This window comes from Arvicola amphibius, chromosome 2 (genome assembly GCF_903992535.2).
Source record: "Arvicola amphibius chromosome 2, mArvAmp1.2, whole genome shotgun sequence".
NCBI lineage: Eukaryota > Metazoa > Chordata > Mammalia > Rodentia > Cricetidae > Arvicola > Arvicola amphibius.
Window position 1 is genome coordinate 140,551,584 of NC_052048.2, and position 72,089 is coordinate 140,623,672.

Consider the following 72,089-nt stretch of genomic DNA (forward strand, 5'->3'; position numbering starts at 1 on the left):
AAAGTGAGGTGGTGGGGTCATTAAGGGGTGGAGTCTAGGATGAGGTCATTAAATCACTGGGCACTTGCTCCCAAAAAGTCTTAACGTAATTCTCTAGGCACTCCATCCTGTCTTGTCTTCCCATCTTACAAAAAGATCTTTCCCTTCTTGAGCTTCTGCCCTGACTTCCTCTGATGGTGAGCGGTGGCGTGGAGGTGTAAGGAAAATCAGTCCTTCTCTCCCTGAATGGCTTTGGCTTTAGGACACAGTGTTTATCACAGCAATAGAAACCCTACCGCACCTAACAATGGCAGAAGTGATGCAACCCAATGGCCTCTCTCTGACACTTGAATTTCAAGGCAAATGATAAGTAATGATGATCCAGTGAACAACCGAATGAACTATTGAAGCTAGCCACTGTGTGGCTACGCCAGCCACATAGTGCTAGCTCTCCATGAGATAATGGTGCTGAGCATGCTGTAGTGTTATTAAACAATCCTGTTATCGGGGCTTCTGTCCTGCCTAGGTTCCCGCAATCATTAAGTCCCCAAGAAATCACACAGAGGTCTACATTAGTTATAAACTGATTGGCCCATTAGCTCAGGCTTCTTATTAACTCTTATAACTTATATTAGCCCATTATTCTTGTCCATGCTAGCCACGTGGCTTGGTACCTTATTCAGCGAGGCACTCACATCTTCTACTATGGCTGGGTCACGACTGAGTCTGCAGTCTTCCTTCTTTCCAGAATTCTTCTGTTCTCATTGACCCACCTCTACTACTTCCTGTCTGGCTACTGGCCAATCAGTGTTTAATTAAAATATAATTGACTATACAGACCATTGTCCCACACCATAATCCTCTACTCCAACTACATCCAAGCATTCAAAAGTCTGGATTAGGTAAGCCAAGTGACTGATTCTTGCTTGAAGTTTTCACTTTTAAGTAATAAAAAAAAAATTTTGAGATCTTGAAGACTGAAGCCCCCTGAGGACAGAATGGATGGGAAGTGGGGTTGAACATCTCCTAGGTTACCCATAGGTGGCCCTGAGTTTGGATTGCCAATGGAATTCCAATGTGCCCACAGCCATTGTAAGTTCACAGCAAGGGAATTATTTCAGTCTCCTATTCCAGATTCTATCTTAATGAAATACAGCTCAGATGTTTTTCCAGGACCTTTATCCCACAACTTTTCATTAATGAGGATTGCATTATCCCTGGGGTTAAGTATATAATCTTCATTTGGCTGTAAAGTGCAACTGGTGGCCAATTATGCCTTAATCTGTTTTATGAAATTTTCTAATAAAATTTCTGATGGATCAATATTTGCATTGTGTGGTGTGCCACTAATACCTGGTGGCAAAAATGCCTGACAGAAATGAGTGTAAGTTTGCACACATCAATACCTCGGGCTCTACCATCTCATAGATACATAATCTACCAATTTATACTATATTCTTCATTTGGGGAACAACATTCCTCACTTAGCGCATGTTTCAATTATTCACATTTGGAAGATTCTAGTCACCCGGTGGGGTTTAGCAACCACTCAGTATCTTATGTGCAGATTGCCTAGAATTGCACCAATCAGAAAACTGAAAATCTTCACTGAGCCAATTGGATGCTGTTTTTAAAATGTCAAAATAAAGAGGGTGAAAATTTCTCAGCCCAGTTCATATATCAAACGGAATTCCCAAGTCCAAAAGCTTTACTCTCTACTCAACTTAATCTCAACATCTATTTCCACAGTATACTGCTTTCCATGTCTTATGCCCCCTGACCTCAGGAAGTGAGGATTAAGTGAGCAATAAATAAGCCATCTCATTAAAGAGACTTTGATGTTTCATCTAAGTTTACATGCTAATTAAGATAAGATTGTCCCAACTCCCCCCAAAAGCTTTCCCCTCTCTTTGAGCAAGGAGGCCGAAGCCCAACATGAAAGTGTGTGAGCACTCTGCTGCATGCGCAGATTTAACCCCGCTGTTTCGCTCCTAATCATTATTAATTGCCTCCAGTGGCGGACATTAATTTCCCTATTGCGGCAACATGCATCTTGAGCTTGGGCATATCCTAATACATCAAACGGGACAGGTGATATAATTCAGCTGGTCACAGCTGGAAAGGAGACAGCCACCCACATGCAGGCAGTCTGTCAACCTTAGTTACACTGCAGACACCACCAAAGCCTCAGAACCACGTCGCACATCCATCTCTGGGGATAACTTTACAAGAAGTATGGCCACTCGGTTCATCCTATTTAATCTGTTATTGTCTTAGTGGCTAGAGGAACGCGGCAGTTGAAACTCGGATTTCTCTATGTGTTTGCAGTCACTGAAGGGGAAAGCCGAGACATACGGTCAAGATCACTGTGCACATAAACTGATGGGCGCCGGGTTCAGAGGGACTGCAGTATTTTAAAAGAGATGTCACTGAAGGATTTAGAGTGAACGGCTATTATTTCCTGTGATGGGACTTCAGGGTCCTGCCCTGATCTTTGGGCCTTGACAAGTTGCCCAGAGTGTCTCATGTTTACATGTAACTCCGGCTCCGAAACGGAAATATTAGCTTTGTTATCCTTGGAGATTAGCTCAGAGCTCCTCAGTATTGGCACAGCAGACAGGAGTAGGATGGATGTTGCAGTTCTTGGTATGTGACTGAAATGTGACACTATCGGGCAAAGCCATGGCACAAGCCCAAAAGTAAAAGATGAAATCTCCGTGGAGATACAAGGTAATAGGATTAACATGTGATCCAGGAATTTCACCACTGATTAGACATCCAAGACAAGGAAAACATACCTCAAAAAGGTGTTTACACACACAGCTTCATTACAACAATATTCATGATTATCCAGAGGGGGAAACACCCTTGATGCATGAGCGAGTAGAGTATGCTGTACACATACTGAGGAATATTATTCAGCCTCCAAAAGGGAAAAATTCCAATATATATTGCAGCATTCTGCAAACTAGAAGACTCCATTCTAAGTGAAATAAACCAGACATGGTGCCATCCCATGTATACTGAGTACTCTGGGAAGGCAAAGTGATAGAAATCAAAGTTAGAAGGCACTTGTCCAGGACTAAAAGGAGGGAGTTAGACAGCTCTTTGCAAAACATAAAGTTTTTGCAAGATAAAACAGTTGTGGAGATCATTTGAGCATCAATGTGAATAATACACAACTCTACTGATCTGCGTTCTTAAAATAGCTAAGTTGCTGTTACACATTGAATCTTAAGTGTCCACACAGGCCTAGGTTTTGAGTGTGGGTTACCCAATTGGTGGCACTACTTTTTAAGAGGCTATAGGAGCTTTAGACGATGGGACATGCCTGGTAGAAGGGGGTGACGAGAGAGCATGTCTGAGAGAGTTGTAGTGTGTGTTCTGATTTCAGGATCTCTCTGTTTCCTGGCCTGCCATATCAGGCACCTGCTCTACACGGTCCAGCTGTCACAACCAGCTGAAACCCTCTGAAGCTATGAACCCAAATGTGTGTGTCAGTGCTAACCACCCAAGAGCTCCTTCAGCCTTCCCTGAGGGCTAGTCATTCCAGCACAACCTTACAAACTGTGTAATGGCTCTGCCTCCCTTACTGTGACCAGTGAATGGGAGTGCCACTCCCTGCCTATCTGAAAGCAAGGCAGGCACCCTGTGTTGGATCATGTCAGTATACTTTCCCAGGTCCCAGTGACCCAAGATCCTAAGACCAGGTCACCGTCCACCCAAATGACCCCAGCCCCAGCCCTAAAATCCCTACCCATGGCTTTTTCGGAAAGTCTTTCCCTTCGTAGCCCTACTCCAGCTTCCCCTGTACAGCTAAAGAGACAATATGGTCCTGTAGACCCTTGGGGTGCAGCCACGTTCCCAGGTGGCAGCAAAAGCTGGACTGACTGGGCAGCACACACCGAAACCTTTAGAAGTCTGTCTATTCTTCAGCTTTCAGTAGCATGCTCTGAGGGGAAATGATCAAGGTATGCTGGAGGTTATCCGTACATATTCGCTGCTGTGGAAACAATAGCGATGGTCAAGGAGGAGAAAGCACAGCAGGACAAATGCACACCCACTGCAATTCTCATACTAAAATCAGAAAGGATCTGGACTAAGCACAGCGGAGCTAGGAGGGGTCTGCCAAAGGGCCAGGACCGCCAGGCTCTCCTTTCTCTCCTCAGTTTATTTGGCAGTACCCTCCTCCCCCCAAAAACAGTTATCCTCTATTTTCTTTGGGAAATCTGAATGAGAGAAATAAAAAATAAAAGACTACTAAAAAGGTATCTCCATATTTTAAATTCTTGGCAGAGTGAGTGTGAGTGTTCTATACAAAAGCCTCCCTTGAAAGAAACACATGGTAAAAGCTATGAAATGGCAATCTCTCTCTCTCTCTTTCTTTCTCTCCTCTCTCCCTCCCTCCCTCCTTCCCTCCCTCCCTCCCTTCCTCCCTCCCTCTCCCTCTCCCTCTCTCTCTCTTTCTCACACACACACACACACACACACATACACACACATAACTAGTGTGTAAGAGATTATCAAATATAATGCAAGGGAAATGTGAGTAAAAGATTCTACCTATCAGCTTGCCAAATTTTTTAAAAGAGAAACAGTATCTAGTATCTACACTTTCTAGTCCACTAATGGGAATATAAGTGGATAAAAAGTTTCTCAGTTACTATTATAGCAAAATGTGTGGAAACCTTAAACTAAGTTAATAATGAATTTAGTTAAACTTAAAAGACATTCTTTTTTCGTCTTTTTTAAAATTGATTTTATTGAGCTCTACGTTTTTCTCTGCTCCCCTCCCTGCCTCTCCTCCTCCCCTTCAACCCTCTCTCATGGTCCCCATGCTCCCAATTTACTCAGGAGATCTTGTCTTTAAAAGACATTCTTAAAGTACATTTTGAGCATGCAGAACTAAACTTAGGCTCCCTAACCTTGAAATGGTACATCTAAGAAATCACTTTCATAAATAACTGGACATCCGTACAATGATATATATAAAGAAAGCTATATTTGCTGAAATGTTCTACAATAAAAGATACATTTTATTTAAAAAAACATAGCACAGTAAACACTATGAAGCAAATAGTTACCTATTGACATGAAAAGATAGCTGTGGGACAAATGGTAAAAACTCATTATAGGAGCCACCAAACCTGACACCTTGAATTCAGTACCCAGAACCCATTTGGTGGAAGAAGAGAATGAAAATGAATATATAAACATAAAAATATTTTAAAATATTATTTTAAAGCTATCTATGTAACAGATGGTTTTAATTTTAAAATACTGGGCAAATAAATAAAATGGCTAGCGGGACATCCCATGCAGTCTTTACAGTGAGTGGAATTGTTGTTATGATTGTTCTGTCACTTTAAGAGACAAGCCACGCCCACTCCCTGCAGCCCCTCCCCTCCTCTCGCCATCTTGGCTTCTCTCAGTCCCTTTTCCCTCTGCCCCTTCTCCTCTCTTGCTCTGTCCTCTTCTCCTTCTTTCCCCCTCTTTCCTTCCCATTCCATAACCCAACTAATAAATATTCAAATCTATTCTAAAAAAAGAAAAGAAAAAGAAAAGAAATAGATCTCCCAAATGGCGGTAGCAGGCCATGTGGCGGCAGCGGGGGCCCTGGGAGCAGCCAGTGCGAGGCAGAGATGGCTGCCGGTCCAAGGCAGGGAGACACATGGCGGGCAGGCAGGAGACAGGAGACAGGGACATGGATAGACACATGGTACAGAATAGAATTGGATATTTATTAGTTAAATTATAAAATGGGAAGGAAAGAGGGGAGAAGGGGGGAAGAGAGGAGAGAGGGGGGAAAAGAAGGAGAAGAGGACAGAGAGAGAAAGGAGAGGGGACAGAGGGAAAAGGGACTGCGAGAGAAGCCAAGATGGCGAGAGGAGGGGAGGGGCTGTAGGGAGTGGGCGTGGCTTGTCTCTTAAAGTGATGGAACAATCATAACAATTGTGGTGGATATTTTCTTACATATCCTTTTCTTGTGTATCTATATTTGTGTTTTCTCTAAAATAACAGATATTGGAATAAGGAGATGCATTGGCAAATAAATAAATTTGTCTAGAGGTTACCTTTTCATAGTAATACTTTATAAAAAGTCACCAAAGCCTGTAAGTATCGTGACCACAGACACAGAAAGAGATGGTGTCTACCCCAGGCGTGCTGAGTCAGCTGCTCACCCAGTGAGGACACACACAAGCTGCTGTGTGCCAAGGACATAAAGGACTCCATGGCAGGGGCCACTGCTCCTTCTGTACCAAAGTGTTCCCAGGGCCTTCCTGCCACCATCAGCCCCTCTCTGTCCACACTCTGCCCATTTGTGCAAACGCAGCAGAGCCTCTCACACGCTCATCTGCCTTTCTGCCGTTGCTCTACTCTGCCCTGTATCACGGTTAGGTGGACCTGTTTCCCATTCCGCTCTGACAATAAGATCTTCCCTGATAGTGTCTACATCACACCGAGGGCTGGACGGGCAGCTGAGACATAAATGATAAATAAATGAATATTGAGGAGATGGATGAGGGACAGGCCACTGATCTCAGCAAACAAACCAAGTCAGCCAAGGGGAATTTTGTTTTTTATCCAAAACAGCAAATCACATCCTCAAAGCCTGCCCTGTCTTTACTCCACATTCATTCCTTGAGCATAGTGGGAATCCTAACAAGGAGAACAATGGTGTTTGAGTTGATAATGCGCACCTCAGTTCCATATTTTACGTAACATGAAATCCGTTTTTACGTCAGTTAAAACCAATTTTCATCTCTTACGCGTACTCGGCCCTTAAGTTCCATATATTGGAAAAGGGGTCCTGTATGTGTTACTATCCGTTCTCTAGCGGAAAAACAAGTAAGCCCCATTTTGTGTATTAGCGTTGTCTTTTGGTAAATAAACTTTACACACATCAAATTATAGTTTGAGTTTTGTAGACACAGTTTTGGCAGAATTTTTCAGAAGGGTCCTGCAGAATAAGTTTTATAAAGCCAGTAACCAGCCGTTACTTGTACACGTTATAAATTTTACTATATCATTTTCTAAAAGTAAAACATGTATTTTAGTCTACTATGCCTTTAGGTTATACATACACACACACACACACACACATTCATAGTCTCTAGGTAGAAGTGTGCGTAAATCAAACGACCACAAAGAACAAGGATTTCAGGAGACAAAGCCCAGAATTAGAGCCACAGTGGCCCCCGCCTGCTCTCAGCCTCTGCTTTGGCAGGATGCAGCCCGAGGCACCGCTTTCTTCCCCCACCACAGTTATTTATTCCTGGCCTCTGCTCTGGTCCTCAATTGCTGCCGGCCCTAGGCCCTCCCTGCGAAGCTGGAGTCCCTCGCTTCCAGCCTCTGTTTGGACTGTTTTCCCACTCCAGAGGAGGAGATTCACATCCGGGCAGGCCATGAAGGGCTTCAGATGGCAGATAGAGCGCATGCCAGCAGCACTGCCAGAGACCTGAAGCACTGGGCTTGCTGTCAGGGACACACGTGTGACATTTTTGTTATCTAGGCAGAAGGTATTTAGGTTAAACTGCAAGTGTCACCATGTCACTGAGTTCTCCACTAAGCCCGAGACAGGCATTCCCTATCAGTGAAAGCTATGGCAGGCTGAGATCCACTGTCTGTCCACCCAGCCTGATTTCCTGCAAGCCACGGTGTTTCCAGGGCAGCACAGCAGCCACCAGGGCTGGAATCAGGACACCCCCTGAGCTTGTGAGGAACAAAGACAGTCACTAAGGACCCTCGTGGAGAAAAGAGCATGACAGAGTTACATTTGTAACAACGTGCAGTTGTGCTGTGAATGAAAAGAGTTTAACTTGGGAACTAGGCTGGTGTGGTGTGCTATTTCCACTCTTGGAAATACACCCACAAGGAGCTAATAAATAATCCATGAATGCCAATCTTTTCAAGTCATTCCAAAGGCATGAAGTCATCAGCCTCAATAATCGTAAACGCTGGGGCTCAAGCGCAACTCCATTAAAACGGAAAGGTGCGCACTGATTAAAGACGCGCGCCGCTTTGGATAGAAGTCTTAAATTCAAATGTCACATCATTTGTTTTTAGCCAATGGAGTAATTACAATAATATTTTCTTCATTTTTAAGGTCAGATCTCTTAAATTCTACATGCTTGATTTAAATGCAGCCGCAATCATTTTCCTTGCCTTCATTAATTAAATGTGTGTGTTGCTTAAAGGTAACAGCTACTCACGTTCTCTCTGAAGGAGAAATAAATATGCCAGTTGTCTAGCTACAAGGTTGGAAGGGGGAGTTATGACATTTCATTTCAGATATTATTAATAAACTGAAATTAGCTTTATTCCCCACCCCTGAACTCTATTCTTACTAAGAAAACATAGTTTTTGTTTAACGCAGACATATTTTTCTCCTACCCCAGTCAATGTATCAAAAAAAAGTCTAAAAAAAAAGTTTTAATATAAGGGGTTTTCTGTGATTATATCAATACTTTTTAATGGTCTTTTCCACCCAAAGGAAAATTTAGAAATATTTCTGCCCCATGGTATTTGAACAGACGTGTACTTTTCTCGGGATTTGGAGCACACCTGATCAGTTTCACATAGGGAGCCATGTAAGATTTCTCAGTTTCGAGTGACCCTGGCACTTTAAATGAGCCAGGAAGGTGGGGGTGGTAGGGAGGGGAAGAACTTGCCTCTGCACACTATAAATTAAAAAGGGTTGCCTGTGCCCCAGCTGTCAGGAGTTAAACTCCGGATGTCAGTCTGGGTGCGGAAGTGATGGTGCAGGAAGCCGTCAGTCCATTTGTTTAGGATGGCTCGCGTTAGCCAGACCCCAACCCTCCAGACACACCATTCTTCTGTGCTGTCAAAATACTTAGGTTTCCTACAAAAAAAGAAAAAAGGAAAAAAAAACCGCTGTCAGTCTCCTGCCAGAATTCTACCAAAACAAAAGGATTAAGAGTGATTGGAGGAACCAGGTGACACTGGCCAGATAGGAAAGGCCCTGGGCCCCCATCGCGGTCTAACAAGGGTTGCCTCACGCGGTTACTGAGGGACACCTTGCAGAATGTCTGTCTGCAGAGACTCCACTCTGGAGTCAGGATGCAGGAGTCCTCCCCAGGACCACCCTGGGGAGTCACTAGTGTTTTATGTTACAGATGGACAGGCTCATGGGCGTGAGGGTTGGAGCAGAGGACAGGTATGGAATTGTTTAACTCGGTTTCATAGAAGTCCAGGACAGGCAGCTTGTAACAGACCCTGGGCTCTGCATCCCAGGCCTGTTTATTTCACCTTGGTAACCTTGGACCTTTGGACCTCCAATAAGTATATCTTCCCCAAGACTCAGTCAGCATCCTCATCTGTAAAATGGGATGGCTCTGCTGCCTCCTTCCCAACAACACTGTTATGGGAATTAAAGGATGGGACAGACGTAAAACACGGGCGACTGCTATCATGTTAACCACACAGTAAGAGCTAAGCAATTATTAGCACAAGATTTGTAAATGGCCCATAATGCTTTGCAGTGCTGGAAGGAATTGTTGAAGGTCTCCTGACCCAGCCTTCCCCCTGCTCCAGAATCTCACGCACATCCTATGTGTAACTCGAACTGACTGGCTCAGAGTGGGAGTGCGGAAGCCCTGTTTATTGAACAGAGAGGAGATTGGTTTGAAGGGAGGGTTTTGAATGCATTGCAATCAGCAAGGCTCTCAAAGCTCCAGCAGTGGGTACTCCGTACTGAGTAGCAATTTCGGCCCTGAAGTGACAGCCAGGAGAAAGGCAGGGACTCACAGTCTCAGGAGCAGTGGTGCGCTTTGGTGACACAGGGGTGCAGTCGTGTGGCCTTGGCTTAGGAAGGCTAACACAAAAGAGGAGGGCGTGATGTGTAAGGAATGAGGTGTGGGAAGATGAGACCAAGCATTGGGCTACTTCTCTGTTTGGGATCTGAGCACAACCCTTTGTCTAGACCCCGGTGACAGGTTTTCCCTTTCTTCTTTTTCCAACGGTTTTAAGGTGGTGTTGTCTTCTCAGTTTGCAATGACTTTGGATGGCCCTTATGCGGGGCATCTACTGTCTGCATGTAGACACACGACTGAGTCTCCCATGTGTGGGGGTGCCATGTGAGCAGCTGATAATTGTTGAACACTTTGCGCTGGGTGTCGAACTAAGTCCTCACAGCCACCCACAGAAGTAGATCCTGTGGCTACCTCAGGAATGACAGGTAAGGACATTGAAGCACTGCGGGGCCAGTGGACTACACTGGGGAGAGTCGTGTTTTGACAGGCTGTCACATAACCAGACTGGCCTTGAATTCCCGTCAGATCCTCTAGTCTCTACCTCCTAGGTATTGGGATTACAGGTGTGTGCCACCACATCTAGTCTTACGCAGTACTAGGTTTAACTCACTCTATGGAGTTAACTATATCCATATCCTCAAGACAGAAGTGGGCTTTGAACCACGGCTCTAGAGTCCTGGCGCTCAAGCCCCGGAAAGAGGGGTTAGTGCAAGAACTCACAACTCCACCATGATCCCAATGGGATTTAACCCCAGGTCAGACTCCAGTGCCCAGGCTGCTTCCTCCTTAGCACAAACCTTGTTCAAACCATCAAGCAAAGGAGAAATGGGCTAAAGTCTGGGGTTCGGGGAAGCAACTTTGAGAATACAGTAGGGATCCTCTCCATAGAATGCAAGCTTGCATGAAAGCAAACACTCTAAAAAGTGCTAACTATTGGAAAATAGCTTATGTATATTAGAAAACGCACCACAGGGCTACAAGAATAAACCTCAAACTACTGTATCTCTGAATGGCTGGGGAAAGTGGGATTTTTGAAGGATGGATTGATTTATAAAGAGGAGTTGGGTTTTATGTTTTCTCTATGTCAATTTCTATATTGTACAAATAATTTATTATTCCTTATTTCCTACTGGGTATTGAACCCAACCAGTAAGCTACATTCCTAGCTCTTAATTTTTCTTTCAAATTTGAACATTATTTTAAGGCATTACGTTGTCATGTAACCCAGGCTGTCCTTGAACTTGGGATCCTATTGCCTCAGACTCCCAAATAGCTGAGATTTCAGGTCTATTTCATGACACATGGTTATTTGAATTTTTTGCAATAGTATTATAAGTGCATATTTTCTCAAACTTATAAACGAGGTTTAAATATATAGAGAAATGGAAATCTGGTTAACTTCTGACAGTGTTCTGAAGAAAAATAACTCCAATGCAGCTAAATAGTCTCTCTTTCTCTCTGTCTGTCTCTGTGTGTGAGTGCTCATGTGTGTATACAATTACACGGAGGCAGCTTAGGAAGACGCAGGCCACAACAGGGTGCGGCAGGTCTCTTAATTATTTCTTCTTTTATTGCAGGAGTAACCTCATATAAGATCACAGATTTCTAGAGGCAAATCTGAAACTCTTAGAAAGTGTAGAGAAATGAAATCAAAGCGTCTAATCTTAAAAGATTCTGTTAAAGCAACCAACATCCCCTGTCTGCTGTTCCCCGAGTTTCTGATGATGGTCACTGCCCACACACCTTCAGAAACAGCCAGCTGGACACACCAGGCAATGCCGAAGCCTCAATTCTGATTCTCATCTGAGTACGTGGGTCTTCTCACAGCAGCCAGCAAGACATGAGCAATGCAGAGGGATGCACAATGGCCTCAGTTTACCCCTCTGTGCTAGCTAGCCTCTGGAGTGCTCTTTTGTTCTCAATTGTCCAGATGGATGGGATAAGACAAGCTCTCTTCAGCATCCACAGGAGAGGAAACCCTGCCATTTGCTACAGAGTGGAAGACCCACCAAGGCTATGAAAGGAATGTCAGGCACAGAGACAAGTGGCACATGGCATCACTCATGTGGAATCTAAAAGGTGACCTCATTGGAACAGAGAGTAGAGTGGTCTGTACTTGAGGCAGGGACCCTGGTGGAGGTACCGGGGAGGTTTTAGTCAAAGGATTCATAATTTCAAATAGGAGGAACAAGGTCCTGAGAGCTATTGATTTTCACAGTAACTATGGTTAATAACAATCTATTATTCTTGAAATCTGCTGAGAGTCGGCTTTAACATTTTAAGTCATGACGACAGTTACAGGTATGGGCAGTAATGCGCCTGCTAATTAGCTCAGTGCAATCATCTCAGAAAGTATTCAGATTTTCAAATAGCTTGTATGTGACGAGTACATGATTTTTGCCTATCAATTAAAACAAGAGGCTTTTGTTTGTGGGTTGTTGTTTACATGTGTGCATGTGAGTTCTCATGTGAAGTACACAGATATGGCTGGGTGTGCATGCATGTATGTGTGTGTTTGGGTGAGGCACACAGGTGTGTCTGGGTGTGCATGCATGTATGTTTGTGCTCGGGTGAGGCACACAGCTGTGTCTGGGCGTGCATGCATGTATTGTGTGCTTGGGTGAGGCACATAGCTGTGTCTGGGTGTGCATGCATATATGTGTGGGCTCGGGTGAGGCACACAGCTGTGTCTGGGTGTGCATGCATGTATGTGTGTGCTCAGGTGATGCACACAGCTGTGTCTGGATGTGCAGCACAGGTGCGTTCATTTGCCTGGAGCCAAGTTTGTCAGGTGTCTTTTTCAACCTCTTTCTGCTTTCCATATTGAGGCAGTTTCTCTCACTAGGCTAGTCTATCTCCCTAGCCAGCTTGCCCCTGCAGCTCCCCTGCCTCTGCCTTCTAAGTGTTGGTGGTTCAGGTGGGCCACCACGCCCATCCAGCATTTACCTAGGTGCTGGGAATGCAAACTCCAGTCCTAGCATTTGCACCAAAATACTTTACATGCTGAACCATGTCCCCAGCCCCGTTTGTTTTTTAACACAGAACTGGGGAGATCGCTTTCACAAGGCTCTCAGTTTGATCCAAGGCACTAGATGGGAAGGAAGGAGAATCTAGATGTGAGTGATAAGAGACAGTTACCCAAGACTGTAGCAAAGTCTTGTCTTGACAGAGCCAATGCCACACACACACACACACACACACACACACACACACACATACACACACAGAGAGTCAGGAAAGAACTCTGCCTAGGCCCTCCAATTTTGCACACAGCGAGACTAGCCCGTTCTAGTCTTGCTGTCCCGCAACAATCACAGAAATGTCTTAGACCTCTCATGCACGCAGGATGTCACGTCAGTCCTCAGACTGGCCAGCCGTTCTCTCTGACCACTAGTCACAAACACTCATCTCTCCCATTTGCCCTGCTCAAGGAAAGTGAGGCTTCTTCCAGGAGTTCAAGGCCCAGATGAGTTCCTAAAAGAGAAACCGAGGTCTCAGCTATCCCATAACAAAGTTGGGGAAGTTCACTGACTCCCAGCACAGAGCAAAGCAGTGAGTCTGGAGATGCTTGGTCCTGCAGTTGCCGCCCAAACACTATGCAAATGGGCAAGTGCCGGCACGGGCGTGAGAGGAAAACACCCACTCACAGGACACATGCAATAGGGTTTGTCTTTAAGGTGACCATTTAGGAGCTTAAGGAAACTGGAAGAATGGACACTACCCTGGGCTTCTCCACGAGACAGCAGCTGCAGGGTTAGAACCCCAGGCCCGTGGGTAAAACACGTGCATTTGCAATGTAACTCGGCCTCCGTGTAAACATTCTTTAGTATCTGAGCAAGGGGAACACTAAAGGTGCCTGCCTGAAAGCATGGGGCTAACGCTTTGAAGATTAATGTGACGATGTGGCTAAACTAACCATAGTAATTTTTCAATAAATGTTAGCTGGCTCTGCTGCAGACTGTGACAATGTCGTGATAAAGGTACCTCGTGACCTTAAAAGAATATTGTTTTGGAGCATGCTACATAAATGTTAATTGTTATTGTTATTACAAGTTTTAGTTCCGCCCGCATAGCAATTTATCACTCCAAACGAAAGAAATTGCCAGGCTGGTCCTGGATAGTGAGGATTTGCTGTCCCCTTGGCTTTGCCTCTGGGGTCAGGGAGGAAGTTACTGGACGCCCTGGTCTGGTCAAACCCTTCTCTAAAGGCTCCCCACCCAGTTCCGAACGCACGAGGGGTTTCTCACAAGTGCAATGGTCCCTCTGAGGAGAACTCGCCAGCATTCTCCCTGCTCAGTCTTTAGTACTTTTCATGCATATTCAAGACTGCTTCTGGCACAGGCTGGGAGGAGAGGAAGGTCGGCCATAGGGGGATTTAGCACTAGGGAGGTTTTTCCCATCGGATATTTTTACAACGCCATTCTTAACAGAGCCTTTCTGATGGTGATATTCTGTTAGCTTCATGGTTTGGAGGCATGCATCTTAGCGCCTTTATCCTGAAAGATGACGACTCTAAACCTGGACGGTGGCTGTAAGTCTTGAAAGGATGCTCAGCAGCATTTATGCTCCTCCCAGGTAGCCTAGGACTGCTGGACCTCAGCAGCAATTCATCGCTAGATTTGAAGGGTGGTTGTTAATGGCCCGAGGGCAGACTGGGCAAGGATGTCAGCTGCTGTTCCCTGACTTCACCAGCTGCTTTGCTGCTGTGAAGAAACCCTCTCTCTCTCTGCCTTCTTCAGTCCCAGCTGCATAGGTTCCCATCCCAGACCTCCGCTCATCACCTACAAACCCCTAGGCACAGCCTTGCCTCAGTCTCTCCCCATCACTAAGGTGGGAACAGCATGGAGATGAAGGCCCCCCGAGATGCCCACGGGGATTAAATGAGACACTCCATGGGAAGAACCTGAGCCTACGCGGTAACACCATGTTAAACAGCTTGGGGTTTACCTTCTTCCTACAGAGTAGTCTGGCTTCCCCGGGCACCTGTTTCATGCCCCTACCCCATGCCAGTGGCTTCACTCAGGATATCTTGTTACATTATCACAGCCCTGAAGGGCAAACATTATCCTCTATAGCAGGAGAGCCAAGGTTTGAGGGCTTAAACTCATTTGCCCCAGGCCCCACAGTGATGAATGTAGAGTTAGCATTTTAACGTGGCAGCTTGACTCCCAGGTCTGACTCTCCCTATGACACCCAGCACACAGGGCCTGTGTCAATCATGCCTATTCCGGAGGCTCAGGGTCTGCTACAGGCCACTTCCCAGGAGCACCACAGCAGGGGCTGCTCCAAGCTTTGTGGTTCCAGGCCCTTTGTCAGGCCGGATGTGAGGTATAGGGTATTTAAGTCACCAGCCCGGCTTATCTGCTTTGAGGCAAAGCCTTCCTGGCCCAGATCTGTGGGTTCATGACTTGGCACGGTCAGAGCAACCACAGTGAAACCCCTGGCTCTGCCCAGACGCCACCCAGGCCAAGAGCCTGAGAGGAAGTGGGATGTCGAGGAGGGCTGTAGGGGTGGAGGGGAGGGGAGGGGAGAGGCATGTTTATTCACAGATCAGACTGCAGGTGAGGGTTGGCCACCCCCAGCTTCCCACCTGACCCTATCTAGTAGAAGTGGCCCTCTTCATTTTGTTGGTTCTCCCATTAATTCAAAAACTGAAAACCAAAATGAAATGGCTGCTGCCTCATTCCCACCTGTTTCACTCCCAGGTTCAAGTGAAAGCTCTTGGGATAGCTGCCCACCTGCTCCTTCCTACCCACCATGGCAGATAGGGCCGCCTGGCAGCCATTTCCCCACCTCCGGCCCTGTGTCTTGATTTCCTCTAGGGAACTGCCCTTTTCCACTCTCGGCCCCTGAGCTTAGGGCAGACTCCTACCTCCGAGGCCAAGAGAGACAGCTGTGACTTGATACAGGCCCATCAAGGTATCACGTTACACTGACCACAGGCCTGCTTCCGGGACAAGCCATTGATCCGTTGAGACGGGAAGAGCCTTCTTCTCAAAATTCACTTCTAGCTGCTTCCATCAAGAGGGGAAATGGAGAAGGGTTCATCTGTGTTTCTACCTCCCGGCAGGCTATATGCCCCAACTCTGAGAAGCAAAAGCCTGGAACACACCACAAACCCCTCTGTGCTGTAGCAAAAGTCCTCTACAATCTGAAAGAAACCCCTGCATCCAGCCCAGTCTTTCCTGGCTGTGGTTCTTGCCATTCTTGGGACTTCCCACAAGCTGACCTCCTGGAAGGCCTGTCTTTTCTATATCTAGGAAATTCAATCCACCCATCCATCTACAGCAGTGGTTCTCAATCTTCCTAATGCTGCAACCCTTTAATACAATTCCTTATATAGGGGTAATCCCTGAAACCCTAAAACTATTTTATGGCTACTTCATAATGTAATTTTGCAACTGTTATGAATCATAATGTAAATATCTAATATGCAGGGTGTCTGATAAGTGATCTCTGTGAAAGGGTCATGTGATATCCAAGGGGTCATGACCCACAAGTTGAGAACTACTGATAAAGAGCCACATTAAATGCCTGCTCCTCAGGAAGCTCTTTAACTCCCCAGATGCTCAGTTGTTTATTCCTTGACACACTAGAGAAGGTGCCTTGACCTTGACCTTGACCTGACTCTGCCTTCCTCACTGTACCACCTAAATAGCCCCTAACATCTCAATTTCCCCAGAAGCTAACATAGAACTAGAGTATAGGCTTACTGGAGGTGTGACTGGAGGGATGGATGAATGGACCATTGAGCTTAGAAAAACTATATGGTACAGAGCATCCTGTCCCAGCAGGCATTGCTCCTATATCTGAACAACAGTAAATAACATTTCAATTGGTTCTTACTATACGTGTAATTATACTTATTAATCGACAACTTTATAATAATAAATTCCACTCTTTATACCACATAACCCTTCATATTTAATAAGGTAAGATAAGCCAACTGCCTGCTTCCTGACATCAGCCAGTGAAGATGTGCTGCAGTAGGAAGGGACAAGATGCCCACAGACCTCATTTCCTTTTTTTCTTAGGTACACAGCTAAGTTAAACTTTTCTCCCTTCCCTTGTAGTCAGGTTTGGCCACCTGACAGAATCTCAGCCTTTGGAACAGAGCCAAGCCTGGTAAATTAAAATCACCTCCTTGACTAGAAGCAAATGACTCTGAGAGCCCTAGGAGGAGATGAATATTCGAGACAGAGGGTACCAGGGTCCCTGACGCAGACCCATGCCCATTGTTGGTCTGTTATGGGGTTATAATGGAGAAGCTGCATTTTATACTTTTAAACAGAGTGACGTGCAAGGCCTGAGTTCTGTTAGCCTTTGAGACCTGATTGCTACATTTGAAGGATATTACAAGCGTCTTTATTGTTAAACGCACTCATCATCACATTTTTTAAAAGTATTGATTGTCTAGAACTCACCCAATTCCGATCATTTTAATGGATTTTACTATTAAGCACCTAGCTTGAGACCACATTCAAGGAACTATGGTATATTGTGGACATTAACAAACATTTCTTTCCGACTTTGCCTTCGGTAATGCCATACTGATAGCCTGAAGTCAGCGACAGTGGCAGCGTTTATACCACAGAAACTGGCAAGCCCTGCAAGTCCTGTTCCTCTCCACAGAAAAGATTAAATATGCGCCAGCACATCCTTCTAAGATTCACCTGGTATGGAAGCAAACACTCTCTGATTCACTGACCCTAGGAGAAGAGGACATAACGAACTGAATTCACTCTGTTGAATGTATCTGGGCATGGAGGAAAGGTGGCCTGTGCGCCCCAGCAGCAGCCAGAGCCTGGCAGTCAGCTATTCACGCTGGTGCTCAGCGTGCCTGGACGGGACTTTACATGTTTGAGGTCCTTGCTGCTTTTCAGAACATGAGATTACCACGACAGAGGCCCAGGGAGTTGTCATCGCCTGCCTGCCCATGGTTTGGGCGATGAGTGAGAAAGAACACGAATAACCCCGTTCCCACCGACAGCCCTGCCCAGAATTAAGGGAGGGAATTTCTCCACATTTTGATCTTCAGAGAGAAAACTATCTTTTTGGTCCTGGTCTCTGAACTGGACCTAATGCAGAGAGCAGAGAAGCCAAGGAGGTTGGGAGTCGGTGGCCAAGGCAAGTCCCCGGGCTTGCAGACCTAAGGACAGCAGGCTTTGGGCCGGAGCCTGATCCACAGTGTTTGGAATTCAGCAGGTTTGCACATGGCAAAATGATCCACATAATTATCCTTTGTGGAAGCCATAATATTTCACTTAGAGGAAGGCAGTGGGATCCTTGGGCAGCTCAGCCCTCCTCCACAGGATATAAACTGCTGAAGTAGACCCCAGAGTGCAGGGCCATTTGCGAGAGACATCGCACAATTCACGGGATGTTTCGTTGCAGACACCGAATGAACTAATTCTGCTAATAGAGTATTTGATTTAATGGCACATTAAAGGGGAAAGGGGAGCGCAGCACACATCCTTCAGCTCTGTGGCTGATGGGTTCTGGAGATAGCATAAGCGAGGGAGCCAAATGTTCTCCCGCCTCTCTCACCCCAGCAGAGGTCGGTCATTTTGCAAGTCAGGTTTGGCTCAGCAACCTGGAATAGAAAGCTAAGTTCCTCGGGTTCTTCACAGAGGTTTGGATGCTGTGGAAGTCACTCGGGCCACACAGCCTGCCTTATTTGCTGCAAAAGGAATCAGCAAAACTTGCCACATCGTGCCAGGATAGATTTTGGTCTTTTACCCTTTGATTCTTCCTGCCAGTTCTAAGGCTCCTGATGTGTAGGGCTGGGTTTATTCCTATTCTCTAGTGTCCCTTGGGTATGAAGTGCTGTTGCCACCCTATTTTTTTCTTTCCCCGTTTCTTTTTATTTTTTTTACTTTAAATGTTTTTTTATTGTTTTTATTGAACTATATATTTTTCTCTGCTCTCCTCCCTTCCTCCCCCATCCCTTTCTACTCTCTCCCATAGTCCCCATTCTCCCAATTTACTCAGGAGAGCTTGTCTTTTCCTACTTCCCATGTACATTAGATCCATATATGTCTCTCTTAGGGTCCTCTTTGTTGTCTAGGTTCTCTGGGGTTGTGAATTGTAGGCTGGTTTTCCTTTGCTTTATGTCTAAAAGTCACTTATGAATGAGTACATTTGATATTTGTCTTTCTGGGTATGGGTTACCTCATTCAGTATGATGTTTTCTAGATCCATCCATTTGCCTGCAAATTTCAAGATGTGGTTATTTTTTTGTCCTGTGAGTAGTGCTCCATTGTGTAAATGTACCACATTTTCCTTATCCATTTTTCGGTTGAGGGGCATTTAGGTTGTTTCTAGAGTCTGGCTATGACAAACAATGCTGCTATGAATATAGTAGAGCACATGTCTTTGAGGTACACTTAAGCATCCTTTGGGTATATACCCAAAAGTGGGTCTTGAGGAAGGTTGCTTCCTAATTTTCTGAGAAATCACCATACTGGTAGCTAGCCATCCTGTCTTTTGGATGAAGAATCTGATGCACGGAGAGGTGAACTAAACCGGTGAAGGTGCCACTCAGAGCATAGCGGAGATTTCAGTTCAGATCCCTCTGATCGCAGAGGCAGGGCTCTAATGACGCTTCTGAAGTGTTGACTTCTCAGTTCTGTGCTGCAGGACTTACCGTGCATCATCATTCAAAAAAAACCACAAATAGATGGAGCAAATCCTCAATTTTTCCATTTCAAAATTAGTCATTCCATTTCTAGACTTTTTTTTTTTTGCTTACCTAAAACAACCCAATGTGAATTTTATGGCTTTCTTTTTTTTTAATCAAGAAAATGTTGTCTATCTTTTCTTCCTCAAGAGCTAGGTCTCAGCACTAACTAGAAAAAATAGCAAATCTTGCTTTCAGTTGATTGGCTTACTCTGTAACTGTTCGGAGCCCCTACCCCCCTTTAGCTGCGGTCTGATCTGGGCAGTCCCCTCAGAGAGCTTTCCTTCGGACATGAGCTGACCTCTGTCGTGAGGCCCACCACATCCATCATGGACTATCAGGCCCAGCTCCCCTCTTGTCCAGTGGCCCACACCTCTCTCGGACCTGCAACACACCCACAGGCTATCGTTGCTCCTGACAGACTCTTCAGGACTTTGCACAGGTTAGCCTCTCTTTCCTGTGATGCTGTAATTCATAAACCTTGCTACTTCGCTGTCAGTCTGGTGTCAGCTTCTTCAGCCAGTGATGGTGAGGTCTACCTTTTTGCTATGTCTAGGCTGGGGATCATTTCTCTCTGAGCTTACTTCTCCCATGGCCCTTGTGACACCCTGGATCATGAAGACAAGGATGAAGGTCTACGCATCGTCTCATCCTCAGTGCCTGACCCAGAGATGCACCTTGAACATCTGATTTAACTGGTCATTGGTGGAGCAAGGATGAAGGCCTCTGACTAATCCACACTTGCAGGTCAGATTACTGAACATGTGGATGACCATAAGGGTAAATGAACACACCAGGGAGCACCACTCCAGTTTCAACAAGAGGCTGTCGCTGCAGGGCACGCATATCTTACTCTGTCCTGAAGAGCCCAGAAGTTGCTCATCACTGTCTTAGTCAACACAACACCACAGGAAGCTGGGAATTCTGACAGCCTGTTTATTGACTTCCTGTCTGACACTTCCTGCTTTATTCAATACCCACAACGGGAATCATGACTCCTCCCACCTGAGGATAATGGTGAGGTTTCCTATCCCACCTGCAAATGATCCTGCAAGAGCCAAAATAAAGGCTCCATCTCTGCTTCCCTTTCAGCTAAGAATTCTGGAATTCTTGGTGGCCGGAAGGGTTGATCACACTGCCCAATGACCACAGTATCACGGTTATGTGCTGAAGAGCTCACTCGCTGGAGCAGATCACAAACGACCCTCCAAGGCCTATGTGTGGGTCGGTTGGTCCCCAGCTTGGTGTCACTGGGTAATAATGGGAGCTTTAAGAGTCATGGCCTAGAGAAACATCTTTGGGTCAGCAAGGGTGTCCATTCAAAGGGGACCCTAGTCAATTCCTCCTTGCTTCTCTTTTGTTCCCACCCACGAGACTAATAAGCTTCCTCTAATGTGCGCTCACTGGAGTGTGTTGTCTCACCATTGGCTCAAAACAGCAATACCAGTCCCTTGAGCACTGGAACCTCTGAACCTGGGACCTAAACGAAGTCTTCTTATTTATAAGTTGGTTCTTTCTGGTATTTTGGTATAGTAACGAAAAGCTGATTCACAGATAGCCTAACACAGACTGTGTCTAAGAGAGAAGCTTCCAGACCTCAGACCAGGTCTGAGAAGCCAATCTAACCAATCCCATTCTTCTATTATTAAGATCTTCTGGAGTGAGAGAGTAGAAGAAAGAGGAGAGAAGGAAAAGGAAAGAGAACCTTTTTGTCCTCATTCTGAGCAATAAAAAAGCCAGAAGTCCTACAGGGTGTAGCTTGAGAAGCCCAGTCTCACATGCTATAAAATAGTTGGAGATCTCTTGCATTTGAAAAATCACAGCTGCACGCTCTGCCTTCCAGCACCAGGCAGGAGAAATGAGACAAATAAGCTCCGAAAATAAATCTGATTCTCGCGGCTCCAGATAGCCGACAAGTGTTCGTCCATCTGCCGCGAGCACTCACACTGTGAATTCATTGATTTGGTAATACTCTCGCATAATTGATTGAGGACCAGGCTGGCTTCTTGCCTCCATGTTTGCTGTCTGCTCTCTTCCCAGAATCAGTCTCTCCCCTTTGAGTGCGGGAAAGAAAGGAGAAACCAAAGATTTTTCTGTGGGTTTCTGATGAACTGACATACACACATCCACACACCATTGGCTCTCGGCAGTCAGCTCCGTGTTGGAGCTCTTGAATGGCAGTGACTGTTAGTTGTGTGCTTTATTCCAGTCAAACATTTCTCCCCGTCTTCACAACACGGTAGACATCATCTCCTCCCTGGCTGTCCCATTGTATCAGCCAAAGGGCCGTTGACACGCCTGAAGTCTCTCCCTGGGAAGTGAGCCTGGCAGCAGCCAGGTACTGACACAGAACACTGATAACGGCAGAGTTGTCATATGAGATATTAGCCCAGGGAATATCACTGATCCTTCTCCTCTCGGCAGCCACAACAACCCGTCCGCCTCTCTGCTACTGTGACATTCGGATGTCACCGCCATTTCATTAAGCAGAATCAAAACAGCTGTGAGGATTGCTGTTTGGTTTTATAGCATGAAGTAATCATAACTTACTCCACAAAGCAGCAAGCACAGGCGGATGCAGCTGAGGAAGCCATACAGGAGCTAACTGATCAACGCGGGGGGGCCAGTGGTGCTGGTGGAAAGCAGGTGCCCCTCAGTTCGCCAAAAGTGAGCCAGGAGCACCCCATCATGAGGTTATTTACGATTGGCTGATAATCAAAGACCCACCATGGGACAAGTTGAATTCGCTGTCTCACAAACACATACCTGTACGGAATCCTGAGTGAACGTGTGCTGTTGGGATGGGCGTGGCCTTGTCAAGGGCCCCATGCCTTAGCCTCGTGGGAATGGCAAAGCTTTCCCTGGATGAGGCTCAGAATGACGGCAAATGTTGCCTCTGTCTGAATGCAATGGTTGACAGTGTGCTCAGAAAATACAGCTTTCTCTCCTTGGATGTTTACAGTCCAAAGACTGCTCCCCACAGAGGCTGCTCCTAAGGAGATTAGCTACATCTGCCTCCATGTTTATCTGTATGCAACAACCCTACCTTCCTTGTATAACATAAACATGCTGAACTTTCAGGGGGCCGTGGTTTCTCCATCTGAGAGCCCAGACTACCTGGTCCCAGCCTTTCTGAGTCCCTGGATCTATAATTTCTTCATTCCCTCACCACCCCTAGTCATACAAGGATGTGACACATACCTAAATACTGAGATATAGTTGAGCCTATGATGACAAAGCTCCTGGCCATTCCTAGAGATGGTGCTTAGGGGACGTAGCTCCTCCCACCAGTCCCCATCTCTTGCCTGTGCTCTTGGTCCCCAGCCCTGATTCACTGAATTCTCCCTGCCCCATATACACATAAACGTGGTTTTGAAATCTTGATGTCATGCCAGCTTCCTGGGAAGGACCAGGACAGTGTAGCTTAGTGGGTAAGATACTGCCTTCCAAGTGAGACAGAGCAGGTCTGCATCCTGCCTGAGCCACTTGTTAACTGTGTGCCGCTGGGAAAGTCTTCCCCAACCCAGCTTACTTATCTTTACAGCGACCTTCATGAGGCAACAGATGTCACCTTCATCGCTCCTAACTCCATTCTTTGCCTTGGGTTTTAGGCAGCCAGCCCTCACTATGTCTTCCACTGCCAGACCTCCTGCATCAGGGATATAATGCCAGTCGCAGCCAGTAAGGCTGGGAAGTGATCTGTAAATGTGTGTTGGTGTCTAACTATCCAGGCTCTCTTACCTCTAGGGTAAAGCAATCCTGTGCAGCCCATTCCTGTCACTCCCAGGTTTCCACAGCTGGATCAGGCTGTAGCTAGTCACCATGGCAACTCGTTTAACAAGTTCCATGTGTGGTGGTGCACCCTTGGGAGGTAAAAGCACAAGAATCGGCAGTTTGAGACCAGCCTCAGTTACATGGCAAGTCTGAGCCCAGCCTGGACTACGAGACCTCTTAGAAAGCAAGAACAAAACCATGACGTATTCTATGAACCAGTTCCTTTCTTTGTCTCATTTCTTCACTCACCTGAGACTTCCCAAAACTACCTGGCACCATGTGTCATTTGTAGTCTATGCATACTACACTCTGACCAAGTGAACCACTTGCCGTCCTCGGGGGTCACAACCCCACAACTCCAAAGACAACCCAGAAAACATCTGTATCAAAAACATTTTTTTCTTGGCTTCCAGGAACTATTTGGAAATATGTTCATAAAAGAAAAAAAATCAGTAAATAAGTTTCACTTGTGTATCCTGGGAGGTATTTACAAGAATTCACGCACTCAAAACGTGAATAGACACTGAAGGCTTGGGGTTCCGTGGTAAAGAGATTCCTTGAGTGTTAGTGGTTATTAGGGGAAGGTTGAAGTTGGGAGCTTGTTAGCACATTGAGTGGAAGCAAAGGTATTAATGAAAGTGCTGCTTGCATTTATTTCGCATCAAGGCTGAATGAAACTGGGAAGAGCAGTCAGACCCAGTTCATCTTCAGGGAAGAGAAAAAATTCTGAACACGAGAACTCTTAAAAGCGAGACAGTGGCCGAAGTACCACAACAGTCTTGTTGGGGGTTCCGTGATTCTGAGTCTGGCTTTGGGGTCAGGTTGCTATTGAAAGCATAGCCACGCGGCATCGGGGAACCTCACACGGAGCCTCCCAATATGGCTGCAGCACTCTGCCCAGACTGCCGTCTTCCAGGTGATGGCGTTTCTCTGACACGCTACCATCTACAGGGAGGCTCATCACTCAGAGATGTGTCTCAGGGTAACACTTGCTTCAATCACCCCTCGCCCCACCCCGCAGTGCCGTCAGTTCAAAATCAGACCCATTTCAAGGCTGATGGGCCAGGCCATCCTTGGGGAGAACTCATGATCCCTTTCCTGTTCATTTGAGGGATTTGGGGATGCTTGGGGGACAGCATCTGATTGGAACCAATGAGGCTGGTATAAAGTTTAAGGGATGTTGACAAGCCTGCGCTGGGATGTTGTAGCATTTTCCTCCTCCGGTGCCCTGGGCAGTCATAACTTGCCCCTGGAATAGAGCACTTCAGAAATTTGCCTCTTTGGGGTGGCAATCTGGCATCATACCCAAGCCCTTCCTAGTGAAAGGTACTTCTACTTAAAAGCATATTTTGATACAAAGTCTATGGGAGCCCCTCCTTCTGGTTTCTGTGGAGACTCACCAAACAGAGACCTCAGGCTGGCTGCCTCCTGCCCGCTTCATTTTCCCACTCAATCCATTTTCACTGAGCAGGAGACACAAGCAGTGAAGCCAATATAGTTTTATTGGATCCAATGTACTGCCACTAAAACAAATATATGTACACTCAGGCCAATACACTTTTATTAAAACAAATAGAATTTAATTCAAAGCAGCATTCAATACGTTTTCTCCAAGCAATGAAATTAAGCTCTACCAGTACTTTTGCTCAATATGTTTTCCCAATCAAATCTATTTGAGCAAAGTGAAATATATTTATCATAGATAACACATTTTTATTAAAAACAAATTCACTGAAACCAAGTTTCCCTTTGAACTGATAGATAGAAATTCTAGCCAATGGTACAATTAGATCATAGAAACGGATGTATTTTTTGCTTTAGCAGAAAGCATTTCTATTCAGGGGCACTTTAAAACACACTAATGAATAATAAAAGTTCCCGTGACTTGTCTTCAGTGAAGTATTTTCCCAAAAAGCATGTCCTTCGGAACTGAAGACCCTACCTCTACCATATAGCGAAGAAAATCTTTACATACTTAAGATAAAAAAGAATAGTTCTGAAATGGAATTATAATAAATTCAGATGTTTACTGACTATATTCATTCTACCTATATGTACTTAAGAGTAAAATATCTGGGTATAGGCAAATTCACTAAGATGTGTAGGGATATGTTTCAGTTGTGTGTGCTATCATACCATGCTATTGAGAACAATCTTCTCTATTGGAGTTTTAAAAGGTATTATCCAGGGCTAGGGATGAATCTCAGTTGGTTGGGTGCTTGCCTGGCATGCACAGTGCCTTGGATTCAATCCCCAGCCCCTGGTAAACTGGGTGTGGTAGCATACACCTGTAACCTCAGCATTCAGGAGATGGAGGCAGGAGAATCAGAAGCTCTCGGTCATCCTCAGCAGCACAGTGAGTTCAAGGCCAGCATGGGCCAAAGGAAGCTTTCTCTGGGTGTCATATTTCTCCTTCTAATCTCTATTATACATCATAATATATGCTGTGTATATTATCCGTTCCCATATATCTGAATTAACTAGGGATTGTCATGCAAAGCCAGGCCTGGATGGAGTGGGAAGTGAAGAGCTTGTGTGGCCATTGGAGAGAATTTCAATCTTAGTGCCTAAATTATAAAACAGTTCAACTATTCCAAAGGAACGGAGAAGAGGAGAACAGCTTCCAAATGCCACCCATACTTTGGAGAGCAATGAACTTAATTCAAACAAATGTGTACAAATGTGTACCACCTCTTTGCAGACCCTTGGGTAGAAAAACACATCTAGAGAAATGTTGCCTACTCTTTACCATCCTCCACAGTGACCCCAATACTCTGTGTTCTATTTCTGACTTACCCTGGAGCTACAGATCCTGGGGACAGAAACAAAGGACACTCCCCATTTTGCTAAGCATTCCAGAAAATGCTCTTTAGAAATGGCGGGTCCCTGGAACCACTTCCTTCCCACCTAGAAAAGTCCACAGATAGATTATGCACCCAGATCATTAGGCAACTGGTTCACATGCTTCTTAGGTCTGCTGACATTGAGCGGGCTGAAGCCCCCTCTCAAACACAGTGTATCATGGGGGATGCCTAGGTAACGGTTGTTTTGAAAGGTGAAACAATAGAAACCCAAACAGCTAGCATCCAGTGCTTTTTAAAAATACAATAACATCTTCCTAATATATTCTATAGTATTGCCATCAACATAATATTACAAGCTGTTTCAGGAAGGGAAAAAGTTTTCAGTGTGTAAGATCTAGCCACCAAAGTGTAAGAGACCATGAGACCAAAGAAAGAGGCAAACTGACTCAAGATGGTACAAGTGTAATTTATTGAGGACTCATAAACAAAAACGTGTGTTAGAAAACTTCAAAATACCTGCATCCCAAATCCCAGAGAGGTGCTTTATATGTTAAATCAAAGACAGACCACAGCCAACCAGAATGCCTCTGACCTGTCTCAAAGTCGTTTCGCATGGACAAGCCTCAGTTAAGAAGCAGAACATGCCAGCAGTCAGTGTTCATCTTTCCCCACGACTGTGCTCCGTGGGGTCTGCAGTGACCTGAGAGGAAGAGAGCAGTTCCAATCAAGATGGCTGTAGTCCTGTTGTGCCGAATCCCTATGCAGTCATTTGAGGTGACATTATTGAGATAGTTCACTGAGTGGGAAATATCCATGGCACGTCATTAAATATTTAAAGAATCATGTAGTAGTTTTTGTCTTCGTAAAATAGACAAAGGCGTCTGCACACAGGCAAACTTAGGGATAGGACCCTAAAATGCAGTACCTTCCCGCCCACCTTCTTCTGCCAATTTTCTCATTGGTATTGTTTATTTATAAGAGAGACACAAAGCTAGTTTGAAAATAGAGTTCAATTTTTTTTTTAAAAAAAAAAAAAAGAAGCAAATCCTAAACAATACAGGAGATTTTGACCATGATTATGCAGTGCAAGCTCCTGCAGCCTTCTTGTGGGCTTGGTGCGCACACAGAGCCCCAGGTGCCCTGGGTGGGTGAGGTCTAAGAGCAAGCACAGAAAGGAGAGCTTGAAGTATGTTGTTTTGTTCAGGTGTAAGTCCTCTTTCTAACTGCTGATGTGCGCACATCAGCTTCCCGCCTCAGGAACATCTGGGGATGTACCTGGGCCCTGGAGACTGGGGAGAGGGAGCCTAGAAATGGAGGCCAGCCTCCTCCCAACCTCTGCTCTCCCCCATACCTGTCTAGGAAAAACAGCCCTTCTGCGCTTCTCAGTCCATATGGCTCTTTACCCCAGCATCTGCTCCTTCTGCTCACCTGTGTCCTTCTTCCAAGCTTTCCTCTGCTCAGTTGAGTGGGTGGAGCTGGAGAAGAGAAGAAATAAGGGGAGAGGTAGTGTTGGTGGTAGAGAAAGAGGTACAGACCCCAGTGGAACAGATGTACACCGTCCCTTAAAAGTGTTTAATTAATGCTAACATTTATCTAGCTGCATTGAATCCCGGGTAGACATAATTGCCATTCATTACACTGTTTTGGGTGAAAATGTAGGAAAAAATGGAATTGTCGCAATTGTAAGCTTTCTCATCTTCTTAATATAGAATTGAAAAATGAAGAGCTGTAAGCAAGGAGGCTGAGGTTTGATGGATTTCGTTTGATTTGGATTTTCTTCTTTTCTTTCCTAAGCAGTATCCGCACTGAAGCTTGGAGTCAAGAGAACTTGTTTCTGTCCTGCTAACAAGAGTGGCATCATTTTCTCTTCTGTGGGTAGGGCCACCTTGAGGTCCCTCTGACCCCCATGACCAGACCTTCTCAGCCTGTGTCTTCAGAGGTCAGAGGTCCCGTTGATCCCATGGCCAGACATTCGCAGCCTATGTTCTTCAGAGGTCAGAGGTCCCGCTGACCCCATGACCAGACCTTCTCAGCCTGTGTTCTGTGGAGGGCAGCCTCCTTCCTTACCAACCCACCTTCAAAAACCATGCTTACATTTTCCTGGATATTGTTTGTTTTGTTCCAGGGTCCAAAGCCCTTGCATGACTCAGGGACAGAGCTGACTGGGGTTGAAGAGGTAATCCAGAAAAGACAGACAGATAAACAGAGACACAAACACAGGAAAAAGCTGGGGTATGGTGGACTGGCCTCTCTGACTGAGAAACCTCAGCACCCTGGAGCTGTTTATTATGTAGAGTTGAGATGAACAGGGAGGTGGGGTTATTTATTACACAGGGATAAACAAGGAGATAGGGTCTACGGTATGCAGTTGAACAAGGTGAAAGGGTTAGCTAATCTCGGTAGGAGTGATCTCTGTGGGGTGCAGTCTTCAGGCTGTAAACATCTTGAGGGAGAAAGCTGTGGGGGACATTTTCTGCACCTGCTATCAATATCCACACTTGGATCCCCAAAGAAGACTTTCACATTTCTCTGAGCATGGTCTGGAGAAGGCTTTGTGGTTTTTCCATGAGTCTGAGGCTTTGGAGACCTTGGCATGGCTGTGCCCATTTTAGCAATGCATATTCATCCCAGTCTTCTTCACTCCCCACACTGGGGACTTGGGAGAAGGGATCAGTTAATTGGTGGTTTGCTTTGTTTTGCTTGAGACAAGTCTCACTCTATATCTGGACCCTACTCTGTAGACCAGACTAGCCTCACACTTATGTGGTCCTTTGACCTCTACCTCCTGAAGGCTGGGGTTGCAGTGGGCATAGCCATAGAAGGCTGTGTTTTACAGAAAATGCCTTCCGAGTACTGTCTAAGCCTTTGGCAATTTAACCGTGTCATGCTAATCCCATTTCCAGAAATGGACACTAAGCCTCAGAGAAGCTAAGAACACAATGAGTGTCCACGGAAGACCTGTGCATTGCTTTGCCAAACCACAAAAAGCTGCGCCACTCCAAGCCCCACGCTACTACTTCCTGTGTCTCTCTAGCTCTCTCGGATGCTCTGGTGCTCTCTGATTGCTTTCTGTCAACAAGCTGCTAACACAGCCTCCTGAGCCAAGGTTAATTCTATTTAATTAATGCAAATGCAAACAGTGAGTTCAAATATCCCCCAATACTCTCTTCTGAAATCACAAGCCAAACAACCCTCTTTCTTTCTTAAGTTGCTTTGGGTCATGTATTTCATCACAACAACAGGAAAGTTACTAATAAAATGGACTGATTGTTTTCAGAGAAGAAAAAGGACCAACAAGAGAGGAAAAAGAGCAATGGAGGAGGGTAGTCAGGGCCAGGGTGAGAAAGAGCAAGGTATAATGATATCTAGGTATGAAGGTCCCATACGGTCCCATCACTTTATATGCTAACTTAAAAAGTAAAAACTGTTTTAAATAAAATAATTTAGATAATGTATTCTGATACCAAAAACCTGCTGCTAAGTTTATTGCTAACAGTTTCTAAGAGAAAACAAATTAGTTCCAACCTCTTTCCCTACCTTTATGTTAGTTGTTGGCCTTACGCCGAGGCCTATTAAACAGTGCAGTTCTGGTTTTATTTCACCTCCTTCATTCCATCCCCCTGCCCTCACTGGGGTGACAGTGTGATATCATGGCTCCCCATTGACCCCAGAGGGGAAGGAAGGGGCCTGGAGAAGACAGGAAGAGGTGGACCTCTCCCACCTCTCCCTGCCCTCCTTCCAATACCTTCTCTGTGTCTCTGGGGATCTCCCCTGTCTGGCTCGGCAAGAACTGTAGCCAAAGGCTGGTATATGACAAGAAAGAGGAGACAGCCACTCTGGGAAACAGGAGAATTCTAAATCCGTACCCATCCACCTTGACACAGAAGGCAACTTGACTGAACTCCTACCAGCTGCTGCTTCTCCCGGCTTGGCAAAATGTCAACTGCTTGTTTCTATCTGATTATAGGGCTCCACCAAGCAACAATTCTTCAATGTTTGTTGTCTATGGAAACGTGGCAGCAAAATGCTTACTTAGAAACCATACAATGGGCAGGAAGAACATGGATTTGAGAGCCAGGTAGATTGAACGCTGGGGATAAACTACTGATCAGTCTTTCTACCAGCAATCTTAAAAAAGCAAGCCAGCTTCTCTCTCAATGGGTTCACGGTACGCACTTTTTAAAGGGTTAATTTATTTTTAGTCTATGTAGATGTATGTTTTGTCTGTCTGTATGTGTACACCCCACATGCGTGTCAGGCCTTCTCTGGAGCAGAAAATCTGCATCGGGTTTTCTGGAGCTCGAGTTACAGAACAGCTCTGTGGGTGATGGGAACTGAACCCACATCCTCTGCAGGAGCAATAGGTGCGCTTAACCCCCTGAGTCATCTCTTCAGTCCCAACATGGACTTGTAGAGTTGAAAAGAAAATATCTGACATCACTTTTGTTGTTGGGTTAAAGAAAAGAATAATTATCTGGAATTCAGCTGCTCAATTTGAAGTTTCAAAGGCATCAAAGATCCTAACAGCTGATTATCACTGGGGCTACAATGTATGTGGAGATTCATAAGGGCCACTGCAACTGCACACTGGCAGCACACACAAACAAACAGTTGGTCCTAAGTGTTAGGAATATTCTTAAGATGAATCTCTCCACCAATACAAATAATTCCAATCAGACTAAATTAGACCGAATCAATGCCCATGTTTACTGCAGCGCTCCCGGGTCGCCAGGAGAGCATGGGGGGGGGGGCATACAAAACCCAAAAACCACATGTTCTTTTTCTCGAGGGCAGCCTAAATAGCCTGTGGGAGTGGTCCTGACCCTCCCTGGGGAGGGGTCAGCACTTGACGTGCTTTTCCAGAGGGGGAGTCCAGACCAAGGCAACTCCCAGGGGGAGGGGGCTTGAGATGGAGCTTTCTGCTCCATTGGAGCTCCATTGGCTCCCCAAGGATGAATACCAGGGGCTGGGGTGACACTTCCAATCATCCCAGACTCTTTGGATATAGGGGTGTCAGAGGGCTGGGGTCTCACTTTCAATCAAACACCGAGCTTTAGCTAGAGTGATGCTAACGTGTGCCATCACTTATGAATAACATACATCCATTCTCCCTTACTCACCCAACACAGAATTCCTGCTGGGAGAGAGGAAGGACAAACCACTGCCTCACCATGGAGCTCTTCCTTCAGAGCTTACCAAGCAGCTCTGCCACTGAAAGTTCAACAGGCCAGAAGACCATGGGTGTTTCAATATCACTCTCTTTTGATAGTGTGACATGACATTGTGATCTGCATCCATGGTGTCCTAGAAACATGTAGTACACAGGCTGCAGATTGAACATGTCCGCTGGTAGAGCCTAGCAGACATCTTACTGTGATCCAGAAGTGCTCTGGAGCAGCGTCCTGCTTTGCTTTCTATTGCTGTGATAAACCCTGTGGCAGAGGCAACTGGGGGAGGAAACAGCTTACAGTTTACAGACCATCATGAAGGAAGGCAGGGCAGGAACCTGGAGGCAAGAACTGAAGCCGAGCTCATGGAGAAACACTGCTTCCTGCCTTGCTCCCAGGGCTTGCTCAGCCCTGGGCCCTCCCTCATCAATTATTAATCTAGAAAACGCCCCCAACAGAAATGCCCACTGGCTATTTCTCATGGAGGCAGTTCCTCAACCGGCAGGTGACCCTGGTATGTGTCACCTTGACGAAACTAGGCAATGCAAGCAGTGACTCAAGAGGAAGACAAGTGGCATTTTATAGCTGTCTTACCCATCATGGCTTCAGCAAAGCCAAACCTGCTCTTGTCCCTGGTGCTCTGGCGGCAGAGAAGGGCGACTTCAGCTTTAAAAGGCCTCCTAATAACATTTGGGCAAATCAGCTTACCCGGCTGGACGCTGTGTCCCAGTCACAGAGAAGGGTTCTTCTTTTTCCTGTCAAGAAAGAGCTCACCGCCACGGTGGAATACCAGGAACCTCTTAACATTTTTCTTGATGTCTTTAAGAGTCAACATTAGACATATTAAGAACAACAACCCAATCATTAAGCCCTCTGTGGTTCTTCTAGGAGCCAGCGCCATGGCTTTAATCAGGTTATGGCCAACTCATGCTCATCCCAGCCATTTATCTTCTTTGTTTACACACAACACACCAAGTGGCATTCTTCTTAAAAGAAAAAAAAATAGTAATCAAAATTGAAAACAAGAGGCCTTTTATTATTTACATGTTAAGTCACATCTATTTGCCTTCATTAGCCTGCAAACAATAAGGTTGGGTGATTCTGATAAAGCCTGGCAGGTGTTAATTATCTGGGAGGGGGGGTCTGGGGTATGGGGTTGTTTTGTGTACCACAGGAGATGACTTAAGAGCTAAGCCCACACTGAAACCTGAGGCTGCAGGGCCTCGGGAGTCACCAGGCCATCCGTGCATTTCCTCGGAGGAAGCATCCCGCCTCAGACTGGCAGAAATGGATGTGAGCTTGTCACAGAAAGTTATGCTTTGGTGGGGTGGTGGGGGGAGCCGGTTTGGTTTTCAATCCCTCAGCTTTATCGCCCATTTTATGGGCTGGAGTTAAATGGCAGTACAACGCAGTTTTCTCTCTTACTGCTCAGCACTAACAGCCATGATGAGCCATAATTAGAAGTAAAACCGCCACATAAATAACGTGGCAGAAAAATTGCCACTGTGAGAAGCCAGACTTTGGCTCTGGAAACTCCGGTGGGCCTTCTGCATCCATCACACTCAAGGGGCACGGCGTGTTTTCGCCCGTATCTGTCTCACTAAAGCCAAAACGGGAGCCATTTAGACTTTCAAATAAGCTTTTGAAAATAGAGAGTGCAGTTTTAAACAGATCGTCTTCGTCTAAGTGTGATGTAGAAACCTATCACCTGGAGGCCAGGACAGCCAGTCGCAAAGACTGGTGGGAGGAGAGGGAGGAGCCCAGAGCGCAGCGGTGAAAGCCAGGAGGTAGGAAAGCAGCTGCTCGCACACCCACCCCACCCCTTCACTCCCCACGCTGCCCCCCCACACCACCATCATTATGGCTCCCTGTGCTTCCTTTGGATCCAGAGGATGCCTGCCCACCCAACGCAGCAACCTGGGCTTGCTCCGGATACCTTGCAAATGTCACCTTCCTGCCCTACTCTTCCTGATGAAGAGAAAGCAGGGAGACTAGTATTTTTGAACTAGTACTTTTCAACTAGTATCTCCTAGGCCTTTGACATGGGTTTCCCTTCGTCCTCATCACCGCCTTAAGAAGTCAAGGTAAAGGGAGAGAAACTCAATTGTATTCCATACCTGAAAATGGTCCTCAGAAGTGAGGGCCAACAGCCAGCCGCTTTCTGCTTGTTTTGCCAGCCCTTCTGCTGGCAACAGAGAAACTAACGAAGGCATAAATGACATAGAAAACTCAAGCAAGTTCTCTTTTCCTGTCCCAGTCCCTCTTAGCCAGCGGGTGAGAAAACAAACCCAACACAGCTGATCGTAAGAAGAGGAACGCCTTGAGGAGGGGTGTTTATGAAAGCAAGAGTCACTTTAAAAAAATGGCTTACAAATATTCATCTGCTTTTTTTTAAATGTCTTATATATTTTTCCATGGATCGCCCAGAGTAAGTAAGGCCTGGGCCTCCTGCAGAATTAAAGGTAACGTTCATCTGCAGATTAAAACGCCACAGGGTTCTCTATAGAGACTGTGTGCTTTTCTTTTCTTTCTGCCCATACAGACTCAAGCAAACAAAAAGCAAAACAAAACCCATTAGGAAACACGTTGAGTGGTTTCATTTGTTTCATTTAAACTGTGCCTGGAATTACACATAAAGTCAAATGTCCCTACTCTGACCCAGCAAGCACAGCCCCAGTTCACATGTGAGCGTGTCCCTGTTTCTGTCTCAGGCAGGCCACACGTGGCTCGGCACGGGCCATTTTTAAATTGAGATATGAAGTGCTCCGTTTCTTTCTTTGGAGCTGTTCTAGTCTAACAAATTTACTGCACGTCTCAGAAAACACATAGCTTTGCCAAAGTTGGTGAGTAGCCCAGCATGGTTTATCTCCAGCCCACAGCTCTCTCCCTGAATTCAATACTGCAGGCACAATTTAATGCAAACCCAATTTATGACTTAATGCTCTAGGGACCTGGTGGGAGATTGTTACATTATTCTTTTCTAATCCTATTTGTGTTTTAATTTGCTAAGTCTGTAATGAGGTGCATGCCTTGAATAGATTCAAGATCTTTCACATTGCTTTTGACTTTGTTTAATATAATAGATTTTACAGTTTGCATTAAATACCCAGGTGCTACGGTCAGTATTATCTCTTTATTTTCTCAACTAGAGTGAATACAATTACACCATGAAAGTAATTGTGTACATGTTTCCTTGTTTATTGTAATGGTTTATTTCCTATTATAATTCTTGATTCAAATTATGTCTAGTTCTCCAAAAGTCAATTCTCCGTGGGCTCCTGCTTCCCCCTTTCATACAGTTGTAGCAGCTGAAGAAAATGGTGTATTGGCTGACAATTGATCAGTTGAAAAATAATAGAATAAGTTTTCTGGTCTAATTTATGATTTCATTAAACAGAAAGGAAGAATGGGAGAGAGGAAGAGAGGGAGGAAGTGAAGGAGGCAGGGAGGGAGAGAGGGAGGGAGAGAGGGAGGGAGAGAGGTAGGTGGGGGGTGTGCTGGGTCACCATGTACCTGCTACCGTCTGATTTCTGGCATTTGTGCGAAACACACCATCTCTAATCAGAATTGCACATCACCCAACTCCATGGTGTGTCATTTGCTGTCCATAACTGTGTTATAGCCAATTATAGCTAAATTCTCTGTTCTATATGCACAATCAAAGGGCGTCTGGAATGCGTTTTGCTATTTTCTGAATCCTATTATTGCAGACATGTTTATTATGTGCAGAAGATGGCTTTCTGAAATTACACTGGAATTGTACAACCCACCTGCCACTTACAAACGAAAGGACCTAACCCTTTCTTAACAAGGAGAAAGTTTATCTAGTCGCTGGTAACTTTTCCAATGCTATTTTCTCTCTACGACTGTTTGGAAAAGACTCATGGCCCAAGCTCCTGAACATTTGCAAGAGCAACCAAGTTCTCTGGCTAGCACTTATTTTGAAATTAAGAGCAGGGCAGATCAGGCAGGGTTGCAAAGCAGCTCCTGACGCCCGTGGTGGATGGATGCTGGCTGCGATTATCTTTTTTTTCCTCATTTTTTTATTAAAAATTTCCATCTCTTCCCCTCCTCCTCCCCCTTCCCTCCCCTCCCTTCGCTGTGATTATCTTTATTCACATTTTTCAAACAATGAATGAAAAGACTATAAAACATGCCCTCAAATTACCAGTGCTTGATAGCCTTAAAGAAGCTCCTTGAGGTGGACCGCCACAAGAATAAAAACTTCAAGCTGTGGCCTCTGATTTCATCTGGGGCCATTTTAAGAGGAGAGTGGGTGTTGTAAGAAAGACACACGATACCTGTCTGGAAAGGCAGCACGTTGCCATGAATTATTAAGGGAGCGGATGCATGTACTTCTGAAGCGAATGCTTTCCTGTCCCCTGGACTGAAGCTCAGACACTTCAGCGCCCCGCCCCGTGCCCAAGCTTCCTCTAGCACTAGCATTTGCCTCACAGAGCCAGGAGATATCATTACCTTTTCATTTGCTATTTTTACAGATCCCAACAAAGTGCTTTGAAAATATATAACCACTTAATTCAAGCCAAGCCTCTTCAATAGGCCTTTCATTGGAGCCCTTTCTAATTTGTTTCCCTGCGGCCAGGAAGGAGCCTGGAGAAGACACAGTGATTTACGTTTTCATTTATTTACTTTATTTGGGCTTTTCATTTAAGAAAAGACTTTCTTCACAACCCCTACAACCCTCCATTCTGATCATATCACCCACTCGTCCCAACCGCCTGTCTCAAAGCCAGACTGCCAAGCTGCAGAGCGATGTTTTGAGGGCTTTGGCCATGGTCTGCGGCTTCTTCTGCCACAGGAATGGCAACACTCCGGTTTTCTTTCCACATTGATTAGCAAGGGAAATTCTTACACGCCATGGAAGAACTCCCACCTGGGGGTCTAGCAGCCATGGCCTGGAGTCTTGAGTCTATTTCCTGCCTGGTGACATCAAGGGAGGAGTTGCTCCTCTCCTCAGATTCATTGGTCCTGTCATCCTGATGACTGGCTTATCGGGTCACTTTTGTGTGCCAGCCGCTGTGCAGGTAGAAGGTAGTAGAGACACGTTCCCAGCTGGCACTGAGTCAGCCAGATAGAGAGACAGACAAGCGCTGAAAATAAGGGTGGCAGCCACGGTAACAGTAGACGCCAGACGCACTCTCTTGAAGCAAATATCTCTAAGAGACAGTGCCAAATAGGGATGTCGGAGCTGGGTGTGGTGGCACCGGCCAGTAAGCCAGCACGTGGGACGTCAAAGCAGAAAGAACAATAATTCGAGATCTGCCTCTGTTGCATGGTGAGCTGGAGACCAGCCCGGGCTACTTAAGACCCTGCCTCAGAAAAGGGGGAGCCTTAGTGAGGCAAGTCTAGCTGAAGAAAGTGAGTCACAGGAAGGGTAGGCCTTACGATTTTTTGCCCGGCCCCACTTCCTGTCCACCGGCTGCTTCTTGATCAGCCCTCATGTGAGCAAGCTCTCACAGCCAGAGTCACAGAGAGCTCCTGCCGCCAAGCGTCCCCAACAACGACTGCCCTAAACATGAGCCAAAATAAACCTGTCCACCCTCAGGTTGCTTTAGCTGGGTATTTAATCACATGGATAAGAAAAGAATTAAATGTGGGGTCCTATAATGTCTGCTTCCTGGGGCCTGTATGACTAAAGGAGTTACCGTGTGACGGGGCCTTTGCATTGCTGACGGTGTAAACACTAGGTTAGAGAGTAATCAGGGAAGCAATTATTGTCATAGTAGCTAAGTTCCATCCGGAATCCTTGAAGGAATTTCCTATCAGCACACCATAGCATTTCACCTGCGAGAAGATCGGAGCTCTGTCCTGCGGCTCTAATGCTTTTTTTTTTAAATGGAGTTAACTAAACAATAACAGTTTCTGCTAAACATTAAAGTAAATATAAAGATAAATGAGCTAAAATTGATAGGCTCTCTCTTGCTTAAAAACAATTACTAGCAGTTAATTGAGCATCAAAAACTAGGAAATCTAGGGCAGAAATGAATCAGACAGCTCAGCTGGACCCGCTCTAACGGGGACTCACCTTCCCCACCAAAGCCTAGACTCCTTCAGCAGAAGCATTCCGTCCTCAAAATAGTTTTGCCAGTGTATGGATATTAGCAAAATGAACATGTTAATGCTCAAAACGTTTGAAATGAATACTTACCCACCAGGCAAGGTATTTCTCATAGAAACATTAGAAGCGTAGTCTTGCAGCAGAAACTGGCTTCATGTGCAACCCGACAAGCCTGCCCTTCTCAGACTAAGCTTTACTGCAGCGAGGCGCAATGCCTGGGTCTACATGGCATGGGTAACGGGCTCTCCAACGCGGCTTCCTAAAGCAAGAACCAGGAGCTGACACAGTGTTTGAATACTCGCACAAGCTCGCAAATGTCTCAGAATATCAGTCATATTTCTTGGTTGAACTCTATTTAGTGAACAGTTCAGTAAGCTATTCTGGTGACCTCAGATAGGGTCCAAGGCAAGGGCAAATCACCCTGCAGAACAACACTGAAAGAATTTCGGGTTCTAGGTGCAGCCTGAGGACACAAGTGAAGGGGAGAATGTTTGGACAGGGCAGAGTAGCTAGACAGCCGCGGAAGCCATTCAGGAGGTAAGCTGGCAGAGACTTGCCTAGATGTGGTCAGACATAGGAACTATTACCAAAAAAAAAAAAAAAAAAAAAAATGATGTCCCAGCTTCAGTTCCTACCTAGCAGTTGGTTATTTGCTAAGCCCAGTTTCAAAGTAACAACTGCCGCATACCTGTGCACAGAACTGTCGCTCTGGGCTGTTGCGTGGTATGATAGTGGCTGGGGATTCTAAGACACTGGTGGCTATGGGCAGAGAAGAAAGCATTGCCCTAAGGCCCAAGCAAGACCCAGAGGTCAGAGATCAACAGGAACAAAGGATTGAAGGAAACCCCACAAGAACTAGAATTGCAGAAAGTGTCGGAAACCCTGGGCGTGGCCATGAGGTTCATCCAGCTCATGGACAGAGAGTGCAATCAGTTGTGCCCCTCCTGAGATGAGTCTTTAACCAGCTGCTCCAAACCAGGCCCCACCTTGAGGATTCAGTAGTTGACCAGTCAAAAAGTACAAGTGGGGCTGCTCTTTTGGACTCGGGGACCAGCAAGGCCCTGAGTGCATTCTGATAGAAGTCTTTGTAAGCAGAACACTGTCGGCAATGAATGGCTGTTAATCTAATGTCTGATTGATGGCAAAGAGTCTCTAATGATCCCATAGTTCATTAGAGCTGACTGAGCCAGTGGGACTCTTGGAAACTCTTTCCAACCCCTCTTTAGAGGTTTTATGAGCGCCCCAGCTCACAGATCTGACCACTGCCCAGTTTGCTGAACCCACAGATGTGAGACCACAACAAGAACAGGGTAGACCTGCGTGGCTCAAACTTGGAAGTGCAAAGGCAAATATGGAAATATCCACATGACAGAGCTGTGTCACACTGCCAAAACCACATGAGACGCTCAAGAGAGGCGTGCTGGGAACCAAATGAGCTCCCAATAGGCGACTATTCATGCCAGGAATACAGTCGGTATCGTGGTAGTGTGGAACCAGTGAGTAAATTCACCATTCATCCATCATTTAGTAAATTAATGTTTATTAAATACCTATTATCCATATGGCAGCAGAGATAAATGTTTCATATACATCACACCAATATATACAATTGCCATGACTGTTTGAGAAAACTGACAGTTTAGCAAGTCGCAAGGCCATGTGACTATATAACATCTTAAATATCACGCTGCCAGTCACGATCAGATCCGGCAGACCAGTTCCAGGTCTCTTTCTAAAATTATTTCGTTCTTTTTGTATTATTCTCAGAGTCTCAAGCACCTGAATTTTTGGAAAAATCTCTGTCTCTACAGGCATAAGGAACGGTGATTGCTGTTGCTATCCATTTAAAAAGAGCTCGCTGATTCTCATTTTTATGGCAAATGTAATTAAAACATTTAGAGAGCTCTCAAGTGATTATGGTGAAGAATTCTCACTCAGCTCTTCTTTCTAACAGAGCTAGCCTGGGCTATTAGCAGGACAGGATGTTCCGTGGCCGGGTGGCTTTCCTTCTGCCTGCAGTGAAGCTGATCCTGCATGGAATGGATACAAAGTAGAGTCAGATCCTGTGGAAGGCAGGCACAGTGAGCAGAGAAGTCTCATTAAAATTCGGAGAGACTGATAGAGCCCTGCAGGACAGCAAACCACACCTGAGAGTTAACTGGACTGACTTAAAACAACCACGAGGGGAATAACATGGGTACAAAGGAGGTGCAAAACCGGGGGAAGGGAAAGAGATGTTGACTTTAGCGAAGATATCTATTCCCACCTCCCTCTGCATGCCGTGAGGTTGTCCCCTCTCTCAAGCACTTTGTTTTCTGACCACATCGGGCTAGAACTGGCCAAGCAGAGGCTCACTGGTGAAGATCCTTGCTGGAAGACATTCAAGACAAGTGCAAGAGATACATACAAAAGGTCTCTACTACCCCTCTCCATCTGCAACAATCTCAGAGGAATGACCAACAGCCCTGAGACCACCTCTGTCCCTGAACACCAAGAATGGGACCAGACACTCATCTTCATGGTGTGTGGTCAAAGCACCCTACCCTGCTTCATCAGAGAATGTAATCACAGCAGAAACACGCCCAAATGTGTCAAGACACGGAGGGGCGGTCACTTGTCTCTCCTCTGAAAACTACCACCAATGTTGGTTGACCTCCGTGACGGAACTGGTACAGATTAGCTGAGGTAATACTTCTACTGTTTTTTAGTACCCAACTATATGTTCTGTTATAAGGAATAGCAAATGTTTAATCATAAATATTTTAATGGCTTCAGGGATTCATGGTATTCAATGACCGTGTTAAATGATAATAATCACATCTGGTTTATTACTATAGTAATTCAGCAGATTCTCTTCAGCAGTTATTTTTTATTATATGTGCTGTGCTACTGTCATGGTCATTTATAGCAGTAATATTTTAAAGTGGCTCATTTGTTTGTTTAAGGACAGTTTCACAATATACTTCTGTATTAATATACATTTTGCCCTATTATTTCCAAGCTGCCACTGGAAAATTGATCCCAGCCTGTTATGAGTGAAGAGGCCGACAACACACAAGATGTCCCGGAAGAGATGGAGCAGGGGATGAGACGGGACAGCCCCAGTGCCCACTGGGTTACAATAACTGCTGCTCGGTGGTAGTCATAACCGAAGAAACGTCTTAAGAATTAGGAAATGGTAGGTGCAAAGGGGAGACCACAGATTTGGGAATCCCAGAGGCAAAGACATCTGGGTAAAGCCTTAAGATGCGTCATTGGCAAGACTAAGGTGTCAGGACTTGGCAGTCTCTGTGTCAATAATGTGGTAATAGAGAGGCAAGGACAAGCCAACGTCACCTGCTTGTGGCTCAGCCACTGAGTCTACTTCAAATCCAGTTCGCATGGGCGTGAGTGTTAATGGCTGCCATGTGCATCTTTACGGCCAGCCACTCAGTCAGCTCCTACGGTAGGTATCCCAGGCACCATGACCAATGTCTGCTATGCCTCTGCCCTTCTTGGTGTGTCAATTCATCCACTGCTCCTTAGGAGAGCAAGGCAAACAAGGGACCTTCCTGGCCCAGGGGAGGCAATTTTTGTTGGCAACCTGATAAATCAGGCTGTGAAAAGTCAGGAGAAAGCTGGCCGACTTCAGCCCTGCTTCCTCCTGCCTGGATCCTGGGCAAACAGCTTTTATGGCTATGACTGATGTATGACTATAAAATGGTCCGTAACCAGAAGTGCCAACTGACATGCCTGCTGATTTAACGGACACCCAGGGTTATGTTTGTAGAGTCGCTTAAGTAAACACGTGCGAGGTTTGAGGGCGTTTGCCGAGTGATCATTTCTCTTGCTCTTCCTTCCCATTTTATTTTACTTCATCATAAAAATGAGGACAGTAAAGCCGCGCTTTCCTTTTCTATAATAATGAAGATTTACTCATGGCAGCCGCAGGTCCTCTTCATTTCCTGCGCTTTCCACCTCCAGAGTAGCTGTGCCAGCCACAGAAGCCCTTAACCCAGGTAAGGTGGGAAGTCCCAGCCCTGGGACAGCTACCCCCTGGGGCCTTGGAGACGTACTCTTGAGTTTGCTTTTGCCTTGGGAGAACTAGAAGAGAAGCTGCGGTCAAGGTCAGGTCAGCAGGATGGGAAGATTTCTATTTAACTATAATCAGCAAGGGCTCCACGGACAAAGATGCTGACCATTCCAACATGGATTTCAACCAGACTAGGGTATGTCCCTTGATAGCATTGGCTCTTGCATCCTGGGGTTGGATTCTCTAACTCACTGGCTGTCGTGACAGTGAGCAGGTCAGGTTTGATCTGGGACCTGGGTTTGGTTGCTGAATGGTCTTTAGGAATCTATGTTTTACTGAGCTTAGAAATTGTGTCAAACGAATTGTTCAGAAATGTGGGAGTTCACCCAGCAGTTCCTGCTTTATTTGTGGGAACTAGCTCATTAGACCCATCTTACTGCGTAATTCACGTTGAGTTGGGGATAGCAAACTGGCTCCTCATGTTCCACCCACTAGATGTCAACTGACCTCGGTAGCTCCCTCTGGGCTCCAGCAGACACCACCCACGCGGGCAAACTGGCACCCAAGACAAAACCTACCTGCAGCTCCCATTCTAGAGCCGCTGACTTTTGACTCCCCAAGGGGAAAATAATTTCTAGAACTTTCTATTTTTATCTGTTGCTTTAAACATTTTTCATTTCTTGAAAAAATGCAAACAATGGGGTTTTAAAGAGAATGAGAGAACATGAAGTTGGGAGGTTTGTAGCAACGTGAGGTGGATCTCAGAAGAGATGGATGATGGTTAGAATACATTGTATGGAATTCTGGAGAATCAATATTATTTTTAAAAAACTAGTGGAATTACTTGTTTTGTGACGTCCTCTGACTCTGGCTTTTGCAGTGGTAAATCTTGAGTCAGCTTCCTTCTGTGGAAACCACCATACCCAAGCTTTGATTTCTTCCTGGATCCATTTTCCATGTTTACTCAGACTGCAAGAGGCTGTCCTGTTTTGTGCATTTTAAGAACCAATTTTTTAAATATATTTTTCTTTCAAGTAATTTCATTTGTTTCCTATGCCACTTACTTCAGCCTTTGCTGAATTAATCAATTTCTCTTGAGTCTTTCAATTGTGTCCATTTTTACTCGTCTTTTTTCCTAATTTCTTGAGATTAATACATGTGTTTTCTTTTTTTATAGTTCTTTTTAATAATGCAAGGTGGTATAGGAGGTTCTTCTCTTTGTGTGTTGCTTTCATTAGTTGTATAAAGAGACTGCGTTGGCCCTTTGATAGGGTAGCCCTTAAGTGGGCAGAGTAGACAGAACAGAATGCTGGGAAGAAGGGAAGTGTGGCAGATGCCATGAATCTCTGACCTGAGATGGACATAGGTTAGAATCTTGTCGGTAAGCCAAAGTCATGTTGTGGTATACAGATTTAATAGAAATGGGTTAATCAAGATGTGAGAGTTAGCCAATAAGAGGCTAGAGCTTACGGGCCAAGCAGTAATTTAATTAATACAGTTTTCATGTGCTTATTTCGGGGGCTAAGCTAGCCGGGTGGCAGGATGCGGCCTGTGCCTTGTACTATAGCAAGAAGTCAAAATAGTGTGCATGGGCTAGATCAGAACCCCACGTGGTTATTGTACAGCTTGGGAGTTAAATGGTTCTTATGTTTTTTTAAAAAAACTATAAACAAAACAGAAAATAATCTATGGAAAAGTTTGTGAGTCATCCAAGCTCTCACCTTCTGCAGGAGAAGCAAGTGCTGACCCTTACTCCAAGCATTTGAGGCTCTTCCTTCTACCTAAGGACAGCCCTTACTCTGTCCATCAGCTTGTATGACTTATTCTCCTCTCCTTTGGTTTCTAGATATATGATTTTCCTTTTTTAATAAAAGGATTGGTCAAGTTCATTTCATGTTATCTATCTTGCCCTTCTTTTGACCATAGTTGATATCAGCACATAATGATAGAACGTGGCTGATCTTCCAGTCTTCCCACCCACTGGTTGGTCCTACCTGCTCCCTAGACATTTTGGGTGCTCACTACCTTTGTTTTTCCCATGCAGTTTTTTTAATATTTCTTTTCTAAATCCACATCTCTTATTGATCTAAAATTTTTTGATAAAAATCATCATCTTCTTTATAATAATTTTCTTTCAAGCTAAATTAAACATCAGGATTCTTATAAATCAAAACAATAGGATGTGTTGCTGCATTTTAAAGTGTGCACTGTGAGACCTGGCTCCAGCCGTAGAGCCAACCGTCACCATTCCATGGAAAATTACTCTGTCTTGATAAATTACAATAAGACTAGGCACAAACCTTCATAGCAAGGCTGGACCAGGCAACCCAAGGGAAACGGAGGAAGAGAGTATCTGGGGGAGAGGGGAGGTGAGGGCGACTGGGAGGGGTGGAGGCAGGGGAAGTGTGGTCAGGATGCAATGTCGGAGAGAAGAATAAACTTTTTTTAAAAAAGAAAAGAAAAGAAACTTCTGTCTCCATTGCATTTCTGTCCTGGTGTAATCCCACAGACCCCTTTCTACTGTGGCATCTTCCCTCCAGGAGGAAGCTCCTTGTTGGGGATATGAAGCTGCACACAAAACTATCTAAACCTGGAAACAAACAGCTCTGTAGTGTTGTGGGATGATCTTTCTGTACACTGTGGAGATGTGTCTCTGCCAAGGCACCTTCTGATTGGTTTAATAAAGAGCTGAATGGCCATAGTTAGGCAGGAGAGGACAGGCAGGACTTTTGGGAATAGATGGGAAGAAGAGAGGTGGGGAATTCACCAGTGAGACATTATGGAGGAGAGGTGAGGAGCCATATGGCAGAACATAGACTAATATAAATTGGTTAATTTAAGTTATAAGAGCTATTGGTAGCAAGCCTAAGCTAAGGCCAAGCTTTCATAATTAATAAGAAGTCTCTGTGTCATTATTTAGGAACTGGTTGTCCAAAAAAAATCCAACTATACTGCAGCTTGGTTAACCTAAAGAGACTCAAAAATATAGGCACAAAAGGAGAATTGGCAGTTATATGCACAGCAAATATACACGGGGCTATCATGACACTCAGTGAACCCATTAGATATAAACTTCATTATCTGCACTTTAAGGAAAGAACCGCTCAGTCCCCATGAGCCATCTAGAATTTTAAGTCCATATAAAAACCACAACCTGGATCTTAAAAGACCTTCTGTTCTCCCAGGCTGAAGGTAACATCTTCCTGCTAAGTCAGTCCTCTCAACTCTGGCCTCAGTTCTCCAGAGACGTCAAAGAGAGGCATCCTTTTCTCTCTAACCAAGAGTTGGCTGCATCTGGGGATATTGTTCCAGTAAGACTCAGAGAGGCTAATCTAGAAATAATCTGCCGAGCTATTCACTTACTGTGAGAAATGGAACTAGTGTGTGCATAAAACAGTTGTGTGTCAATAAAGTCAATATGCTAACATCACTGTAAAGTCACTTAAAAATGAGGTGAAGCTCACTTTCTCCCCATGCCGTTTCTATGGTTATCAAAAGTACTACTGACTTCAGCAGCAGATGGATACATAAATAAAATGTGGTATATTCATCCAATGTAATATGATTTGGCAATAAAAGGAATAAGGTTCTGATAAATACTACAACATGGGTGAAAGTAGATTATAACAAGTGATCCTTTTCGTATGAATGTCTGAAAATAGACACATCTATAGGGTGGGAAAGTAGGTGAGTGTTTGCCTAGTCATGAGGAGACAGGGAGAGTTTCAGTAGTAGGAATTAAATGCTAAAAGGTATGGGGTTTCTTTTGGGGGTGACATCACAAATATCCTAGAAATACGATGGCTGCACAGCTCTTTGACTGTACAAAGACATACTGTTTGTACCATGTAGGTGGGTAAACTGTAGAGATTGAATTATATCTGAATACAGCTGCTTCAAACTATTTTAAAAGAATCTCTGAGATGGTTTGTGGAGCACATCCAGATTAAAATTGTGTTTTCGTGTGAGGGCCATTATTTTGAAGGTCGGGTTCTTTTCATAGTAGACGGCAGAAGAATAAAAGGACAGGCAAAACTCGGGTCCCATTAAACCCTTGACTGCGTCACAGCCACGAACATCCTCTTAGCCAAACAAGTCATAGAGCTGTCCTTAGTGTCCAAAGGGAGAGGCTAATATTCTGCTTATTGAACCAGTACCAGGATCACATGGGAAAGGCCGTGGGTTCTTGGCCCCATGTGGTTGGGCAGAACACCATGGTGGTGGGAGTGTGAAGCGGATGAGTCCCTCACCCCATGACAGAAACAAAGTAGAGAGAGCAAAGAAGGGACTAGAAACCATGTCAAAACTCCCCGCGACCCACTTCCCCCAACAGCAAAGCCTCGCTTACTAAAGTTTCCAGCATCTTCCAGGATAGCAGCACCAGCAGTGACTGTGACATTCCACAAGAGCCTGTTGGGGAACGTTACACATTCAAACCATCACACACCTTTAATAATTGTGTGGCCTTGAGACGGTGTCTTTCTAGTCAATGGTGGTTAGTTGTGTTGCCTTGTAGGACAGATCCGAGAATTAAGTAACTAAACCATAGCCGCTGGTGACCCCTGTAGGGCAGTTGACGTTACTCTTTGTTAGGCAGTATGTTGGTTAGCTTTTGTTAACATGGCACAAGCTATAGCCACCTAGGAAGAGTGAATCTCAACTAAGGAATTGCCTCCGTTTTCTTGATTAATAATTGATGTAGGCGGGCTTAACCCATGTGGGTGCTACCACCCCCGGGCAGGTGGTCCTGGGTGCTATAAGAAAGCACGTTGAGCAAGCCATGGGAAGCAAGCTAGTAAACAGCACCCCTCCATGGCCTGTGCATCAACTCCTGCCTCTAGGTTCCTGCCTTGAGTTCCTCCCTTGGCTTCCCTAGATGATGGTGGACTGAGGCTGGTACACGGAGACCAAACAAATTCCTTCCTCCTCCAAGTTGCTTTTGGTCAGGTTTTGTTGTTGTTGATGTTGTTGTTGTTGTTGTTGATGATGATGTTGTTTTATCACAGCAACCGAGGAAACAGACTAGACAGGCAGAGAGTCAGCGGAAAGTAGAACAAAGGCATGCTGTGACTGGACTCTTGTCAAGAACCAGCACCTACCTTTGCTAGTATAGACAGTGGTAGAGAATCTGGGAGGGGAGCCCAGCACCCCTTGGTGAGCTGTGAAGGGCAAGATGGTGAGGTCTGGGGAAGTCCAGATGTGTTGGGGGGGGGCAGTTGAAGGTCTTTGGACACAGCACCTTCCTGGAGGCACCCGGCCCTCACTCAGTCAGGTCATGGTTGTATCTTATTTACAGACATTTGCTCAGGTACAAAAGCCATGCCTGAAAACCACAGAAAGAAGGAAGGAAAAAGAATATGTCTAGCTTTCCAGGTAAAAAATAAAATCAAGGGGCTGGAGAGACAGCTAGTGGGTAGCGCATACACAAGGGACCTGAGTTTGATCTCATATAAAAGGCTGCATGTGTGGTGTGCATTTGCAATCCCAGTCCTGTGGAGGCTGAAACAGGAAGGTTCAGCTGGCCTAGCCTACCCAGTGAGCTCCAGACCAATGAGACGTCCTATTCCCAGACACGAGGGAGGGGGCTCCATTAGTACAACGCTTCCAGTGCAAGCGTGTGGACCTGAGACTGGATCTCCAATAACCAGGAAAGAACAGGGTGTGGTGGTCCATGGCTATAAGCCTTTGTCTGAAGTGGGGCATAAACAGCCAGATCCCTGGAAGCTCCCTAGCCAGTTTGACCAGTCGGTGAGCTTCTGATCCAATGAGAGACCTTGTCTCAAAAAAAAAAAAAAAAAGCTAGGGAGAGATACAAAAGGACACCCAATGTTGACTTCTGGGAGAGAGAGAGAGAGAGAGAGAGAGAGAGAGAGAGAGAGAGAGAGAGAGAGAGAGAGAGAGAGAGAGAGAGAGAGAGAGAGATAACAGAAACATATCTTTGCACACAGGTGCACACACAAAGATGCAAAATGAAATCAAAAGCTAAGAGTGGTGGTGTACCTGCCATCTCTCAGCTAAGGAAGCTTCCTTAAGGGTCAATTTAGGATTTGGGCTCCACAGTAAGTCTCTGTTTTATAAAACCAAAGAGAGAGAGGAAAGAAGGGTAAGCAGGAAAGAGAAAAGAAAGGGGGAAGAGAGGAGAGGGGAGAAGAAAGGAGAGGAGAGGAGAACAGAAGAGAGGAAAAGAGAGGAGAGGAGAGAAAAGAGAAGAGAAGAGAACGGAAGGAAGCACACCCCATAAGATCACCCTCGGGAAGCTATGGGGATCCTGGCTACAATTCCCTCCCAGCATTCCCCTAAAGAATACTTTTTCTAAAGACAAATCCTCTACCTCCGTCACCTTTTCCTTTGAGTCTCTTCAGAATTCTTTGTAGGTTTCTGGAGGACACCCTTATGCTGTGGGGACCTGTGAACAATGACTCCTTTGACTGCTGCTCTAAGGGCCTGGGGACAGCCAGGACTCTAGCCTAGTGACTTTGTACAGTCTCCTGCCTGGGCCTGGGACTCCAGCCAGCAGCAAGTTGTGGAGTCTGTAGCAAAGTGAGGGCAGATTGTTGGAGTTTGGTCAAGAGAACAGATGTGTGTGATGGGCCAATCTGACCATAGAGAGACATTTCTCTGCACCTTTCAAAGGTACCCAATTGCCTGGGTGAGCCAAGGCAATTTGACATGCATTACCTTCTTCATAAGCACAGAGAGCTGGAGTCCTTCCTCCCGGAGGCTGTGCAGGCTCTGCAGGAGAGGAAGCCAAGTGCCTCGGAAATGCTGCAGTGGCTTCGGGGAAACACATGTCCATGGAAAGAGCCCAACAGTGTGCTAATGGCCTAGCCGTTACCACACCCTGGCCAGACGTAAGGAGCTATTGATCGTCTGCTCACTCTGCATTTCAAGGCTCGACTGGCGCCATCTTTACCAGGGAAGGGGGAGGACGTGGGACAGGACACACAAACCTTCCACTCCATTTAAAGGAGCCTCTCCACACCTTCCACAGTTTTGCACGACACTGGCTGGTGTCTGCCCCCTTTGCAGTGCCTGCTACCTCTAGCCATCTCCAGGAACCTGAAGAGGCTCCTTTAACACTCACCATCCTTCTGCCTCCTCCACCAAACCCACCAAACCAACCACCCTCGCAATACAATTTGGCACACACCGTGTGCTCCGTTAACACATCTGTGAGAGGACACAAGTCTGAGCTTTGGTTTCCTTGAAGGGGTGTGAGGAGAAGTTTGGTAGGGGGTAGGCGAGAACACGCATGACGTCATGGAGCTGACAGAGCAAAACCAGTCATTGCTTGCCACGTAAGACACCCAACCACAAGTTTTCATGGTGTAGGGAAGGAATTAAAAAGTTTAGGCTCATTCAAAATGACAGATTTTTTAGTGTGTGTGTGTGTGTGTGTGTGTGTGTGTGTGTGTGTGTGTGTGTGTGTTGGTTTTTAGATATGCTGAAAGCTTCTGGGGAAAAAAAAATGAGACCTAGAAATAAGACTGGGATTCAAGCATGCTGCTTTGATTGGGTGATTTTTCACAGCAGCAAGACAATTGACTAACGCCATGTTGGTACCCAGCACCCTTCACTCAGTGAGCTATGACTGAGGCTCCCCCGTGCTGCCCCACGCAGCATAGCTCATCCCGTTCTGTTGCTGAGTAGCATTGCCTTGTGTGGATGTCCTACAATTTGCCCATCCATTCAACCAGGAAATAGGTTCAGGATCTCTTTAAATAAAAACACCTCTGAAAGAAATGACCCCATCCTTTGTGTGCCCTTCCCAGGCTCCAAGCCCTTGGAGAACTGAAATTGTACCTTTGCGGTCTTGCTCCTGGTACACCATTGGCTCCCAGCGCACGGTGGCTGAATAAACAAAAGAGTGGCAGACAGAATGAGGTCAGCCTTGTCCAGTGGGACCATAAAGGGAAGCACAGCTTGTGACACCACCGCTTTCCCCAGAGGGACTCTTTCCTTCTAAGAGTGTCTCGTGCTCGTGGTAGACACCAAGTGTCCTTTGCTTGAATGGAACAGGAAACTTGGAGCAGAACGGGAGGGAAGGGAAAGCAAATCTTCAGTGCAATCTTCTGTGCCTCAGTTTCCCAGTCTGTATTTGGTAATAGTTTTGTGGGGATCTTCCAGCAGGGAAAGCAAATCTTCAGTGCAATCTTCTGTGCCTCAGTTTCCCAGTCTGTATTTGGTAATACTTTTGTGGGGATCCACTAGGCTCATGCCCCTAGAGACTAATCTTCCTATATCTCCACTTGCTTTCCAGCTGTGAGCTGTCGCCCATCCCTGGATGAAGGACCAGTGACAGCTGATGTGTCCCCCTCGGCCTGACTGGAAGTGCTGAGAGGCAGCATTTCTGACCAGCTGTGCTGTGACAGAACTTCACAGGTGTCAGAAGTATGAGAAGTTCCCCAGGGGGCTCTGTCTCCCAGGTGTGTGAGACCTAGGCCTCACTTGGGAAAATGGGCCCTGGGAATGCTGCGCTCATTCCCACCCATGGCCCACTAGGGAGACGCCTGAGGAGGGATGGTCCTCTCTCTCCTTGTCTCTTTCAAACACGTGGTCAATGCTCTGCGTCCTCTCTCTGCTCCTCACATCAGTCTCCGGAAGTGGCCAACATAGCTGACAGAGCTACCAGGGTTTAAAAACACAAACCATCTCAGGAAAATGTTGGGACCTGGATGTGAGCTCAATTCATGTTAGCTGCTGAGAGTGCATTTGTACGTGCTCGTGTGTGTGTGTGTGTGTGTGTGTGTGTGCATCCAGAGCTCAACACCAGATAGCTTTGTCAATCACTTCTCTACCTTATTTTTGTCAGATTTTCTTGTTAATCATGTGTCTGTGTGTAAGAATGAGTGCAGGCCGGGCGGTGGTGGCGCACGCCTTTAATCCTAGCACTCGGGAGGCAGAGGCAGGCGGATCTCTGTGAGTTCGAGGCCAGCCTGGTCTACAAGAGCTAGTTCCAGGACAGGCTCTAGAAACTACAGGGAAACCCTGTCTCAAAAAACAAACAAAAAAAACAAAAACAAACAAACAAAAAAAAAAAAAGAATGAGTGCAGGTGCCCTTAGAGGCCAGGGCATCCGATTCCCATGGAACTAGAGTTATAGGCAGTTGTGAGCCACACAACTTGGATGCTAGAAACTGGACTTGTGTCCACCGGAAGAGCAGTGAGTATTCTCAACAGCTGAGCCATCTCTCCAGACTTCCATCTTATTTTTAGAGACAGGATCTCTCCCCACACTTGGAGCTCACTAATCCAGAAAGCTCCAGAGACCCTCTTGTCTCTGCCTACGCAGTGACACTATGCGTATATACCGTGCCTTTGGCCTAGTTTTCTGAATGGATACTAGGCTCTCAATTCATGTCTTCATGTTTGCCTGGCAAGTACTTTATCCACGGAGCCCCTGTTGGTATTATTATTCAGGGAGGGACTATGAGGAGCCCCTGTCTGTGACAGATATTAGAAGGAGGCCTCGCCAGACTTGCCACTGGAGGCTGCTTCCTCCCCGGCTTCCCAGGGAGGCAGAGTCAGCCAACCTCCAGCCTGCGTGACTGCACTTCCATCCAAGACAATTTGAATTAATTTTATGCATGAAATTTCATGGGATGCAGTGCCAAATATTTAACTGAAATCAAGATGCAAACTTCCCTTCAGCCACTTGGTTTTGTAAATCCTGTCAGAAATAAAAGCAAAGCCATTAAGCGCGTCTTCCAACGCTGGTCGTCTCTGTCCCAGCTGCTCGTTGTTCCAGATTCCTTCCCCTGTGTGCGCCCCTCCTGCTCTCTGGTATTTGTTCTGGTGTATTTATATGTCTCCAGGCAGGGCCCTCGTACTGTTAGCGCTACTGATGTTGCCAAGTCTAAGATCCCTTTTAGGGACTTATTTTATTTAAAGAGCACCCCATTAATGGGTTTAATGGCCTTTCAATCACTTAGCATGCATTGTCAATGAGATAGAATCGATTTTCTGAGAATTCTTGTTCTGGGGGGAAAACAAACAGCCCTTGCTTGCTTCCGACTGCAGTGTGGCCAGTGAACAGATGATGGGGAAGTCAGCTCCAGGCTGGGATGGCGTCTCCTGCAGTCACCCAGCAGCAAGCTAGGCACACTAGGCCCCGCGGTACCCTGCCTGTCAGCGTTGGAAGAGCCCCACCGTCCCTTCTCAGAGGACCTGATCCCAGACCTGCGACTCTCTCTTTAGGGGCTGGGTGCTTCTTGTGATGCTCTGTCAAATCCTCAGGCCCATAGCAATAGGCCTGGAAGCAAGTGTAGCTGACCCCACAGTGTCCCCAGACATGAACTTAGAAAACAATGTTTCCGTCATCTAGAGCTCCAAAACTTGGCCCTCTTACATGTGGCCAGGGAGTGTTTTGGGGAGTGTTGAATGCCACCCTGAATTGAAATAGCCTTTATCCAGACAAAGTTGGTGCTCCAAACGGTGGGAGTTACAGGCAGGGACACGGGGAAGATGGAAAAGCGGCCTCCGCCACACTCGGGGTTTCAAGTTAGGGTATCCTATCGGTGTTGTTAAGCAAAGTGTGCCCCCTTTCTGTTCGCCTACAACCAGCCTTCTGTTTAGCCCCTCCATTTCCTGGTCCTCAAGCATACTTCCAGAGTCCCCACATATGAATTCACCCCCCCACACACCGATCCCCTGTAGCCATTCCTTGATACTCAGTGTCCAGAATCTCCTTCAGAGAGAGGTGTGCTGGTAATCACAGCCACTTCTGACCTCATTTCAGAGAGGCCACAGGCTAAGAAATCTAGTCCCCATGACAGGAAAAGCTCACTCCCCAGCCTTGCTTACCTATCCTAAGGTATACTAAACAGACATAGTCATAGCCAGGCCATGATAATACCAAGGACACCTGTCACCTGCAAAACGTCCATATTGTGCCAGATGCCTCAAATTCTTCCCCCTCTGCTCTCTTCTTATAAAAAAATACTCCTAGAGACAGAGAAAAGGTACCATGGGGTTAAATGGTTTCCTGAGTTCCTACACCGATCAAAGGATTATTCTTACATGGCACACTCTGGGCTAAGATCTTGTGTCTGTTTATATTTTTAAACCCTAACATGGTAAGTATCCTTACTACTAATAATAGTTTACAGCCGAGAAAAGTGAGTCTCAGATATAGGAATCCCTTTACCCAGAGTTCCCCCAGCTTATAGTGCCAGAGCAAGTATTCAAGACCAGGAGGCCGAAATCCCTGTTCCGAATCCCAATGTCAGCGTCACCTCCCAAGGCCGGAACTTTTCTCATTGCACCGAAGCTGCTCTGTCCTTCCCTAAGCTCTTTGGAAAATGGCCCACGAGTTTCCCCAAAACAACAGTTGGAAAAGAAGAGAGGAAATGATGGCAGGGCTGTCTCCACGCTCTCCTGCCTTGAACTGGAAGCCCATTTGCATTTGTCCTTCTACAATCGTTTCCAATTCCCAAGCAGAACACAATTTAGCTGCAAAATTTGCCTTAACTAGGCAGCTGTCTGCAGCAGTCAGGCACCAGGCTCAGGTGCGACTCCCAGTAGGCACTCCCGCAGCCGCGTGCCAACCTCTGCAAGGCAATCTAAAGTCACCGCGGAGAAGTGAGACGCCACTTGGAAGAGGCCCACACTGCTGTGCCTGCTCATTGTCAGCTCGGAGTGGTGCAGTGGGTGCCAATCACGGCTCAATTACTCCCGGAGTTCTCTCCTGAGTTGTCCCTGTCACGTAGGAGAACAGGTTCACAGCCAGCTACCACATGCCCATGTGACGGCTGGCAGAAGGGTTACCTGAGGTATTGTTTCAGAAGGGAGCAGGTATGAACTTAATTGGCCACTCTCCATGAGGTTACCAGTCCATCAAAAGGAGAGATCTCAACAGTCAATAGGGCAGATAGTACAATTAATTCAACCTCTCGGGATAATGTTTAGGGCCTTGTGCTAAAGGCTTAAAGGTAGATCAATGCCTCTTCTTCTCCTCTACCCCATGTGACCTCGCATTGGACAGGGCTTCAGAGGGCAAGGCAGGGATCTTTAGAAAGGGATAACCAAGTTCAACGTTGTCTGCGTGGAGGATCTAGCTGATATGGAAGTAAGAGAAAGACTACAGAAAACAGCAAAGAAGAACAGAATGCTGGGGCATCTCATCTGTGAGGTAGAGGGAGCTGCAAAGATGCCCTAGAAGAGGGGGAGGGACAGAGAGTGACAAAGACACTGGGTCCCAGGATGCCCTGGAGTCAGTGAAGAGTGCACTGGTGTACAGCGAGACCAAGATGGGGCCCAGGAGGAAAAAAAAAAACACAAAACACCAAGTGATTGGCAGGGTGAGCAGAGGGCTGTTAGACCGTGATGCGAGGAAAGCACAACCCACAGAGAGCAGATCGAGGAGACGGGAGGACGGTGAGGAAAGGAACTGGCATTGGAGAGTCCTCTGGAGATATCTGGGAGGTTGTGGCTGGTGACGTGAGAAGACGCCCCACAGAAGGGATGCGTTTGGGGGCTGAGGACAGTTCGCATGCCTGTGAGTCCAGGGAAAGGGGATGGGGGTTCCAGGGAAGAATGTCTTCCTGATGGGACAAGATTCCAGGGCAGAAAGAGAGACTAAAGGGACAGCAGGACACACTCACAGTGGGAAGACGGAAAGACCCTTGAGAGACAGGAGGAAGGAAAGAGACGAGGAATCCCTGAAGTCGTCTGGAGACAGAGAGGTGGATACAGAAAGAACTTCCAACTGGTCCCTTAACTTTGCCAACAAGTCACAAAAGCTCTCCAAAGGAGCTGTTGTCCCCATCTAAACAGTGGGAAGCTGTCCTAAAATGATCGTCTTCTGGACTAAGATTGTCTTAGTCACTATTCTACTGCTGTGAAGAGACACCATGGCCAAGGCACCTCTTACAAAAGAAAACATTTAACTGAGGGCTTGCTTACCATTCCAGTGGTCCAGGCCGTTATCAACACAGCAGGGAGCATGTTGGCACACAGGTAGACATGGTGCTGAAGCTGTAACTGAGAGCTACATCCTCATCCATGGGCCAAGAGAGACTCTGGGTTTGGTATGGGCTTTTGAAACCTCAAAGCCCACCCCAGCGACACACTTGTTCCAGTAAAGTTAAATGAATCTTTCTAATTCTTTCAAATAGTCCCACTCCCTGGCCACTTAAGGACTGAAAAATATGAGGCTATTGAAGTGGGGGGTCATTTTTATTCAGCCACTACAAAGATGCTCAAGGAGAGGGTGGGAAATTACCACATTCATCTCTCATCTAGATATTTTTCATGTGGTTCTTTCTTGTTTTCTGTTTTGTTTTGTTTTGTTTTGGGGTACTTTTTTAATTTTGGTTTTGTTTTTTGGGGGGAGGATTTTGATTAATTGGTTCTTGGTGTCCTTGTCTTCACCTTTCCCTTTACAGCCTTTATCTCCTTACCATGTTCTCCACAGACTATGGCCTAGAATCTACTCAAACTGTAACCTAGGTCTTCCTTTCTCATGCAGACCTCCCTGCATCTTCACATGATGCTGTGCTCCTCAGCCCCAGCCTGAGCTTCAGAAAGAGCTAGAACTCAGGCCAGTTCATTTTATTACTTCTGTGTGGTGGGGAGGGTCTACCAACAGTGTGTGGGCTACTGCTCTAATGAGGCTGGGAGCTACAGGCAGTTAGTTCATTCACCCTGAGTGGAACCTCTGCCTATAGCTAGTCCAAAACTCAGAACGATGGTGTTCACTTGGGAAAGTCTCGGGGCAGAGACCTAAGTAATTCTCCTTGTCTTTGACCATCATCTTGCCCTTCACTCTTGAGTCTTGCTATGTTTCGGCACTGCCTAATTTGAAATTCCAGATGTGGGATTTTCTATCGGGAGCTCCAAGAATCAGAACAACAGTGTCACGGCCAAGTTCTCTAGGCTTTGAGATATAATTCTTTGAGCACCGGTCAGCATCAGGGTTCAGACGGATTCTGACATCTCCTTGGGAACTGAGCTCGGAATGCAGTTCTACAGTGCTAGTTTCAGTCAGGTTTTACTGAATTTGAGGGGGTTTGTGAAGGTGTCAGGCAGTTGTGGTAAACTGCAGATTAGCGAGGTGTTGCTCTTGGGTATGAGGGAGGACGGAGAGCAGAGCATGGGTCCACACTGTTTCCTGTAACTGTATCAGTACACAACTTCTGTGGGAATCTTGAAATTTCTCTACTTACAACACCATCCAGAAATCTCACCTGCATATTTTTGAAAAATAAAAATGTATGCCTCTAAAAAAGATTTAAATTCATTGTCTTGGATCAAAAAAATTTCCCCCAAATCCAAATGTCCATCATTGACATCCAATAGAGTAGAGTTCTGTGGTAAATGATTAAAGCTAAGGATACATAGAACATTCATGAACTTTAAAGAAAACAGTGTTTAGACATGACTATATACTGTGTGTGTCCACTTACCTCTTTGCAACTCTAACATGGGTGATACTAATGCATATTTAAGGAATGGGGATCCATGGTTATTTGGAGACCATAGGCTACCAAGGGTGGGAGCTGACTCCAGAAAAAAAAATCGAGGGAACTTTGGGGGCCAACAAAAGGTTCTGCATTTTTATGATGGTGGTGGTTGCTCAGAGACATATGTGTATATATTTCATTTTATGAAGCATAGCTCAGTGAAGCTGATTGAATAAAAAGAGAAGGCTCCAAGAACCGTTAACCAGATAAGAAAAGTTAAAACCTGGCCATGGTTCTTGTTTTCAATAGCTTGTCTTCTTGTTCTTAAAAGCATTTTAATCCTTAGGCACCCTGAGCCAACAGACTCTAGCTTCCATCAGCCAGTAGAGGGAACTCTTTCTCAAATGGAAGTTTCATCATCTCTATAACCTGCCAGGTTAATGCAGAAGCTGTGCTGGGCACAAATGTGCTGGGCATGGCAATCAATGGGAAGGTGTCTCTCTGTGCAGTGCAACTCTTGACGCAGAGGAATGCCGGGTCTAGATAATGGGTCTAGGCCTAGAGGCTGGATACTAGAACAGCTGGCCGCTGGAGAAGCATGCTAAGAAGCCTGCTGAATCAGCTCCGGAGGGGGGGCGGGCGGGGGGAGGGCAAGGCAACAGACCCTTTCCTCTGCTGCTGTAGCTCTCTTCCCATTGGTAGCCATCCCCAGCAACCCCACCCACTAGAGGGGTGGTCTGGCTGGTTTCATGTGTCACAATGTTCATCTTTCCCAGCATTCCTTGAGCCATGGTCATGTTCTCTCCAGCAAGGTCAAGTTTTACCCTTAGAGGTTGTGGTGTGCCTTACATGTCTGCTACTCTCATATTGTTAGACTTCTGTTTTGCTAGCCAACATCTGGTTACCAAAATCTCTGATACAGTCCATGACGTATAGCAAGGTGTACCCTGATTCAGCTCGGATTGACATGCCTTCCCGTGTACCAGTTGAGTGCACGCGTGCACACCATATGCCCTGGTCTGAGGGGTGGTTAGGAGTGAGGAATGTACCAGGGTGATGCCGATCAATTTATAAATTTCTAAAGTAGGGGAAAGATTTCCACACTTTGAAGGTTTTATGTTCCATCAATCTTTTCTTTGCTTTTTACATTCCGGCTGCAATTTCATGCCTCCTGAAAATGTCACAGAGCACATATTTGATTTTTAATGAAAAGTAAATAACGTCTGTCTATTGGGCATCTTTGGTAAATTTTTTTCAAATCTTCTGAGGTAATGGGAAATGCCCAGCTGTGTGGGAAACACATGCATAAACGAGGGAATTCTGCTACTGCTTAGAAATGACATAGGGGGCAGATTGACTAGTGTCATGGCAATGAAAGAACCCTAGTGCAGCCGTAGTCAAGAGAACCTAGAGACGGTGTCCTAGGGACAGAGTTTGAACCTTTGGAAGTTGATAATAGTTCAGGGTGAGCCATATAATTAACCAAAGCAAGTTTATAACCACCATGGCCACCTCCCCATGTAGGTAGGTATCACCTGTCACCTTACCTGTGTCAGAAATACTGTGGAAGTCAGATTGTCACACCCAAAACTAGCTTTTATGGCCTAACCTCATGTTACAAAAAAGGGAGCAAAGGGTTGACTTCCTGACTACTCTGCTAGGCCATGAGCGTCTCTGAAGGCCTTGATACACAAGTCTTTTCAAGTCAACCTTGCACTAACCAGGCAGGTGGGATGTTTAATCCAACAGTTCCAAAGTCTGCTTTCCCAAGACAGATGTGCCTTTGCAGTTACCGCAAAAGATTTAGGTGAGAATGAGGGAGGGATGGGGGTGGTCTTGACCAAAACACCGCATGCATGTACCAAATTCTCAAATGATAAAAGAGAAAAAAGTTTCAGTTGTGAGAGGGGGAAGGGTTTAGAAAACCTCAGAACTCTCAAAACGATCCCCATGGGCGATCTTTACTTACGTGTATTAAAACTGAATGCATGCTTTATGGTACTTCAAGGAGTCATGAAGTAGGAGCAGAAACGTCTAGGAGGGAAATTAATGATAGAGTATGAATTCTCAAAGTGTGGGAACCATCCACATTATAGGAAAGTGCATAAGTCAGTTCACGTTACCCTGGTATGTGCTGCACTTTCAATAACCCCAAATATGGACATAAAAATCACTACACGTGGGCTGACTAGACCAACCAGCGAGTCAAGGTGCTTGCTACCTACACCAATGGGAGTGTACTGATTGCCATTGAGTTGTGTGCTTGAAATGGGAAAAAAAATAGAAATCTCATTTTATATATTTCACCACAGCAAAAAAAAAATTATAAAGACAATTAACAGAAAACATGACATCATGTTTACGTTGCGGGTCAGATACTATTCTAAATGTTTCCCATGTGCTGCTCAAACTGATCCCCAGTAGTCCTGAGAAATGGGCACTGTAATCCCTAGATGAGAAAGGGAGAGAGAGCCAAGAAAGCCAGGCACCTTGCCTATAGAAATGAAGAAAGTAGCAGTTCTTGAAGAACAAACCCTACAGGTCAGGCTCCAAGGTCGCTGCTATTAGCTGAACACACTCCCTGCTGGCTGAAAGACTGTGAATGAGTCAGATAAAGGGAGAGGCCCATCCAGATCTGCCACACTTGCAGGCCCATGGCTCAGCCTTGGACCAACACTGCCTCCTCCCGACCTTTGCTGCTGCTACAGAGCTCAGCCATGGAGATGGAGTCCCAGACACCATTCCCATCAGTGTAAAAAGACATGAGATCTATGCCTCTGACAAGGGGGCATTCTTTAGGAAAGGGCCTGTGGGATTGTGTGCCCTTTAAAGTTACCTGGCGATGACTCACCCCAAGTCCTTTGAAGCTTAAATAAAACGGAATAGCTAATGCTGTGGTGAATTAGTCACTGAAATACTCACACAGTCCAGGTTTGAGGAAAGCACTCAGACTGGAGATTTCAGACCAGTGTGTGTGCCCTGAGTTTTGACTTACTAGTATATCAGTTAGTGCATTGTTAATAGTATTCTGGCTTTGAATCAATTTTAATCTCTCTGTCTCTCAGTCTTTCTCTCTGTGTGTATGTGTCTCTGTCTCTGTGTCTTTGTCTTTCTGTGTGTGTCTTTCTCTTCTCCCTCCTCCGTCTTTCTCTGTCTGTATGTCTCTGTCTCTCTCCTCTCTTCTTCTTCTCTCTGTCTCTCTCCTTCTGTCTCTATGTCTGCCTGTCTGTCTCTCCATAACAAGGGTCTTGCATTAGTCTTTACTGAGAGCTTACAATATATAAGCTCATTGTGTTGGGTATTGAACCCTCACAACCCATACCTGAGAAAAACACATGAAGTTTAAATGACCTGCTCAACATCAGCACCAAAAATGCAGAGAACTGCTTTACACAGGTAGTCTGACAAGGATGCTTCATTTAACCTAGGCCGTGATCTTGGGGGACCTGTTCCATACTCTGCAAGGCCTGTTTCCCTCATCTGTGTGTGTGGTGGGGTATCCAGGTGTGTGAGCTTCATTCCAACTCCAGCATCATCTGTATCCTTGGCCCCACACTCAACAGATCCTCTACTGGGCTTCCAGGTCGGGGTCCATCAACAGGATTAGGTGAATCCTGGTGCCGTCCATGTGGCTGAGCTGGAAACAGAGCTGAAGCAGGCAACACTGATAGGACCCTCCTTCTGTCCTGCCCCTCCGTTCCTGCCGTGGTTCTTCCACTGCACCCAGCCCCTAGCTGCCTAGGAATCCCCACTCTCTCAATAAAGCCTCCCTGGTTTTGCACAGCTCAGTAGGAGAATGTAACAGAGAGAGGCAGAGGAGGGGGAGGAGGGGGAGGAGGGGGAGGAGGGAGGAGGGGAGGAGGGGGAGGAGGGAGAGGAGGGAGAGGAGGGGGAGGAGGGGGAGGAGGGGGAGGAGGGGGAAGTTCCTTGTTGGTGTTCTCATCACACTTCTTCTTCCTCTGGAGTCACAGGATTTCTTCTCGCATGCCTAATAAGCTTAAGCCTGTCCCCATGAATATTTAACCAGGAAGCCCAGATGCCAACAGTCTTGACAAGAATCCCTTTCCAAGTCCTGTAGGTTATTCCCACCATGGCTGATACCTAACTAACGACCATCTCAAAGTCACTCAATGGGAGTTGGAGCCTAAAGTACTGTCTGGTTATTTGTTCATGCTTCCAACGAACAAAAACAAGGTCCCCTCCCAAGATATTTATTATAAAGGAAACTATTACTAATTTTCTTCTTTTCTTTCTAAAATTGTGTCTACATGTGTGTGTGCATGCTTGTGTATGTGTGTACAGATCCACGCACTCATGCACATGAACAGGAAACAGAGAAAGACCCTCAGTGTCCTGCTCTGCCACCCTGCACCTTATTTCCTTGAGATAGGTCTCTCATTGATCATGAAGCCAGGCTGCCAGCCAGCAAACCCAGCGAGTCATTGCCTTGTCTCCTCTTCTTTTAATGCCAGAGAGTTATGGGTGTGTGGGCACACAGCCATGCTCAGAATCTTTCACAGGGGCCGGAGATTTGAACTCAGGTTCTCATGGTTACATGGCGAGCAGTTCCATGTGCAAAGCCTTCTCCCTGTCCTCTCGTTAGTTTTCCTGAGATATTAATTTTCCAGAACTTCCCTGACTGTGCCTTGAGATACAACCAGTGAAGGAAGACTTTTCTCCTTTTGGATAACTGTATTTTCAATTCTAAATGAAATTATTCTAATTTCAAATTGTGAACTGGGGTTATACCCCAGGGAGAAATTAATAGCAATTATCCCAAAAGCGATAGACTTAACATTATAAAGAGAACGTCTTGGATTCTTCCCTGAATTGCACATGATGCTCCAATAACTGGAGCCTGTACATTTTATACTGATGCAAATAAATCAGGGAAAGTAGCTTACAAATCAGAAGAATTAAGTAAGGTGGAACAAAGCCCTTATAATTCTGTTCAGAAGGCAGAATTATATGCTTTTCTTATGGTACTAAGGGATTTTAAAGAACCTCTCAATATAGTTACTGATTCACAATATGGAGAAAGAGTTGTCTTGCATATTGAAACCACTGAATTTATACCAGATGATAAAGAATTGACTTCATTATTCATCCAGGTGCAAGACATAATCAGGAATAGGCTTTGTTCTATATATATAACATACATCCGATCCCATACAGGTCTTCCAGGTCCTCTAGCACAAGGTAATGCAGAAATTGATCAATTATTGATTGGAAATGTGTTGCAGGCATCTGAATTTCATAAAAAACATTATGTCAATAGCAAAGGTTTAAACAAAGAGTTTTCTATTATATGGCAACAAGCTAAGGAGATTATAAAGAGATGTCCTACTTGCTCTTTCTATAATCAAACACCACACCTTTGCCTGCAGGGAGTAACCCTAAGGGTATTCAAAAGAATGAAATCTGGCAGATGGTTGTGTTCCACTTTATGGAATTTGGTAAATTAAAATATGTACACCACACCATAGACACGTATTTAGGTTTTCAGTGGGCAACTGCCTTGATCTCAGAAAAGGCTGATTCAGTAATCATGCATTTATTGGAAGTTATGGCCATCATGGGCATTCCTGCACAAATAAAGACAGACAATGGTCCAGCATATGTATCTAAAAAAATGAAAAGGTTTTTTGCCTATTGCAATATAAAGCACATTACAGCTATATCAAATAATCCTACAGGTCAGGCAGTTATAGAAAGGTCAAATCATACTATAAAGGATATGCTGAACAAACAGAAAGGGATGGAAAATACCCCAAGAAATAGATTGCATAATGCTTTATTAACCTTGAATTTTCTTAACGCTAATGAGAAAGGAACAACAGCAGCAGAAAGGCATTGGGTAATGGAAAAAACCTCTGAATTAAATCAACCAGTATATTTCAAGGATGTGTTGATCTCACAATGGAAACCAGGAGATGTGCTACATTGAGGAAGGGGCTTCACTCTTATTTCCACAGGAGAAGAAAAACTATGGATATCATCAAAATTAATAAAGATTCGCTTTGAAAAGAAGAAAGCTCTTGAAAAAGAGAAATGACAGCTCATCCACAATGGTGACAACCATACAGGTGGTAGGGAAAGCATATAGGGTTGGGGCAGGGTTCTGCTCTTATCTTTACAGGAAAATACACATCTTCAAAAATTCAAGAGACCCTGGATGTTTGAATGATGACAGAAGGAAAAATAACTATCCACTAAGAATCATCTAGAAAAAGAAATACAAGTGATGAGCTCAGTGTTCAGTTAATACACATACACTTAAATATATCTCTCTCCATATATTTATTAATATATTCAGTTGGTTGGAGTTGGACAATGGCTCTGTACTTCTCTAAATCCAAGCATGTTGTTAAAAAGAACATTCAGAGTTTCTGTCTCATATCAGGAGCCATCTGGTATGGGACAGAAGGAAGACTCTAGGACAAATTTTACTTTCTCCATGTCTATTTTGTCTATATCATATTTTTTATTAAATGCATGTCTCTATGAATAATGTTTAAGTTTTCCATGATGAACAATAGATTTTCCTACAGATCTTCTTCCTGAAGTAATCTTTGAAGTTTCCATGAAGAAGATGGGCCCCACAGCAACAATGTCACTGGTTGAGATGACATCGTGATGCTGATAGCCCTACTATAAGACCAGTTTTTTGGGTACCAGCTGCTGAAATGGTGCACCTTCTCATGATGTTCTGGTAAGAATTCCAAATAAGAACTTTGGAAAAAACCCTATCGACTGCTCAGAAATTGTTTGCAACTATACTAGACAGTAATTTTAAAACTTAACCATCACTTTACTTTTGCAGGATCCTGTTAAGAGAACATTGCCCCCATGACAGTGGGAAGCAATTCTAGAGGACAATGCCCCCTGTCCCAAAATGTTTGTCCTTAGAGTTGGGAACACCATTTAGAGGTTGTTGATTATTACTTGTACTAGATAGCGGGTTGGGGTGAAAACTATGTTTGTTCTTAAAAAAAAGGATAATTATAGTGGGTAATAGAGTGAATATTTGTGAGCTATTATTTATGAATAATTTACATTGGTATATATCTTGGTTTATTGATAACAAATTTAAGGTCAATCTTGTTATATGTATATTTATGCTCTTGATTAAGGTGTTATGATTATGTAGTTCATTTTAAAAATGTAATATATAATTAAGAAATATAGGTTAATAGATAATCATTTATAATAGTCAAGTTTGTAGTCATGTTAGTTAGATTTTTCTAGATGTATAGAGATATATTTCAGTTAGACAGGTATTCTTCAAATCTTTCAGAGACCTTCAGAATATGGCATTTAAAATGTTTAAGAACTTAAGACTTTTCATGACAGGGAGACACATCTACTCCTGGCAGCACCAGTTACTTCAAGAGGAAGATGGGCATCGAAGAAGCTCCTTATGGAGTCTGTTAGCCATTGGGCAAGAAATTGCTCTTGCCTGAACTGCTTAACTGGACATGCAGGACCCACAGAGAAATGACTACTGAACTTGCCTAAAGGTGAGATGATCCTTCGGGGTTCCTGCTTCACGAAAGAGTCTGCCAGACATTCTGCAGGACACAGAAAAATGTGACTGACAAACTGGCAATATAGGTGGAACTGTCTTTGAAATTTTCTGCTTCATGGAAAAGTCTGCTGGATACTATGGGCCTATGGGCTGAAGATGGATGCCCCAACGATGCAGAAAAACTTTGGGTGACTGTCCAGGCAGTGAGATGTCTCTGTCAATTCTAGAGTTTTGGAAGTTGTTTACAATGCACTTCCTGTTTACTTAGGTAATATTATATCCTTCTAGATTCTTTAATGGAGTTGAAGAATTTATAGTTATATTTATAGTTTTCTATAGTTATGATAAAAGATAAAGTAGATATAAATATTGTAACTGTAATTCTTGCTTGATAACTGTTTTGTTATATGTAATTTTACTATGTTAAAGTAAAAGCCTTCCTTTTTGTTTAAACAGAAAAGGAGAAATGGTGTGGGAGCTCCTTCTATCTATGTGTTACTTTTATTGGTTAATGAATAAAGAATTGCTTTGAGCTTATGGCAGGGAAGTACAGAACTAGGCTGGAAAGCTAGGCTGTATGCTGGGAGGAAGAAGGGCGGAGTCATGAGACACTATAGAGCCGCTGCTATAGTCAGACATGCCAAAACTTTGCCGATAAGCCACTGCCACGTGGCCATACACAGATTAATAGAGATGGCTTAGTTTAGTATATGAGTTTAGCCAGAAATATACTAAAGCTATTGGCCAAACAGTATTCCTAATAATATGGTTTTCTGAGTGGTTATTTCATGGCTGGGTGGCTGGGACAAACAAGCGACCCAACCTCCAAGACTTAAATGCTTGGTTATCATGTGGAAAGGCTCAAGTTCTGCTCCTGCTACCAGAAACAAACAAGCAATGGAATAACTGATTCACCCAAGTCACCCTCCGATGTACCCGTCTAGCCTGCTGTCCATAAGTGCTTCTCTTGGGGATAGACATTCTCGTTAACATCCAAAGCACTTAAGAAAATGACATCAGAATAGCTTTGCAATCACCTGCTTATGGGTGAAAGTTTGCGAAACCAACGAAAACCCATCTCTATAAAACGCTGACCTTAAACCCAAGTCAGACCACTTACTTGCTGTGTATCTTAAGAAAAATAAATTTGCCTCTCTGTGCTTTTGTTGTCTCACTACAGAAACCACTACCTGCTAGGAGCTGTTTTGAGAACTGAGCAGTTCCTTGTGAGTGGTAGCAGCTGTCACGGTCAAGCACAGTCAAGATTGTCGTGGGTGCTGCCCAGACATCCCTCCAGTTGGTGTAGTCCTTGACCTCACTTTGCAGGTACCAGCAGTGCAGAGGATGTCATAGCAACCTCTAGATGAATAACAAGCAAAGTCATTAATTGATGAGATGTCATTGACCTATATGACTGCCAAACATCCTTGCCACAAATAAACCATTAGTCTGTCATCAGGACACAAGGCACACTGTCACCTCCTCAGCCCCAAGGAAGACAGCCAAGAAGAACAGGAATGACTTGCCAGAGCTATTAGCATATGTTCATATTCAAGAATGTTTGTTTTTTTATAGGTGTGGTGGTTTGAAAGAAAATGGATGCCAAAGGGAGCGGCACTGTTAGGAGGTGTGACTTGGTTGGAGTAGAGTGGGTGTGGTCCTCTTGGAGGAAGTGTGGCTGTAGGGGTGGGCTTTGTGGGCTTTTTGTCAAGCATCAACTTCCTGTTGCCTCTGAGTCAAGATGTAGCACTCAGCTCTAGCACCACATCTGCCTGCACGCTGCCATGCTCCCCGCCATGATGATGAACTGAACCTCTGAAACTGTAAGTGAGTCACTGCAATTAAGTGTTTCCTTATATGAGTTGCCATGGTCATGGTCATGGTGTCTCTTCACAGCAATAAAAATCCAAGATAAGACAATAAATAAGTTTAAAAAAATGAAAATAGACTAAATGTTCATCCATTTGTATAAATGATAAATGAGATGTTTGTTTTCAGCTGATATCTATTATTGTAAAAATTCTAATTGTGATAAATGAAAAAAATAGTTGGATAAACAATATAATACTAAAGCTTGTTTTTTATTAAATGTATTTGCAAGCCAGGCGGTGGTGGCAACTGTCTTTAATCCCAGCACTTGGGAGACAGAGGCAGGCAGATCTCTGTGAGTTCGAAGACAGCCTGGTCTACAAGAGCTAGTTCCAGGACAAGCTCCAAAGCAACAGAGAAACCCCCGTCTCGAAAAACAAAAAACAAAAAACAAAACAAAACAAAAACCAAAAAAAGAATTTTCATGAAGAGAGGAAAAAAGAGACACACAAGACACATACCAAAATCACAACCAGCTATTTCTGATTTATAGATTTAGGATTATTTTAATTTATTTCTTGGTGCATATTTTCCTTAAAATAATATGAAAAGTCATTCAGTCACCCCCCTATATGTCTAACCAATATGAGCCACAATCACCTATCACCATTTCATTCCCAAACTCGCAAGTGTCCCCAGACTGACATCACAGAACAATCTCAGTGCTGCAAATATGACACCACCAGCCCAGCTGCTTGGCAACACCAAGGATCACAGTGTTTTACCATCCTTTCGGGCACCTGACATCTAGCAAATACAGTGCACCTCACATGGACACACTCCCAGCTATTAAAATCCAAACCCACGTGTGTCGTCTCCGGCCCTTGAGGTGCCTGATACAAAGGAAGCATGATTGAACACCTGACTGATAAGGCTGAGCAAATATGTCTTTGAAATGGGCTACGGGGAGAGTCCAGGTTGGAACTGTGCAATATACATGAGAATCTAGCTAGGTTGGAGTAAAAGGTGAGTCTCAATTTAGTGAAGCGTGACTCCTAGGATATTTGTCTAAGAAAAGCCATTTTATTACCTTCACATCCACTAGGATTTGCAGTATAATATTGAGAGTCTAAAGCAAGGTGGTAAGTACATAAAAGATTTTCAAGGGTAGCTGCCAATTATTTATAATGCAAATTATTTATAATTGGTCTAGTATGCTTTGGTCTTCCTATATGGTCTAAAACAACTTATTTGGAATAAAAAAGAAGTAACTTTTGTCTTCATCAATAGAGTCTTATAGAACTTGGAAGAACCGAGGTAGAAACGGTCTGCAAGCCTCCTCCCTGAGAACTAACTCTCACAGTGTCTGAAGGCGCTGTGCAAGCCACCAAGGCACAAAGCCAATCGATAAACCCACACAGCTGTTAATCCTGAGCCACAACAGCGACCAGCCCGGTAAGACATCCCCAATGGTGCAATAGTGACATTTTTATCTTGGGGGTAACCACAGCTGTCTAACTGGACTTAAGGTCCACTCAGTAGGAGAGAATTCATGCCTGGAACTGTACGAGATCGTGTACCTCGCAAGAAACCTACTGCTCCCACTTTCCTAACCCAATGCAATTTCTACCCGTGTTCTAAATACTCTGTCCATATACACATAGGTAGGTGTAGCTCTCACCCCTCATCAAAGAAGTGTCTTTCTTTCTTCCTTCATTTATTTATTTTGGCCCGGTGGTGGTGGCACAAGTCTTTAATCCCAGCACTTGAGAGGCAGAGGCAGTCAGATCTTTGTGAGTTTGAGACCAGCCTGTTCTACAGAGCAACTGCCAGGACAGGCTTCAAAACTATACAGAGAACCCCTGTCTCAAAAAAAAAAAGAAAGGGCCGGGCAGCGGTGGCGCACGCCTTTAATCCCAGCACTCGGGAGGCAGAGGCAAGCGGATCTCTGTGAGTTCGAGACCAGCCTGGTCTACAAGAGCTAGTTCCAGGACTTCTCCAAAGCTACAGAGAAACCCTGTCTCGAAAAACCAAAAAAAAAAAAAAAAAAAAAAAAAAGAAAGGAAGGAAGGAAGGAAGAAAGAAAGAAAGAAAGAAAGAAAGAGAAAAAAGAGAAAAGGAAGAAAGAAATAAAAAAGAAAAAAGTATCTTTCTTTTTGCAGCAACAGATGGAGACCATTACAGAGACTCACAACTGCTCAAAACATAGAAAACAAATCACTGTGTGTTGATACATCTACAACACAACCGTACCCCAAAGACTTGGTTGGGGAACATCACAGAAGAAGGGGAGTAACAGTGTAAGAACCGGAGGGCCAGGAAGCCTGCTGTAAAATTGTGCCTTCTAGATAGGACAAAGAAGCTATACCCGCAAATCTTAACAATATGGTGGCTTAAAGACCTGAACAATGACGACTCCAGTTTATGTGACAGCATGAATGGGGGACATTTCACAAGGTTCCACCCCTAGATGAAAAGCTATAGTCAATGTACGGCTGCAGAGAGAGGGAGAATTGTTTTTCTCCAGGGTCAAGCTCCCTGATTGTCTGTCTAATTCCAACCTGCGTCACCCCGGTCAGCCTTGAATATAAGAACAACATTAAATTGATTCAGTCTCTCTCTCTCTCTCTCTCTCTCTCTCTCTCTCTCTCTCTCTCTCTCTCTCTCTCTCTCACACACACACACACACACACACACTAATAATAATAATAATTAAAGAAGAGATCATAAATTGGAGGGGAAGTTGGTCGGGGGAGACTTGGGAGGACTTGGAGGGAGGAAAGGGAAGGATGAACTGATATAAACACCATGTTCGTGTATAAATGCTCAAAAATTTAAAAAGCAACTTACTCCCTTAAGTAGAGCAATTTTCTCAATTGTATTTTTGTTCTTTATGCATGCGTGTGTGTGTATGTGTGTGTGTGCATGCTTATGTATACATGTGTTTGCATGTGTGGGGTTTATGTGGGCATGTGTCTGTGGTGTAATGTAAGAAAAAGGTTGACATTAGGGTGCCTTTCTTGATCTCTTTCCATTTTATTTATTTACGTAAGCTTCCTTTCATCCGTGTAGAGAAAACCTGTGCACGTCCATCCATTGGGCCACCAGACAGGCTGGTATCAAATAAATGCCGTAGGCCTGGGAAGAAGAAGTGTTAGAGGCTAGACTTAGCTTGGTGAGGAGATGAAAGGCACCGGGTTCCTGGTGGGATGGTGCGGAGGTGGAGATGGGAAGAGGACCGGGGTGTGGCGCACAGCACTCATGCGTGTGAAGCAGGAACGCTCGTGTATCTGTCACTCTTCCCAAGCCAGCTGACTGAGGCACATCGCAGCTTGTGCTCTGGCACACCCCGTGGAAAAACTCCTGAGCACGAGCTTGTCACTCTTCTGCCTCTTTCTCCAGGACACACGTCAGCTGCCTAGTCTGAGTCACGTCTGCAGAGCCGAGGGCTGACCTATACACACCACAACCTCACACCCGGCCATCATCATAAAGAGTTACTGCAGCAGCGAGAATTCTCCAAGCATCTCCCTGATCAGATTCCGAACTGCTTTGGACTCATTCTAGCTCCCAAGCCCCACCCACGGTCGGGGGTTCTTCTTTCTTGGAGACCTCGGATTTCTCATTTTCTTTCCATTTCACCAGCTGCTGCATAATTCCAGGTGTGAGCCTGTGCAGCTCCCTACACTTGGGGCATCACGTCCTCTCCACCAGCTCGGCTGGCCTTCATTGAGAGCTTGGAAAACCTGCCCCATGATTCATTAATTTTATCTCTCAAGTGTTCCAGCGACAAGCTTCCTACTCATTCATTTCTTTGTTTATCTGCTGTGTACTGGGGGCCTCTCTGGGTCCTGGGGCTGTGTAGGGAGCAATAGGCCCAAAACTCGGAGTTCTGGGAGGAATTTATAGCCTTGGCACTTTGGTTGGTTTTCCCCAGAAGTTAGATATGTTCACATGTATTTATTCATACATATCAATATGTATTTGGCTCTTTGGCAAGACACGTCTGAAATACCGTCAAAGGGAGACTATGATCACTGGGTCATGCTGCAACGATACAACTTATAGGAGGAATGGCTTCTAGAGTTCTACGCCACAGCATGGTAACCATGGTTAACTACTAAGTGCTTGTTTCAAAATAGTGGTGGGAATGTGGAGCTCTCTGTCACAAAGCAAGATAACCATCTGAGATAATAGGTATGTCTATGTCCCTGATCTATCATTACACATCACGGACATGCCATCATTGTACCTGGTAAGAAATTCCCCAAAATGTAAAAAAAAGAAAGAAAAAAAGAAAATGTAAAAAGAGAAAATTGTCCGAAATGTCAAAAAGAGAAAGATTTAATTTTAGCACGCAGATGGCAGAGGTGGATTTCTATGAGTTTGAGGCCAGCCTAGTATACATGTTCCAAGCCAGGCCAGGGCTATATGGTGAGAGAGGAAGAGAGAGCATAGATACAAACAAGCACAGAGCCACTATGCATCGATTAATTAAACATACGTGGTTTTGACCATGCTGAACACACAAAGTGACATCTGTACAAAGATTAAGGAAAAAACTTGCCCCAAGTCAGAGCTTCTAAAATGACCAGCGCATCTCACAGACCCTGGTGGGCTGGGTGTGTAGGTACCCAACAAAGAGAGGAGGGCCGACAGGTAAACCCAGCGCCCCACCCATCCCTCTTCCATCATGCAAGTCTTTATGCCCTGTTCTGGGCATTTCCAGGGTACCCATAAGAGTTCTTGGAACAGAACTTTCTATGGCTGAGAAAATTTGAAAAACACTGGTTTTCTCAATTTCCCAAAGTGTCTCTATATCCAGTTTGGAAATATCCCTGACTTTGGATTTTCCCCTAAGAGTCTCTTTATATCCTCTAGATTTTTTTTCTTTTTTTTCTCATTTTTTTATTAAAGATTTCCATCTCCTCCCCTCCTCCTCCCACTTCCCTCCCCTCCCTTCCACCCATACCCCCACTCCCTCCCTCTCCAGGTCAAAGAGCTATCAGGGTTCCCTTCACTATGTCAAGTCCAAGGTCCTCCCAACTCCCCCTAAGTCCAGGAAGGTGAGCAACCAAGCTGACAAGGCTCACAGTGAGCCCGTCCATGCTGAAGAGTCCAAGATTTTTTAATGATTTTCTTTTTTCATTTTTTAAATGTCTTTATTCAATTTTTTTTCATACAATATATTTTGATCATGTTTTCCCTCCCTCATTCCTTCCATATCCTCCCCCAATTCCATGTTTCTCCTCTTGCTGCACACCCAATAATTTCATGTTTCTCTCCTCCCTCCTCTCAAACAAACAAAAAACACAATAGAACCAAAAATAGGCATAATAAAACAATATGAAATTTTAAAAACACCCCCCTACACACACACACACCCCGTACAAACAAAAAGCGGTCTGGTCTGTTTTGTGTAGGCCAGCTTCTTCTGGGCCTGGAGAAGTGTTTAATACATCCAAGAACACTCCATTAGAGTTGTGATCTTCTTTTCTTTTAACTCATGATTTTACTTTGTAGTCCAGGCTGACCTGGAACTCACTGTATAACTCAGGCTGGCCTTGAACTTTGACTAATCCTCCTGGCTCGGTCTCCTACATTCTGTGATTACAGACTTAAGTCACTATGCCCAATCTTTGTGATTAATTAGTGGCTTTGATGGTACCTACTACGTGTTGGGTGTGTAACTAGTGTGCAAAAACAAGATGTGATCCAGAGAAGACGCTCAACCATGCCAGTGTGCTAGGGACTAAAAAGCCTGGACCCATTTTATCTAATACAGAACAGCCAGGAAAAACGAACCCAGTTAGGAACACATCAGAAACAACAGTGAAAACGTACGGTTCTAACAATCTGACATAAATTCTAAGTGATAGCATTTGGCATTTATTTAATATTTGCTGCATTTCTGCAGCACGACGGTTAACAATGCCTCTTATCTAATTTTTCATACCTTCCAACAGCAGACCTAATATCAGACTTCCGTCCTTCACATACCAGCACTGTGATGTTTTTTAAGTGATTTTCGTGAGCTGTCTATACTACTAAATACTTCACATAGCATTAATTTGCATTTATAAACATTTATTTTGAGAGGAAACTTTACATCACTGTCTATAAATAGAAGCCCAGAAACACTTGCCATGGCAGCCAGTATCTGTAACTTGACTTTGTGAAGAGGACAATATTTTTTTTCTCTGTCAGCACTGTGGGGTGCCGTGTTTGGGGAACATCCCCTTGGCTCATGACATCACGGGCTGTAGAAGGAGCAGTGGGCTGTGTTCCCGCCACCCTGTTCCTAGCCGCCTGGCTAGCTTATGCGCTGAAATAATTACACAGAAACTGTATTTTTTTAAACACTGCCTGGCCCATTAGTTTCAGCCTCTTATTGGCTAATTTTCATATCTTGCTTTAACCCATATTTAGTAATCTGTGTAACACCACGAGGTGGTGTCTTACCGGGGAAGGATCTTAGCCTGCGTCCATCTCGGAGAGGAGAGCTATGGCGACTGCCTGAAGCGTCTGCCTGACTCTGCTTTCTTTCTCCCACAATTCTGTTCTGTCTACTCTGCCTACCAATATTCTGACCTATCAGGACAAGCAGTTTTCTTTATTAATTAACCAATGAAACAACAGATATACAGATGACCCTCCTCCATCATTAGGCCCAGGGAGTGGAGAAGCAGCAAGAGCTTTTCCTGCTGCCCGCTCCTCGTGTGCACCCCGGCTCTCCCATGCACTCTTCACTCTCAGTCAGCTGGCCGCTAATACTTGAGAAGCTGTTGATCTCTTGTTTTGCATATTAATAGGAGGCTATTCATTTTTCGAAACTCAAATTCCAGGACTTTCCTAGAATTTTAGGTATAATGTAGCAGAAATGAAGCACTTCACTGACTTGCATACTACAGGTGATGTGCACCCCACTCCCTACTCACAACCAGCCTTTGTGCCACACTCTTCACCCCAAAACTCCTATTTAGGGTTCCCCCCCCCCCAATGTAGAAACTTGCCCAAGATCGTAGCAAAGGTTTTAAGATTTGACAGGCATGCTCTCCTCAGACTGTGATGGCATTCTAGGA